This window comes from Protomyctophum bolini (genome assembly GCF_963924005.1).
Source record: "Protomyctophum bolini genome assembly, chromosome: 24".
NCBI classification, from domain to species: domain Eukaryota; kingdom Metazoa; phylum Chordata; class Actinopteri; order Myctophiformes; family Myctophidae; genus Protomyctophum; species Protomyctophum bolini.
This window is the reverse complement of record NC_137885.1, coordinates 25,477,067-25,549,155: the sequence shown is the minus strand read 5'-3', so window position 1 is coordinate 25,549,155 and position 72,089 is coordinate 25,477,067. Positions and strand designations below refer to the sequence as shown.

At 43.9% G+C, this 72,089-nt stretch overlaps 2 protein-coding genes and 1 long non-coding RNA gene across 9 annotated transcripts in view; all 3 read right to left on the bottom strand.

The window, feature by feature from the left end:
• Nucleotides 1-12,352, bottom strand: part of LOC308311656 (ATP-dependent RNA helicase DDX3X-like) — a 41,880-nt gene extending 29,528 nt beyond the window's left edge. For 2 of the 7 annotated variants that reach the window (XM_080758435.1, XM_080758437.1), the window contains exons 1-10: nt 11,896-12,352; nt 7,586-7,637; nt 6,479-6,526; nt 5,169-5,228; nt 3,724-3,951; nt 2,403-2,508; nt 1,772-1,800; nt 1,615-1,708; nt 970-1,069; nt 389-524 (exon numbers count right to left, since the gene is read on the bottom strand). In XM_080758435.1, coding sequence (XP_080614561.1) covers nt 389-524; nt 970-1,069; nt 1,615-1,708; nt 1,772-1,800; nt 2,403-2,508; nt 3,724-3,951; nt 5,169-5,228; nt 6,479-6,526; nt 7,586-7,637; nt 11,896-11,946 — 904 coding nt within the window. In that variant the 5' untranslated portion in view covers nt 11,947-12,352. Of the gene's footprint in view, nt 1-388; nt 525-969; nt 1,070-1,614; nt 1,801-2,402; nt 2,509-3,723; nt 3,952-5,168; nt 5,229-6,478; nt 6,527-7,585; nt 7,638-11,895 lie in introns of all 7 variants that reach the window. The other 5 variants (XR_013963695.1, XM_080758432.1, XM_080758436.1 and 2 more) reach the window with 4 other exon arrangements.
• A 4,642-nt stretch (nt 12,353-16,994) lies between these two features.
• LOC308311357 (sodium/myo-inositol cotransporter-like) lies at nt 16,995-27,242 on the bottom strand. The gene is made up of 9 exons (XM_080758039.1): nt 26,907-27,242; nt 25,968-26,132; nt 23,790-24,009; nt 22,396-22,591; nt 22,178-22,305; nt 20,831-21,069; nt 19,984-20,121; nt 18,989-19,358; nt 16,995-17,716 (listed from the first exon to the last, which is right to left on the bottom strand). The coding sequence occupies exons 1-9, from the start codon at nt 27,174-27,176 to the stop codon at nt 17,181-17,183; spliced, it is 2,262 nt and encodes a 753-aa protein (XP_080614165.1). The 5' UTR covers nt 27,177-27,242; the 3' UTR covers nt 16,995-17,180.
• A 17,979-nt stretch (nt 27,243-45,221) lies between these two features.
• LOC308311630 lies at nt 45,222-45,837 on the bottom strand. Its single transcript, XR_013963693.1, has 3 exons — nt 45,708-45,837; nt 45,465-45,561; nt 45,222-45,336 (listed from the first exon to the last, which is right to left on the bottom strand). It is a non-coding gene; the product is annotated as an uncharacterized lncRNA (long non-coding RNA).
• Nucleotides 45,838-72,089: the final 26,252 nt, after the last annotated feature.

Below are 72,089 nucleotides of genomic sequence, written 5' to 3'. Positions count from 1 at the left end.
GGGGAATACACTCTAAACATTTTTGTAAAGAAATCTTGTTAAAAAAATAACCTGCCTAATGATGATGTCACTGGAAGACGGTTTCTAAACTGCCCACAGCCCTCCTATGAGACACAGACTGAGTAGGAAAAAATCGTGCCATTTTATCATGATTATTAGTGAGGATCTATTATAGGTTGAAAAGTGGTGAAGTCGTCCTTTTACACACTCCACCTTAGTGCTGCATTATTGTTTGATTCTTATTAAGTTGGTTATATTGTAAATAAATATTGGTTTGTGCACTTTTAAAACAGCCGTGTGTCTTCCTCCTTTGTTATGGCCCAAGGGCCAGGTGATAACAATACATACATGTGCGAGTACTAAAGGATATGTATGTATAATATCTGACCTGTCTGAGCGCAGGCCATTAGGTCCCTCTTGGACTTGATGATGGGGATGGCGTGTTTCTGGACCGGGGTCGGTCGGGTGTAGCGGCTCAGACCGATGTTCCCCATGACGATCTCCCCCATGTTGATGTCCTGGAACTACACCACACACACACATGATTAAATATGTCCTGGAACTACACCACACACACATGATTAAATGTGTCCTGGAACTACACCACACACACATGATTAAATATGCCCTGGAACTACACCACACACACACACACACACACACACACACATGATTAAATATGCCTTGGAACTACACCACACACACACACATGATTAAATATTTCCTGGCACTACACCACACACACACACTCACACACCCATTGTTTACATCCTGGAACTATTCACGTTTACATCCTGGAACTGGAACTATTCACGTTTACATCCTGGAACTGGAACTATTCACGTTTACATCCTGGAACTGGAACTATTCACGTTTACATCCTGGAACTGGAACTATTCACGTTTTACATCCTGGAACTATTCATGTTTACGTGCTGAAACTGGCGTGGTTCCGTGTAGTGTAACTTACACTGTCGATGTGGGGCGGGCAGTTCTGTCCTGTGGCTTCAACTGGAATGTCGTCGTATTTCTCAAAGTTTATCCCAGTGTTGCTGGCAGCGAATAACTCCCTGTGTGGGGGGGAGAGAGAGAGACACTGCTTGGTCAATCACTGAATTCAGCTGCGTGTTATTTTGGAATAATGACCGCTGAACTATCAACAGACGGCTTAGCTGTCCAGTCAAAAGCTCAGAGCACCTCATATCAATCTGACCAATCAGAGACTCGGGTCTGTGACGGGCCTGTCAAAAAGTTTAGGCCCCTTTTTTACACCAACACGGTTTCCATGGAAACGCGTATTAAATGGTAAATGGTGCATTTATATAGCGCCTTTATCCAAGGCGCTTTACATAGATTGTGCATTACATTCACCCATTCACACACACATTCATACACCGATTGCGGCGGAAGCCATGCAAGGTATACCAACCAACCACATCGGGAGCAATTTGGGGTTCAGTGTCTTGCCCAAGGACACTTCGACATGTTAGACAGGAGGAGCCGGGATTCGAACCGCCGACCCATGGATCATTGGACGACCTGCTCTACCTCCTGAGCCACAGTCGCCCCTTTCTCTGTTTTCTCTGGAGACGTGTAAAAGCGGCCTTAGACTCACGCTTCGAGGCGTTCGTTGGGTGGCGTTTGTTTGGACCAGTCATCGTCATCCCTGGATTCCTCCACCCAGCGGCTGTTTCCTCCTCCTCCTCCTCCTCCTCCACCACCACCACCACCACCACCTCCTCCTCCTCCTCCACCTCCTCCTCCTCCTCCACTGTTGGTGCTGAATCCACCGCGATCGTACCTGAAACCATAGATAGGACAAAAGAAAATTGTCCTTAATCGCCGCTGCTGTTCATTCACGTCTCCCAGAGCACACTGGTTCCTCCAGCCTTTTCAAACCAAGAATCCCCAATTTGTTTTATATATATTTTGTTAAGGAGTTGCAAATAAAACATTTGATAACCACTAGCCCTAGTTGGACTCCCAATGGGCCGTTAGTGTCGTAGTAAATCAGTACTAGTTGGACTCCTAATGGAGACTGAGTGACATTCAGTAAGTGGGTTGTGTGATCAAAATAAGAACATTATAATAATGGGGGGTGTAAAAAAGAAAATCACAGCTGTCAGGATTCATTTATTTTGGTATGTGGTGTTTATTTAGGATACATTCTAGAGTCTCTAGAGACCCTCCAAGCACTGTTCTCATTCTCAGCTCATATGCCGTCACTTCAGGTGACGCGTCCAGACCTGCCAACCTTGAGATATGGATACGAGTATCCATATCCATCATTTTCACTTAGAGCCAGTCTGTGTCACTGTGTGCGTGCGTGTGTGTGTGTGTGTGTGTGTGTGTGTGTGTGTGTGTGTGTGTGTGTGTGTGTGTGTGTGTGTGCCATCTCCTCACCTCCCCCGGTTGCCGTTGCCTCGGTCGTTGAAGAAAGCCGACTTGCCTCGGTTGTTTCCGAAGCTGCTGCTGTAGGCGTCCTTGGCCGTGTTCCAGCCTCCTGCCTCTGTGGGGCGGGACGGGACTAGTGTCAGGGTCATTCTCGTTTATGACAAACGTAAGGTTCTAGGGTCATTCACGTTTATGACAAACGTAAGGTTCTAGGGTCACTCACGTTTATGACAAACGTATGGTTCTAGTCATTCACGTTTATGACAAACGTAAGGTTCTAGTGTCATTCACGTTTATGACAAACGTAAGGTTCTAGGGTCATTCACGTTCATGACAAACGTAAGGTTCTAGGGTCATTCACGTTTATGACAAACGTAAGGTTCTAGGGTCACTCACGTTTATGACAAACGTAAGGTTCTAGGGTCATTCACGTTCATGACAAACGTAAGGTTCTAGGGTCATTCACGTTAACCCATTTTGGGCGGGAACCAATTTTGGTGTTTTAATTTAATTATTATGTTATGCTTTAGAATATTGAAAAATAGCAGATATACAAGCTTTTGTACAATGAACGTGTAGGTCTGCCATTTTTGAAAAATCGTTAAAATGTGGCGCAAATATTTTAATATATATTATTTCAGAGCGAACGTTTTTAACTCAAGTCTTTGCTTCTTCTATTTTGAGGTGGGGGTCGGCGGCAAATGCAGACAATTCTGGAGGTCCTTGACATGAAAAAGGTTGAGCACCACTGACAACTATCATGATTTAGATTAAGATATTTGTAGAATCTGTTCTCAGGTCTAAATGGGTTAACCCATTTTGGACTGAGGTCGATAAAAGAAAAGGCTTCCAAATCTTTCATTTTTCTGAAAAACCTATGTTTCTATGTCAGTGGTGCTCAACCTTTTTCATGTCAAGGACCCGCAGAATTATCTCTATTGGGCCACGGACCCCCATCTCAAAATATGTAGTTCCAGGGACCCCCCCAGAACCAAATATTTCCGTTAAAAATGTATGCTCTGAAATATATATTCAATGATTTGCTCCACATTTTAACGATTTTTCAAAAATAGCAGACCTACAAGCTCGCAGCTATGAGCTTGCAGATCTGCTATTTTTCAATAGCTAAATTATAACATAATGTTTAAAACACCATAAAGAGTTCCCGCCCCAAAATGGGTTAAGGATTACTGCGATTATGGTAAGCTCACAATTAATTTCTCTCACACACCATAATTCACTAGCCCTCCCTCCCCCAAAATAAACAAAAAAATAAATAAATAAAAGTTAATTATTTCACGGACCCCCCCGCCCCGGGCCACTCACGCACCTTTATTCTCGTACACGCCGAAGCCCATTGGCTGCATGGGGTTGATGGGGTTGAAGGCGCCGCCCCGGTTCCCCCGGTAGCCGCCGCCCCCTCCTCCTCCTCCGCCCACGCCCCGCCCCCTCTCCATGCGGGGCGGGCCGCGGTTGAAGGTGTTCCCGCCGTTCATGCGGTTGTCGTGGTAGCCGTTGACGAAGTTGTTGCGCGCGCCGTCCCACCCGCCCACCGCGACTGCAGGAGAGGAACAGGGACGTTAACAGTTAAATAGTTACCCATTTTGGGCGGCAGTGTTGTTTTTGGTAGCAAATTTCTATTTTAGTTTAGTCATAGTCTTTGGACTGAAACTTAATTTAGTTTTAGTCACATTTTAGTCACCTGTAAATGTCTTAGTGTTAGTCTAGTTTTAGTCGACTAAATGTCATAAGATTTTAGTCGACTAAATCTACAGTTGATTTAGTCGACTAAAATGTGTTTTGGTAGGCCTTGATGCCGTCGTAATGAGTGTTTTTACACTTGCTGAAAATAGCCGATCTACAAGCTCACAACGCGACGCGTTGTGAGCTTGTAGATCAGCTATTTTCAGCATGCAACCAAGTGTAAAATTACTTTTACTGGATCTCTAGTCCCTTCCTAACATTTTAGTCTAGTTTTTATTTGTTTGATGAAATTGTCAGTATATTTAGTCTTAGTCATCATAGCACAGTTTTCATTTAGTTTCTATTTAGTTTTCTTCAGTGGAAAAAGGTAGTCGACGAACATTTTTCGTCTTAGTTTTAGTCGACGAAAACAACACGGACGTTAACAGTTAAATCGTCATTTTGGGGCGGGAACCCCTTTTGGTGTTTTAACTAAGCACTATGTAATACTTTAGCTATTGAAAAATAGCAGATCGTGAAAATGCTGCACAAATCTTTGAATATATATTCTTTCAGAAGCCTTTTTTTTTTTTTTTTACTAACCTAAATGGGTTAATCGCCGTTAAGAAATGAGTCGGTTAAAATGAACAATGATTAATGATTAATTGAAAAGTCTCTGCTTTCGATGTGATGTGACAGACAAGACAGAGCACTTTACATTTGATTCTATTTTCTCATACAAAGATGCCATTTCCTGACCTTGCATCACAAATGGGCAAATCACTATTTGATTAAGCAATATAATATTACTTTTGTATTCTTTCTGTATATCAGCAAAGTGTAGATTTTTATGTTAGACATTCAAGGAAATTTATATCCTAAAAAAAAAAAGAACTAACTAATCAATCAAGTTAAAACATTAACTATTAATGCATTAAACAGACAGACAGACAGACAGACAGACAGACAGACGCTCACACAAGCGTTAACGTGCCGTGTTTCATAAACATTTTTGCAGCGAAAAACTCGTACTGACTCCTCATGCATTGAAGGAAGCATGAGGTCAGTCCGCTGATGAGTGAATCAACTTACAGGTGGACCCAGGAGGGATGGCGTAGCCCCCCGGTCTGCCGGTCTGAAAGACATTTCCTGCTGAGACAAAGGAAAACGCTTTTTAGTGGTTTCATTTGACCGTTCATCTTCATGTCCGTCCGTCCGTCCGGCTAGGTTAGCATCCGGCTGGCCAGCGGTTAGCCCCTTGCATCTGGCATGGAGGGGTTAGCATCCAACTGGCCAGCGGTTAGCCCCTTGCATCTGGCATGGAGAGGTTAGCATCCAACTGGCCAGCGGTTAGCCCCTTGCATCTGGCATGGAGAGGTTAGCATCCAACTGGCCAGCGGTTAGCCCCTTGCATCTGGCATGGAGAGGTTAGCATGCAACTGGCCAGCGGTTAGCCCCTTGCATCTGGCATGGAGGGGTTAGCATCCAACTGGCCAGCGGTTAGCCCCTTGCATCTGGCATGGAGGGGTTAGCATCCAACTGGCCAGCGGTTAGCCCCTTGCATCTGGCATGGAGAGGTTAGCATCCAACACAACTCAAGATGGTTAGAATTAAAACACATCCCTGGCGCCAACTACCCTTAGTTGTCCTTATTATCGTCGGGTACAATGATGTCATTATTACGGCCGAAAGGTTATCAAAGCGGTTGAAATGGGGAGAAAATAGCAGATCTACAAGCTCGCGGCGTGTCGCCACGCCAGCCACACGATGCCCGCTGTGAGCTTGCAGGTCGGCCCTTTCTGCCGCCATGCGGTAAATAATCAACTTGGCGCAGCGGCTCGACGGGTTAGAGCAGTGCTTTTAAAACCAGTGGTCCGGGGTTCCAGGTGGTCCCCATGCAGCTAAATGATGGGAGAGTTGGTTACCAAATGGACCCTTATAGATCCTGAGTGTAAAAAACTATTTTACGCTCTAGCTTCAAAAACTCATGAGAACTCTTGAAAATGAAAAGCGTAAAAAAAATGGAACCATTTGGTTCCATTTTAACGCTCTCAAGAGTTAGATTATTATTGTTAAACATCTGGCATTACTTAATTAATTAAGTCTACACAATTAGAGAATGTAGAAGAATTATTTTCATCAATGTTTGCCCGTTATCTCTCCTAATGGTACCAACACGATGCCCCAGGCCTCGCGGGACACGGTCACATGTGCACAGATGAAACGTCCGTCGCATGCCGGCCTCGGTCCCGAGCCGTACTCCTCTGCCAAGAGGAGTACGGCTCAAAGACTCGCCTAAAAAACAACGGACGTTTCTTCGTTTTATCGCCCCGGGGTCGGCCCGGTGACGCGGGCCGTTCGTCTGTCCGTTCCAACATGGCATAAACTAGGCTTTAACTCACCAATTTTGGGGGTGCCGTCGTTCCGCAAGTGTAGAGGAATGGAATAATCTGGAAAAAAAAGGCTTTTGAATAAATAAATTGGATTGAAAATCGAGTTGAATCGAATCGTGGGACACCGATACAGAGTACTTTGGGCGGGCGGTTCTGAGTACCGAGTACAAGTACATGAGGGTGGTGTCGGCCCCGAGTAGCCGGTACCAATATCGGTATCTGAACAACTCTAATGTGGACCAACTAGGACGGATCCAGAGCCATAGAGTAGAGACAGAGTTGCGACATTGAGGGGGCAGAAAACAGGTTCATGTAACTCATGTAACTCCCATAGACTCCAATGCATTCAAAATCAGTGGTTCCCACAAAACGAAATTTAAATTTAAATTGTGTACTCATCTCATTCATTTGTGAAAACTTGACACTTGGAAAAGAGTATTATGCTATTTATTGATTGATTGAACACTTTATTAACCTGGGCGGGAACCCCTTTTGGTGTCTTACCCCCTCAGGCCGGGAACCCATTTTTGGGTTCTGTACAGTATGTACAGTATTCGAAAAATACAAAAAATGTATAAATATTTGAAGTTTTTCAGAAAACTTAGGACAGGCTTTAGAAGGCGTTTTTAGAATCGGCCTTAGGCCTAAATGGGTTGACAGGCTTGGGGCCAAAAGGCCCCTATAGGGCCTATACTGTAGGCTTGTTTCTATTGTGGTCCTCTGTATAATATCAGAATCGGCAGATATGACCCTGCAAATGATCGGGGATCGGATATCGCCGGTCATAATTTCATAATCGTGCACCCCATATTTAAAAATAAATTTAAACCACCGTAATGAAATACATCATCGTGTGATAAATAAATAAAAAATAGCAGATCTACAAGCTGATAGTGCGCCACTCGGTGGCGCACTATCAGCTTGCCTTGTAGGTCTGCAATTTTTGAAAAATCGTAAAAAAATTGCGTCACAAATCTTTGAATATATATTCTTTCAGGGCGAGCTAAATGGGATAATGTCGGCAGCTCTCGTTCCCGTCCCGACGGTATTATCGGGGGCCGGCTGCCCGTGACGGCGATGGTGCGTGAATGATACTTTCTTTGGGAGTATACTTACGACCGGTGCCACCGCCCTGTCCATCCACTGCGCTCAAGTCTAGGACAGCCAGCTGCAGAAAAACACAAACCAAACAAAGAGAAAACACACAATCAGTCACAGAGAGTTCTGCACATTCTTTTTTTTTTTGCCTCGGAAACCCAGACGATTTTTTTCACTTCCAGGGTGAAGTAGAAAAAGAAAGAAAAAGTCTGGGACCGAGTCCACTTCAATTCGGCATAGAGTATAGCGCAAACGTCGCTCAACTCTCTGCTGATTTCTGATCGTCTGCACCTTTGTTAAAAACACATTTTGTGCCCAAAAAAAAAAAAGTCCACAGACTACATGCGGTAATTCCTTTTTTTTCTTTTCTTTTTACACAAATGTCAAAAAGTGGGTCTAAAAAGTGGGCACCCTGGGTCATTTTGAAAGCGGTTAAAAGGGCACATATTGTGTTTGTTATATTTACACACACACACACACACACACACACACACACACACATCTCTGTCACTCTAATTAATTAGTCTCATGTCTACATTCTCTTTAGTTCAACCCATTCAGGACCAGGAAGGAAGGAAGGAACCCCTATTGGTGTTTTTTTAAACATTATGTTATGCTTTAGCTATTGAAAAATGGCACAAATCTTTGAATATATATTCTTCCAGAGCGAACGTTTTTAGCTCAAAAATCTTTGCTTCTGGGGGGGGGGGCATCCCTGGAGGTTGGAACAACATATTTTCAGATGGGGGTCCGCAACCAAATTGAGATCATTCTGGCAGTCCTTGACATGAAAAAGGTTGAGCACCACTGACATAGAAACAGTTTTTTCAGAAAACCTTTAGGATTTAGAATATTTTTACATCAAGGGCTCAGATGTTCTACTTGCCCAAAGTTCAAACATCATGCTCACTTGCCGGAAAAGTAAATCATCCCGTATAAAATAAAGGGTCAAATTTGAATCACTATTCGATTTTCTTTTCCTTTAAAATTTTTATCCCACGATTTTGTAACCCATTTTTCACCCCTGTGTCAATTATCTAATGTGATCCTGGGCTCTACACACCCTCTGCCAACTTGGGGAGAACAATGGACTTGAACTCATGCTTCCTTCATGCATGAGTGTCCAAGTTGCTCCTTTACACCTGACAGGGGCGAGTTTCCCTGGTTGGACGTAGCGCGTGGAAGGAACACGTTATTCCAACCAGTTCCTTTCCCCTCCATCAGGCGCCCCGGCTGGCTAGGGGGAGGCAGTTTAGAGACCAGGATTACTGCATGTTTTTTGTGAGGGTAACTCACAAAAAACGTGTATCGGGACATCAAGTTTATCGGGACATCCCTAGTTGACAAATAATCATTTTGGAAATATTAAAATTTGCAACATTTCACAAGATCAGTTTTTTGCAACATTTCACAGATCGGTTGGCTGATCATGAGAAAAACAATCAGTGATCTCTAAAAAGGTTCAGTTATTTTAGATTATAGTTATTATTATTATTATCATATAATTGCAGCAACACTTACAGTGAAAACAGCACATTATAGGTAAACAGGGCTCTTCTATTACATTCCACAGACCAGAAGACAGAGAGCTCTGGCCACGTTCAGGTGTTTAGAGAGATCAGTGGTTTACAAACTTTTTCATGTCAAGGGCCCCCAAGTTGACACAAATTATCCCATTTGAAAAAGCTATGCCAGGGACCCTCCAAAAAAATAAATATTTTTACGGCTTTAGCAGTGATTCTTAACCCGTTTAATTTCAAGGACCCCCAGTTTGACATGCATTAGTCTACGGACCCCCCATTTAATGGCATTTCTATCTCTGGGACCCCCAATTTATATTGTAAAATCAATGTTAATTTAACTCAGAGTGTACAAATGGAACCAAATGGACCCTAACGGGTCCAAACTATGATTTAGCTGGGGACCCCCTGGAACTCCCTCAAGGACCCCTGGGGGTCCCCGGACCCCACTTTGGGAACCCCTGGTTTAGACAGATATCTGGTGTTGTGTTTATAGACGGTTGCGTCAGCTCTCAAAACGAACACTTGCCCGCTTCGGGCAACCTGAAAGCAAAAGTCACATGCCCGAATGTTTTATCTGCCCGGTTTATTTGCAGGTGGGAAACCCTTAACCCATGTTGGGGGCGGGAACCCCTTTTGGTGTTTTAAGCATTACGTTATACTTTAGCTATTGAAAAATAGCAGATCTACAAGCTCATAGTGCGGCACTGAGTGCAACGTTATGAACTTGCAGGTCTCCTATTTTTGAACGTTTTTAACTCAAGTGAACGTGAACGTTTTAAACTCAAATCTTTGCTCCTGGGAGGGGGGGTCCCTGGAACAACATTATTTTCAGATAAGGGTCGGCGGCCAATTACATATAATTTTTCGGGTCCTTGACATGAAATATTGAGCACCACTGAGATATAAACTAATCAGAAAACTGTCATTAAAGTGGTTACGTTTTGTAATTGTAATAATAATAATCAACATATACAAAGTAACTAAAGTTTTCAAATAAATGTAGTGGTAGTAAAAGTACAATATATGCCTCTGAGATGTAGTGGAGTAGAAGTAAAAGTACTGGGAATTAGAAATACTCAAGTAAATATTATACTTAGTTACTCTCACACACGTCGCTCTCTCTCTCACAAACACACACACACACACACACACACTTCTCTCCCTCTCACACACGTCTCTCTCTTATCTCTCTCTCTCTCTCTCTCTCACACACACACAGTCTCACACACACACACACACAGGTCTCTCTCTCTCTCTCTCTCACACGCACACACACAGTGTAGCATATAGCTGCAGCTAGTAAAAATACAGGGAATTAGAAATACTCGGGTACTTTATACGCACACACCACACACGTCACACGCACCTCTCGCTCTCTCACACACGTCTCTCTCTCTCACACACACACGCACGGTGTAGCATATAGCTGCAGCTTTATCTCCATGCAGATGGTCGCCTACGTTATCAGTGACGCACAACAAAAAACGAGCCATTTTTCCAAGGCTTCAGCCGCTTAAAAGCAGACGATCATCACCCATTACCCCCAATATTACAACATATATATAGAAATATATATGAACATTAATATGGTGCACACATGGAGCCTCGAAAGGCAACAATAGGCCGAAAGCAGCGCATTGATGTGTGTGTGGAAGCATCCATTTTATCATCACACACACACACACACACGCGCACACCACAACAAACGCAGTCAGCTGTGTGCTCCGCGGTGCGCTGGGTTCATTCCACAGAGCGGCACGAAATAACACTGTCGGAGCAATGATATGCAACCAATAACATTATTTGTCAGATTTAAAAAAGAATAATAATCATCAGATCACTTGGAACACATTCTAGACAGACCTGTCAGTCACACTAGCTGTCAAGTTTTGCTATTTTTTGTTCAATCACGCTTTCCAACTATTCATTTAAATCATGTTGCGTTATTATGATGATTACAATACTTGCTCTTGCTTTGTTAGCTTGTAGATCGGCTATTTTCACAATGATTGACTGATTGTTAACACTATAGTTTTCATGGAAGAAAAAGCACAGGAAAGTTGCATGAGTCTGCTAAGAGGATTGAATTAATAGTTAATACCCAAGCAAGCCTATTTGGCTTGTTTGTTTATATCGGAGTGCTTCACGCTCAATTCATAATAGGTAATATGTGGGACAATATTATACTTGGACAATTTGTTATTCAGAAAGATCTTTAAAAAAAAGAAGACACTTCAGAAATGTTCAGACTGAAACTGAACTGCATGCTGGGTGAGAAAACAATGCTCCACATGTTGCTAATCATTTTGTAGCCTCGGGCAGGCCTAGGGCTCCACAATCCACTGTCAGACAGACACACGGGGGTCGGGAGGGACCCCCCAAAGCACCACGGGGGGGGGGTCCGGGTGTCCCGACCCACAGGTTGAGAACCACTGATCTACAAGACCTAATGACTCACTCACTGTGAAGAGAAGCTTTTTTTTTTTAACACACTGCACCGCCCGGGCGTTCAGGGCACCACAACCAAGCGCACACCCCCACCTCGCGGGCCGCGCGAGCACTCACACACACACTGTGACACACAGTACACACCATCCACAACGTAGCATTAGCATTACCCTAGCCTAGCCTAGCTTCCCCCCCACACAGTCATCAGCTAAACGTGCTACAACAACCACAACCAACCAAACCAACCAAGCAGGCTAAAGAAGCTACGCTAACCGGTAGGCAGGGGGGGTATTTAAACCCCCCCAGCCCTCCCGGTCCGGTCCGGTAGGCCCGTCCCGTTGTTCGGTCGGTCCTCACCTGCTGCTCCAGACCGTGGTGGTGGACATTCTCGACGGCCACATGACTCATAACTAGCGGATACGGAGGAAAAATGGTGACTGTTTCTGTTTCTGTCTTTTTTATCGGTAAAACGATGTATTTTGTTTCAGCCGAGCCGAGCCGAGCAGAGAGGAGAGGAGGACGGTGCGGCGCTCGCGCTGCTGCTCTCAGGCTAGGCTAGCTGTTAGCTAGCTGACTGTCTGTCTGTAGTCCGTCCGTTCGGTTGTAGTTCCCTGGATGGATCCTTCCGCTCCGCTCGCGCCGAGGAGGAACAACTAGTCCGATGTTTTCCTTCACAAGTCCAGTCAATGGATTAAAACGATTTTTATTGTTTTTAATCGAATCCAATTGATTTTCTCGCACGCCGTGTCGATTATTCGTGGTGATATTTGTTTATTATTGTTGTTATTCTTTATTTTATTATTTTTCCCTGCATCCACAGCGAGTCGCTGCTGCCTGAGCTGGCTCGTGCTGATGGATGGATGCGCGTCACGGAGGATCGAGCTCTGCGATTGGTCCAGCGCCGCGAGCGACCCCGAGACTTGGGGGGTGGTGCGATATCGCGACATCACAGCTGCAGCCAAGAGAGGCAGCCAGGCATAATAATAATAATAGAAAAAAAAGGTTAAAAAAAAATGAATAATAATTTATAATTTAAAAATACATAATAATAAAGAATAATAAAAAATGCATAATAATACATTTATAGCAATAAGACGGGGTCAAGCCCCAAAAATCCCAGGAAACAAATCTATACGCAATATACACAATGAGCTACAGTAGCCTATATAAAAATTGAGTGAAATTATTAGTTTGAAATTCTTTATTTAGGAATACCCCATTTGAGATAGGCCTATAGTATCTCGTTTTGGAGAGGGTCCTCACTATACAAAACAAAAAGAATTAGAAAAAAAAGGGGAAAAAACCCAAAACAAATAAACACAAAAACAGGGTATATTACAATAGGCAAGCACAAATTATTTGACAGGTAATAAATACAAATCACACTTGTGTGATTGATGAAGGGGCGCTCTTATACTGTATCATCACATTGCATACTCAGCCAATGAAATCATCGTAAATGGGCTTTCCCATGTGAGGTTTTAATTAGATTCTATACGCAGGCCCTGATAGGTCAGCCTGAACATGCTCATTTCTGTGTGGTCAATCTGAGAATCCCATCTGTATGTTCATATGTTCAAATGGGGGCCAGTTGGCTAATTAGTGTCAATTTAGGGGTCCTTGACATGAAAAGGTTTGGGAACCACCGACTTGTGTCTGTATATGTTTTATAATACTTACTGTATAATATGTTTATATATGACTTAGGTGGTGGCTCAGGGATAGAGTGGCTGGATGGCAACCGCAAGGTTGGCAGTTCGAACCCGGGCTCCCCCAGAGTTAGTGTCGAAGTGTCCTTGAGCAAGACACTGAACCCCTAATTGCTCCTGATGTGCTGGTTGGTGCCTTGCGTGGTTTCCGCCGCCATCGGTGATCGGTGTATGAATGTGTGATTCTGTGTGTGAATGGGTGAATGTAATGCGCAATCTATGTAAAGGTGTGTGAATGGGTGAATGTAATGCACGATCTATGTAATGGTGTGTGAATGTGTGTGTGAATGGGTGAATGTAATGCACAATCTATAATTATGTAAAGGTATGTGAATGTGTGTGTGTGTGAATGTAATGCACAATCTATGTAAAGCACCTTGGATAAAGGTGCTATATAAAGGCACCATTTACCATTTATATGTTTATATATACTTACTGTATATATTTTTTCCATTTCTCTATATGATGATTTCCTGTTTTCCTGCTCCATTTGCATGTCTTTAAATTATCTGATTAATTGAAAATGGAGGACCCTGATGTAAACAAGTCCTAGTGCTTTTCATGGTGTCGTCCTCAACAAAGTAGCAGTTTTTGTATTGAGTCGACTTGTGATTTCGTTTGTAATGTACCCATATACATACTGTGAAATATAAATGTCAAACAATCAATGACTTGGGCTGTCTTGTTTTACTCACTGATAGTTGATTGATTGATGACTCTTGATGAATGGAAACCTTGATTATTTATGGCAGGAGTGTCAAGGTTTGAAAATAAAACGGGGGCAAACAACACAAGAACAGGCTCCAGAGTCCAGACAGAACTAAATTCAAAACAAAACAAATGCAGGTTCCAGGTTCAAATAATAATAATAATAACTAGAAAAAGGCCAGGCCAGGTCAGGTTATTGTGGCCTCCTGGTGGCGCTATAGGCCAATGTAAAAAATATTTATTCCTCAGCCTTTAGTAGGAAAGGAAAAATGTGGTTTATGTTCACACACTGTGTCAATTCTCAACACACACACACACACACATACACAAATAGACATTGTACACACAAAGCATGTCTTCAGTACAGGCAAACAGAGACAAATAGACACACATTCTCACACATCAGCAAACAGACAAACATGTTCGGCCGACGACATGCACATACATACACACACTGACGTGCACGTACATACACACCAATGGACGCGCGCTGTACAAAGCTTGTTTTGGGCAGGTAAAGCCTGTTTTATACTTAGCTGCACCCTGTGCCTGCCGTAAATAGATCAGATCTACAAGCAGCAAGCAGTGTTGACCAGTGTTGTTTTCGTCGACTAAAACTAAGACGTAAAATGTCCGTCGACTACCCTTTTCCACTGACAAAAACTACATGGAAACTACAAGAAAGCTAAGCTATGATGACTTAATCTATAAGACTAAATATACTGACGATTTCGTAGACTAAAATGTTAGGAAGGGACTAGTGGACAAGAGATCCAGTATAAGTCATTTTACACTTGGTTGCATGCGGAAAATAGCAGATCTACAAGCTCACAACGTCGCTGCGACGCATTGTGGGCTTGTAGATCAGCTATTTTCAGCAAGTGAAAAAATCATTAGGACGGCATTAAGGCCCACCAAAATACATTTTGTCCGACTAAAGTCGACTAAAACTAGACTTGCACTAAAACATTCCAGGTGACTAAAATGTGACTAAAACTAAATGAAAACTATTCAAGAGACTATGACAACACTGGTGTTGACTTTATGAATCTATAAATTTACCGCAATTTGTGTCTCCCCTCAACATGTTGGAAAAAGTACTCACATTGTTACTTTTACAGTAGTAAAGTAAAAGTATCAATACTGCAACATAGGAATACTCTGTTATAAGTACAAATGACGGGAATTCAAAATGTACTTGAGTAACAGTACAAAAGTATTGGCATCAAAATGTAGGAAGTACCAAAAATTAAAAAGTATGTGGTGTTTTCAAATGTATAAAAAACCTTTACAAAATACCGGCGATCTCAATGCGTATACGCTCGCAGATCGGCTATTTTCAAATGGCCAAAATGTACATTTCCAGTGTAAGTCATCTTACACTTGGTTGCATGCTGAAAATAGCAGATCTACAAGCTCACAACGTGTGATATTTCAGGGGAAATGTGGGTATTGCTACACCACTATCAACGTGCCCAAGATTCACCCGTGTGAAGTGAGAGGCGCTCTCAAATGTGAGACGAACGACAACGAGTATGGCGTATATAGCAGCGTCAGATCAAAAATGAAAATGCATTTGTTTCCTTTATGAAAGAAGATATGGTGCACATCACAAAGCTTTGATCTCCTGCTACGCCATAGAAAAGACCACCCGCTTTGAATGTTATCCACTATAATCACTCAGCGTGTTCTTATATCAAGAACCATGCAATGCAGCCAGTATGGACATTTCTGCGGAGAGGGCGCACCGGGCGCAGCCACCACCGAGGTGCAACCAGCACCGGCTATAGCACCCGGCCAACAGGGAAGGCAGTGTCCTGCCGGCCAGGTGCAGCAAACATGCAGTGCCGACCACACCCCAACGACCGCCGTGCCCAGGGTAGACCCCCCTCACACGGATCCGCACACTGTCCTTTCTCTCGTGCCAGGACCGACAGGAGTCTCTCTCTGCCTTGTGTGTTCTTGGGGGACTGCACCGGCACTGATAGGTCTCTATATAGGACTATGGTTTGCCTCCTGCGTCTCACCAGACTGTGGGTCTGTGCGGTGTGCATGTGTCCGTCCTTGTCCACACTTGGCCTTACTCTGGTGTATTTGAGTCAAGGAAGCCTTCTCTGCGTCTGTGTCACTGTTGTGTTGTTGTCGTTGAATCTGTCCTATCGAGTCTCTCTTCCTCCCCTCCTCTTGAGAGACACTTATATTGCTCAAGTATACGTTCTGTAGCTTGCTTGGAACTCTCTTGCGAGTGCTGCAACAGAGGTTGCTAACCCCTGTTGCCCTGCCAGTCTTTCCCGGAGGTCAGCTGTCTCTTCAGCGTCACCAACCTTCCTCGGTTGCCATCCAGACATTCCTGGAGGTCACTGGTTGCCCAGGGAGTTTGGTTTGTAAATACATCAAAAATGTAGGGAATTGCGTGGCCGGTTAAGACTGAGGTTAGGATTAGGGTTAGATTTAGCCGTTACGGTTAGTAATAGTCAGACAACGCGACCAACGTCGACTGACAACAACGTCAGTATGTGGAAATGTCCATCTGGACGTTAAAATACAGAGATAATGATCCGAAGCTCACAATAGAGTACAAACCTCTATTGCTCATTTGACCAGTTATCAATAAACTTTGGGATTATCGAGTATACCAGTTATCAATAAGCTTTGGGCTTATCGAGTATACCAGTTATCAATAAGCTTTGGGCTTATCGAGTACCCGGTATCAATAAGCTTATCGAGTACCCGGTATCAATAAGCTTTGGGCTTATCGAGTACCCAGTATCGATAAACTTTGGGCTTATCAAGCCTGTTATGGAGCATAGCGGTCCATGACGTCATGTTTAAACAATCAAGACAAGAGGCGATCAAGAAATAAATGTAAGATTTCATCCATGCTGACACATAGATATCTGCCAACCAGCGCTGTCCGGGTGAACTAAATTACGCTTTAAGGTGATGGTACAAATATTAACCAGTTAACAGTTTCTTTAATATTATTTTATTGGTAAAAAGGTCAGTTGCCTTCCACAAAAATAAAGGAGAAGAAGAAAAGTACTGAAGGCCATAGTAAAAGATACTGGTTCTGTTCAGAATCTCCCGTCTTTCCACAAAACAATAGAGAATCCTCGATAGTGGGCTCGATAAGAACCCGGCTCGATGAGCCTGGTGCTCGTTCTCAATTAGAACTAACGAGCTCCATCCCTGCGTGTGATAAGGACGTCATGTGGTGAGTCTACTCTACAGGGAGAAGTAGACGAAGAGGAACACGCAGGCGGAGCAGACCAGCACCAGGCCCACGTTGAGCGCCACGGAGGAGGCTCCCGTCGGCTGCCGGAGCAGCGCGTCCACCAGCGCCTCCTGCTGTTGGGCCGAGAGCGCCGCGCCCGACGAGGGCTCCGCCGGCCCGCCGCAGAGCCACCGCAGAGCCCGTGCTCCCCGGCCTGCACGCTCCCCGGCCACGTCACCGCAGCCCGCGGCGAAGCACCGCTCGGTGCAGTCGTCGTCGTCGTCCTCCTCCTCCTCCTCCTCTGCGAGTCTCTCCGCCGCTGCCGAGGAGTGGCGGCCATTTTGGATTTGAACCAGGGCGTTGTCGTCGACGGCGTTTTTCGACGTGACCGCTTGAGCACCGTTGTCCGGCTGATGGTGGCCGTCCGGGGGGCTGCCGTCCGGGGGGCTGCTGTCCGGGGGGTGAACCTCGACGTCTTTGCCAAGAAGCTGGCCGTTGTTTTGGGGATGACTCTTCATCTCCGTTCCACCGTTGTCATCCAGGAGACCTGTCACCATGACAAGTTGAATACATTTAAGTTGACCATTAATTAATTAATTAATTGTCACACAGATATTTGCGATTATTAACGGTTTAATTGTTGTTTTTTTGTTTATTTTTGCATTGAACATTTGGAATGTTACGATTTGTATTTGTCATTGCAAATATGACAAATAAATAATATAAAGAAATCACTGGGACATTTTAATAATTTGTAATATTATACTAGAGCGGTGCCCGGTTGGACTTGGAATGATGCAAGTTGGAAATGGATGCCCCACCCAGATATCATGTCTGTGTGCCTTTTATGCCCAAATATGGAGCTCATGCAGACGTCAGAATGATGTCAGAACAGGCCAGCTGCATATATGGTCACTGGGCAGAGGCCCTGCATGTCCAGACCCGGGAAGAGGCCTTTTTGGGGCGGTTCTGAACAACGTTACTGAATGGGAAAATGTAAAGAGTTACGTTAAAAGTTACAGCAAAAAAGTAGTTTATTTATGTAAAGTGACTTAATGTAAGGGCTTTAGTTCCAACACTGGTTAAGATTGTTTTCTTTCCAAAACAAAAAGTACAAAATAGCGGAAATAGCTGATCTACGAGTAGTACTGGTAAATCTGCGATTGCAAATTGTGACGATCTCAACTAATTGCGAGTAGGCAGCGATGTTTTTTGATTGATTGATTGATTGAAATATTTATTAACAGTTTGCAGAATTACAGTACAATGCAAGCACACCTCAATACAAAGACTGTTAACTGTGAGTGGACGACTCAATAAAGCATTATACACTTGTTTACAAGAGGGTCCACCTTGTTCAATTCATCAAAACATTTAAGGACGTACAAAAAGACCCTTCTATTATAGTCAAAGAACAGAACAGGAATTCATCATAAAACAACAAATCTACATGTAACACAAGTAAGACATGCAAACGCAGGAAGCGAACATAGCTCGTAAATTGCAATAACAATAATTAGAATACATTACGTACTTTTTAAAGTTTTCTTTTTTATTATTATTTTGTTTTGAAGTTATTTTAAGTTAGTGTGTGTGCGTGTGTGTGTTTTTTTTGTTCTTTAAGTTTTCTTTAAGTTTTTTCTTTTAAAGTTTTTTTTAAGTTACGTTTCTTTTAAAGTTAAGTTTTTTTAAGTTACGTTTTTGTGTGTGTGTGTGTGTGTGTTTTGTGTGTGATGCAGCTGCGCCCTCTGGTGGTGGACAGTTTAGGCCAGCTTCTATAGTTAGTGCTCAGTGCGTTTGCAAATAGTGACGGGCCTACCGTCGTCCTCGTCTCGCGGCAGCCTCGCGGCGGCCCTCTGCCTCCTCCTCCTCAGTCCCCACAGAGTGGTGGTCGCCACCCGCCGCTCGCTAGGGGGCGCCGTGCACAGGCTCACCGCCACCGCCACCCCGCCGGTCACCCAGAACAAGATGGCCGCCACGTACATGAAGTGGACCCTGACGAACGCCGGCCGCTCGTCCTCGCGGTCGCAGGGCGGCTCGTGGTAGACAAAGGCCAGTGTCAGCCGCGCCACGCCCAGCGCCAGGCCCGCCATGCCGCCCCAGAAGGCGCCCGCCTCGTTGCAGCGGCGCCACAGCACGCCCAGCAGGAAGAGAGCGGCGATGGGCGGAGTCAGGTAGTCCGACACCTCCTGGAAGGTTACAGGGAGGGAAATGAACGAATACTGTGGCAAAAATAATTTTATCCCATTCAGGGCGTCGGGAAACCCTTTTGGTGTTTCACGCATATACTTTAGCTATTGAAAAATATAGCAGATCTACAAGCTCGTAGCGCGGCATGAATATATATTCTTTCAGAGCAAACGTTTTTTTTAACTCAAATCGTTGCTTCTGGGGAGGTGCCTGGATGGAACAACATATTTCCAGATGGGGGTCCGCAGCCAAATACAATACACAATACATCATCCCGGGGGTCCTTGCCATGAAAAAGGTTGAGCACCAGTGACATAGAAACAGATTTTTCAGACAACTTTTAGGATATAGAAGTTTTTTTTTAACTAGTAGAATCGGTCTCAGGTCTGAATGGGTTAAGATGGAATAGGCCTATAGGCCACGCCCCCTAGAACATCTGGCCGCCCTGCATATAGGCCACGCCCCCTACCTGTATGTATAGTAGAACATCTGGCCGCCCTACATATAGGCCACGCCCCCTACCTGTATGTAGTAGAACATCTGGCCGCCCTGCATATAGGCCACGCCCCCTACCTGTATGTAGTAGAACATCTGGCCGCCCTGCATATAGGCCACGCCCCCTACCTGTATGTAGTAGAACATCTGGCCGCCCTGCATGGCAACGATGACGGGCACCCACGCCATGCTGATGACCACCATGACCACCACGAACAGACGGCCAATCAGCAGCAGCTCCCTGGACGAGGCCCGCCTCCGCAGCATCTGTGCGTGCCAAAATCAGGGTTGTTATTGGTTACCGAAAACTAACTGTTAACTGAACTACATTAAAACTAAAACAAAACATACATTTTTGTTAACTGAACTACATTCAAACTAAAATTAAAAAAATAATTTTTTGTTAACTGAACTACATTAAAACTAAAATTAAAAAAATACATTTTTGTTAACTGAACTACATTAAAACTAAAACAAAACATACATTTTTGTTAACTGAACTACATTAAAACTAAAACAAAACATACATTTTTGTTAACTGAACTACATTAAAACTAAAACAAAACATACATTTTTGTTAACTGAACTACATTAAAACTAAAACAAAACATACATTTTTGTTAACTGAACTACATTCAAACTAAAATTAAAAAAATACATTTTTGTTAACTGAACTACATTAAAACTAAAACAAAACATAATTTTTTGTTAACTGAACTACATTAAAACTAAAATAAAAATACATTTTTGTTAACTGAACTACATTAAAACTAAAACAAAACATACATTTTTGTTAACTGAACTACATTAAAACTAAAATAAAAAAAGACATGTTTGTTAACTGAACTACATCTACTATATACTGTAATGCGCCACATCTCTGCGTGTGTGCGTGCGTATACGTACGTGTGCGTGTACGGTTGCAATGCACCCTGCAGGCAAAACAAACAAACAAACAAACAAACTATCGTGAAACCTTGTAGATGTCGAGGGTGAAGATGGTGCTCGCCGAGTTGAAGATGGAGTCGAGGTCGCTCATGAGCGCGGCGATCATGACGGCCATCATGAGTCCTCGGAGGCCCACCGGCATCACGCTCATCACCAGGCGCGGGTACGCCACGTTGCTGCAGCCCGCCGCCGAGCCGCACACCGACAGGCAGTGCTCCGGGCCCACGCACGCCAGCTCGTCGGCAAACAGGATCCTGGCGATCATCCCTAGTGAAGAAAACCACCGAGGACCAAGAAGAGCAAAGCATAGTATGATCATCCCTAGTGTGTGGAGAAAACCACCGAGGACCAAGAAGAGCAAAGCATAGTACGGCGTGGCTCGCTACGAGCTCGTATAGGTCTGCTATTTTTTAAAGAATCTTGAAAATGTAGTGCAAATCTTTGAATATATACTGTATATTCTTTCAGAGTGAACGTTTTTAACTCAAGTCTTAGCTTCTGGGGGGGGGGGGGGAGTCCCTGGAACAACATGTTTTCAGATGGGGGTCGGCAGCAAATTACATAATAATCTTGGGGGTCCTTGACATGAAATACTTTGAGAACCGCTGACATAGAAACACGGGTTTTAACCCTGTGAGAACCGCTGACATAGAAACACTGAAACAGAACGGACATAGAACCACTGACAGAAACACAGGTTTTTCAGGATTTGTAGAATCATTGTCAGACCAAATGGGTTAAATGTTCGTAGCTGGCAGATAACGTCCCATAGGCGGTGGGGGTACCAACATGGCAATGGCGCAGATGGCAATAAAATAATGAAATGCCGGCTGCGCCTTATTTTAGGTTTTAGGAGGCGTTTTTAGAAAATACTGTAAGTGCTTAAAGATGGAGTGCCGTGATTTGTTCCCACCCTAAAACATGATCATCAGGTCTTATTGTTATATAAGGACGTATCATTTTATCAAAAAAGTGTACAGTATTTGTTAAAATGTTGTTTTTATGTGGGCACGCCCACCAGTTCATTAAGTATGCCTGGTTTGCCTGGTGGGTGGTGATGGGTGGTGATCCACCTGAACTGAAGCCACACCCACAGATGTAGTTGTATGATAAAGGGGGAGGGGTAAGGGGAGGGTCTGATAGCGTGATGTCACTATATTATTGTTTATTTCATTGGCCCGTTTGACTGTCAAGGGTTCAGCCTCCAGGAAGAAACCCTAAATACAAAGTTAATACACCATTGCACATAAAAACGACTCAGGGTGTCTAATGAAGTACTGTCACCTCATAGACACATGAACTGGAACTGGAACTGGAAACAAATTGTGGCACTCCATCTTTAAGTACAATTTTGAGGTATTTGTTCTTTATCTACCTGGGATGACGATGATGAACATGGGCAGGATTTTGAGGAAGCCGCCAGCGAGGGTGGAGCCCTTGGCATGGGCGATGTTTTTAGCTGCCAGGACCCTCTGCACGATGACCTGGTCTGCACACCAATACCTAGAACATGGCAACAACATGTTTTTAGCTACCAGATGGAGGGGTGGGGGGGTTGGGGGGGGCGTGGGGGGGTCGGAGGTCAAACCGTACCAGATGGAAGCGGGGGTCTGGCCCAGCAGGAAGCCGGGCCAGGGGAGGTCGGGGTCGGCCGGGCCTCGGAGGATCTTCAGGGCGTGGGCTTTGGGCTGGTTCCGCTCCACGCACAGCGGGCTGACGGTCAGGTTGGGAAAGGACAGCAGGATGGCCGTCACGTTGGGCCTGGCCTCCATGTATCTGGTCATCACTCCTGAAGAACCAACACATGTACCTGACCATCACTCCTGAAGAACCAACACATGTACCTGACCATCACTCCTGAAGAACCAACACATGCACCTGACCATCACTCCTGAAGAACCAACACATGTACCTGACCATCACTCCTGAAGAACCAACACATGTACCTGACCATCACTCCTGAAGAACCAACACATGTACCTGACCATCACTCCTGAAGAACCAACACATGTATCTGACCATCACTCCTGAAGAACCAACACATGTACCTGACCATCACTCCTGAAGAAACCAACACATGTACCTGACCATCGCTCCTGAAGAAACCAACATATGTGACCACATTTGACTGAGGGACTGCTATTGGATTGTTTTTTTAAAAAAAAACGTTTTTTCATGTCATGTAAAGCAGGGAATCATAGCTTCAAAATTACATATTGCATTTGTGACCAAATTTGACTGGGAGACTGCCATTGGATTTTGGCTTCAATTGGTTGTTCAGTTCGACCCACCAGTTTTGGAGATATGGCTTATAGAGTAATGTCTTGCAGAGATACAGCGAGTTGAGAAAACAGGCTTGAAAGGTTCACTTCTGTGGTCTCTAACATTACACTACAGCTACATGTTTAAGCATTTATTTATATTTACATGTGGATTTCAGCTCTGACATTATTTCAGACATGCTCTCGGAGTCTAGCATGTGAAGAGTCTGCCTGTGCTATCAACTCATTTTGAGAAACATGTGATCAACAGTTGTAGGGTAATACACCAACACAGGTAGGAAGAGGAAACCCGTCCACCAGTGACATCATCCTTGGACAGGTTTCTTTTAAACTAAGATTCTTTGAAAATAATATTTAGATTGGTGAGAACAGTGGCTTCCATTATCTCATCTCATTGCAACTTTTCAAGACTAGAAAGCCTGCAGTTTACATATATTAGACATTTAGTAGAATCGAACTCGGGTCTAAATGTAGGTTAACCCATTTTGGGGCGGGATCCCCTTTTGGTATTAGCATTATGTTATGCTTTAGCTATTGAAAAATAGCAGATCTACAAGCTTGTAGGTCTGCTATTTTGGAAAAATCGAAGAACGACTGACATAGAAACGTAGCTTTTTCAGAAAACTGTCAGGATTTAGAAGACATTTTAGTAGAATCGAACTGCAGGTCTGCAAACGCAGGTTAAAGTGAAAGCGTCCGTATAACCTTGCAGTCCTCCCACGCGGCCCAGGCTGACGGCGGTCAGGCAGAGCGCGCCGGCGATCATGAGCGCCGCCTGCAGCGCGTCGGTGTAGATGACGGCGGTCAGGCCGCCCGTCACGGTGAGCAGGGCCGTCATGGCGAGGAGGGCTGCGATGGACGCGTACAGGTCCCACCCCAAAGACTCCCTGATGAACAGAGCCCCGGCATACAGGTCCACCGACACCTGTCGATCACAATCAACCTTTTTGTTATGATAAATCAGTGTTGATTTTTACAGGAGATTTAGATAGTATAGTTTTTAAAGTCATTGTCTTTGGAATAGTTCTCGCTTAGTTTTAGTCACATTTTAATCACCTGTTTTAGTGTTTAGTCTAGTTTTACTCGACTAAATATCATAAGATTTTAGTCGGCTAAAATGTGCTTTGACAGGCCTTCATGCCGTCGTAATGACACTTCACTGCGACGCGTTGTGAGCTTGTAGATCTGCTATTTTCAGCAGTGTAAACTGGATCTCTTGTCCACTACTATAGCCCCTTCCTAACATTTTACTCTAGTTTTTATTTGTTGACGAAATTGTCAATACATTTAGTCTTAGTTTTAGTCACCAGTTTCCATGTCGTTTTCGTCAGTGAAAAAGGTAGTCGACGAACAGTTTTTGTCATAGTTTTAGTCGACGAAAACAACACTGCACTGAACACACGTCCACACCTGTCAATCACAGTCAACTTGTATTATTACCCACGGAGCAGGACAGTATAAATAGTATACCGGTAAAGCTGCTGCTTGTAGATCTGCTATTTACTGCAGGCTAACACAGGGTGCTGCTGCTTGTAGATCTGCTATTTACTGCAGGCTAACACAGGGTGCTGCTGCTTGTAGATCTGATATTTACTGCAGGCTAACACAGGGTGCTGCTGCTTGTAGATCTGCTATTTACTGCAGGCTAACACAGGGTGCTGCTGCTTGTAGATCTGATATTTACTGCAGGCTAACACAGGATGCAGCTAAGTAAAAAAAACAGGCTTTACCTGCCCAAAACAAGCTTTGTGTACAGTGTGTGTCCATTGGTGTGTATGTACGTGCACGTCAGTGCGTGTCCATTGGTGTGTATGTAGTACGTGCACGTCGGCTGAACATGTTTGTCTGTTTGCCGATGTGTGAGAATGTGTCTATTTGCCTCTGTTTGCCCACTGTGCGTGTGTGCGTGCGTGCGTGTACACTGTACGTAGGAATAGGAATAGTACAGAATAGGAAACCCGTCCACCAGTGACATCATCATTAGACAGGTTTCTTTTAAACAAGATTTTTTTTTAAAAGATATTTAGATTCGTGAGAACAATGGCTTCCATTATCTCATTGGCAGTCATTGCAACTTTTCAGGAATAGAAAGCCTGCAGTTTCTATTAGCTTGGATTTCCCATCGATGATGTCACTGGTGGACGGGTTTCTGAACTGCCCACAGCCCTCCTATGAGACAAAGACTGGTTTCTGAACTGCCCACAGTCCTCCTATGAGACACAGACTGGTTTCTGAACTGCCCACAGTCCTCCTATGAGACACAGACTGGTTTCTGAACTGCCCACAGCCCTCCTACGAGACACAGACTGGTTTCTGAACTGCCCATAGCCCTTCTATGAGACATAGACTGGTTTCTGAACTGCCCACAGCCCTCATATGAGACACATACTGGTTTATAAACTGCCCACAGCCCTCCTATGAGACACAGACTGGTTTCTGAACTGCCCACAGCCCTCCTATGAGACACAGACTTGTTTCTGAACTGCCCACAGCCCTTCTATGAGACACAGACTGGTTTCTGAACTGCCCACAGCCCTCCTATGAGACACAGTCCGAGTAGAAAACAATGGTGGCATTTTATCATGACATTAGTGAGGACCAATTATATGAAGATAGGTTGAAAAGTTGTGAAGTGATTCTTTAAGTCAGTGGTTCCCAAACTTTTTCATGCTATTTACGAACGACCACAGCTGTGACGCAATCACACCGATTCACGCCGGACAACCCCGGCTTCAGGGCAGGGTCGCTCCAGTGCGGGCACTGGATTGTCGAACGACAACGCGCCGAGTGCACTGAATAAACGAACGACAAGAGAAAGCACACCAGTGCGTTCAGGGCGCATTTCCGAACGCACCCGTAGAGTAAAACATGTTGACCTCTGACCTTGGTGAAGATGTAGAGCAGCAGCGACAGCGCGGCGAAGTACACCTTGATCCGCCTCCCCCCGTAGCGCCGGCCCAGATACTCCGGCATGGTGAACACGCCACAGTGCACGTACACAGGCACGAACACCCAGCCCAGGAGCTGTAGCAGCACCAGAGCATTCACCTACAGAAGGTCACAGACATGGGGAAACTTCACCTACAGAAGGTCACAGACATGGGGAAACTTCACCTACAGCAGGGATACAGACATGGGGAAACTTCACCTACAGCAGGTCACAGACAAAAAACATATATGTTAACCCATTTAGGCCTGACGTCGAAATATGGAAAACGTTGGTTAGCTCTATTTTTCAAAAATGGCAGACATACAAGCTCATAGCGTGCCACCGAGTGTCGCGCTGATGAGTTTGTAGATCTGCTATCTTTCTATAGCTAAAGTATAACATAATGCTTAGTTAAAAAACCAAAACGGGTTTGGGTTAATGGCGTTTAGAAGACTTTCCTGGGGGTCTTTATGTGTGTAATATGTGGTTTTAGATATTTTACATTTTTAGCAGTGAGCCCAGTGTCTCTGATGTCATGGACACTGGGCTCACTTACTTCCTGGACTACATGTTGTCTCAGTAAGACAGCCCCTCCCCCCTATCCACAAGGAGGAGCAGTGCACCAAAGTATTATGGGAATTGTTGTCCAGGAAGGAAGCCTTCCTTACCCGTTATCCCTAAACTTCTTCGCCTTTTTTTTTTTACCATTTTGCCGATCTACAAGCTCACAACGTGTCAGCTAGATCGGCTAGTTGAACTATTTTAAAGCAAGAAAAAAAATAATAATAATAAAAAGGAAAATAAGTATAGCGATAAGGGGCAAGGCGACAACAGGGCCATACGACTATAAAAACCAAACCAAAATGTGCCGAATGGTCGGTTGACAGTAGTACCTCCCACGCGGCCACGGCCAATCCGCTGGCGGCTCCCGAGCCGGCGAGTCCGATGAAGTGCTCGCTGCCGATGTTGCTGACGAACAGCGAGGCGCCGACCAGCGCCCAGTTCATGGAGCGCCCGGCCAGGAAGTATCCGGCCAGCGTGTGGCCCTGTTGCGCTGTGGAGCGACGCCTCACGGCCAGCAGGCCCACCCCCAGCACCAGCAGGAAGTAGAGTGCCACCACGGCCAGGTCCCAAACCGCCATTCTGACCTCGCTGGCGGCCATCTTGTTTTTCTTTTTTACGGTGCTCCCGGGGGGGGGGGGGGGGGGACCAAGGATGAGTTGGAGGGGTTTTATTATTTATTTATTTGTGTGTCCCTATGTGTGTCTCTGTGTCTGTGTACGAACAGCTGCAACACCTCTGGGTGACCTAACGTGGCGCTGTTGAGCAGCATATAGGCCCATTCACACTGAGCACTATAATTATAACAATACAAGTATAACTAAGAATAAAACTGTTCCGTACGGTACAGAGTAACGTACAGTATATATCACAATAGAAGTAGCCTATTGTTGTGAGTGTGATTTTACTTGTCCTTTATAGATTAAAAATTATTCAAAAGAAAAACTACAAATTGTAAATAATTACAACATTTGTAACGTGTAGAATTACGAATGAAAAGGATTATGCAATTCTAATTGCAGATTTATATTAAAAATATATACTTATACTATGAATTCAGTGATGTTGGTGAGCAACGTTTTGTGTGTATTTAAGAGGGATTGTTTTAGTTGTTCTTCTTAGATTCAGAGCCAAAGCACTGCGTGCTGATTAGGGAATTATTGATTAATGCGTTCATTGATTAATTGATCGTTTTGATGAGCTTATCGATCGATTAACCGGTCAGTTGATAAGCAGCGTTTAAAAATAAAGAAATCTGAGAATCTTAATTTCCCTCAATGTCTAACATACAAATCTACACTTTGCTGATATACGGAAACAATAGGAAAGGCATATTATATTCCTTAATCAAATAGTTATTTGACCATTTGTGATGCAGGCCCAGGAAATGAGAAAATGTAATCAAATGTAAAGTGCTCTGTCTTGTCGGTCACATCACATGCAAAAGCAGAGACGTGTCGATTAGTTATTAACTGTTAAGTTTAATTGACTAATTTCTTAATGGCGATGAATTGATTAACTATTCCATAGTGCTGATCATAATGAATGAAATCACATCTTTAGGTCAGAAGGAGACGAAACCCTGGATATTTCCTCTGATGAGTTGGATGACATCCAACAAACAGACTAGAGTGAATCTCCAGCGATGTGAGAAATCATAGGCTAAGTAAATATATATTTCTTATGGTAATAAAATATGAATTCCCTGCTTCTTGTTTTGCTGCTTGACATGGAATCAGTTCAGGTTGGAGTTCAGGTTGAGAGGGACGGAGACACTGTGGACACCTGGACGCACGCACACGCACACGCACACACACGCGCACACACACACACACACACACACACACACACACACACACACACACACACACACACACACACACACACACACACACACACACACACACACACACACACACACACACACACACACACACACACAGGGAGACAGAGACAAGATGATTAGTCTTACATCACTAATCTGAAGCTGTGTTTTTTTTGTTTACAGCTCTATAGCGCTATGAGCTTGTAGATCTGCTATTTTTGAAAATCTTATATATCTTAAACGTTTGAGCAGTGGTGTGTAGGCCTACCACCATCACGTTCTATACACTGGGAGTGTAACTATGACCCGTATAGGGTCCATTTGTACACTGTCAGAGTTAAATTAACATTGCTTTTACAATATCAATTGGGGGTCCCAGAGATATAAATACCATTAAATGGGGGTACGTAGATTAATGCATGTCAAACTGGGGGGTTCTTGAAATTAAACAGGTTGAGAATCACTGCTAAAGATGTAGAAATCTTCCCTTATGGGGGTCCCTGGCATATATTTTCAAATGGGGGTCCGTGGGTTAATTCGTGTCAATTTGGGGGTCCTGTGGAGGTGGTCCCTTGCACTGATTCTTAGTCAGGGTGGAGGTGGTCCCCAGATACGGTTGATTCTTAGTCAGGGTGGAGGTGGTCTTGCACTTTGGACTACTTTGAACTTTGCACTATTACATTGCACCAGCATGCTTTTGCACTTGGGTTATTGTACAGTGTGGTTATTTATGTGATGCCAGTGGTGAAGCTCTAAACTGAATTTGGTTGTTTCATGCAAGCAATGACATTAAAGATTTATTTATCTACAAGCTCGCAGCGCGCCAAGATCTGCTATTTTTCAATAGCTAAAGAATAACAAAATGGGTTTTTTAAAAGATACAAAACTTACCTCAGGAGTTGGAGACAGACAGTGTCCTGATTAAGCTCTCTCTCTCTCTCAGCAGGGCGGACAGGACAAGATATTATATTGATCATGTGTTGAGATGGAGACGCAGGAGGCAAAGGTTCGGACCTTAGAGGTGTATTTAAGCACCTCTCGGACAGGACAGACTCAAAGAGGTTGTTGTCATCATCCAACCCGAACCTGTTGAACACCCTGTGACGCAAGGTAGGTAGGTCGGCCACACACTGACCACTCCCACTCCAAATATAGCATAAAATAATAATAATAAAGCTGTCATTTTCGGGCCTAATTTTTTATTTACAAATGTAGGCTACCTTCCATTTTGTTGAGAGACACACACACACACACACACACACACACACGGAGAGAGAGAGAGAGAGAGAGAGAGAGAGAGAGAGAGAGAGAGAGAGAGAGAGAGAGAGAGAGAGCGCGAGAGAGAGCGAGAGAGAGAGAGAGAGAGAGAGAGAGAGAGAGAGAGAATGAGATGAAGAATGCAGCATTTCTGCATTCTCTGTGATGCCACCATGACCTTTCCTCTGTCCTCTGGCGCCAACTTCAGGCCAAACATTCAAGTGATACACTTTTTGTCTCAGATGCAAATGCGAAAAGCAGTTTGAGACGAATAACAGTCTAAGTCCGCTAAGACTAATTATCCATAACATATAATGGATAAGGGGCCAGGACAGCTATAGGCCTTTTCCGGGAGGGGTCAGAATAAATGTTGGATTTAAATTTAGACTATTCGTCTCAACTGCTCTGGTTCATGAAAAACACAGATAGCCTATTCCAGATGTGGCCTCCACGAGGAATTCTATTACTACATTATTTGAGTCCATCAACTGACCCTAACCCTATACATACACCAGTGTGGTTTTTGGCAACACATTTTGATTTTAGTTTTAGTCATATAGTCTCTTTCTGTTTCATTTAGTTTTAGTCACATTTTAGTCACCTGGAATGTTTTAGTGTTAGTCTTTAGTTGTACTGTACAATACTTTAAAACAGTTGTCATGTTGCACACATAAAATTGGTCTTATTTGCGCCCTCGTTGAAAACAATGTATTTCCATCTCCAGTTTGTCCCTCTCCAGGCTCGGTTTCTGCCCCCTCAATGTCCTAACTCTTCTATTAGATGGCTCTGGTTTTAACCTGCCACAGAGTTGGAACCTGCCACACATGTCGGGAGCCAATAGGGAACCCTCCATAGTGTAAAGACAACCTTGTGGCTTTATCACTAATCCAAGTCCACTAACGTAGCACCTTGACACGTTTGCACGTTTTTACAAAATGCACGTATGGACAAATTCTAGTCTACACCACTACACACACACACACACACACACACACACACACACACACACACACACACACACACACACGCGCGCACACACACACACACACACACACACACACACACACACACACAAGTGCGTGCGCATATACCTTCTTCACGTGCACTGTGTTACTTATAAACTGTAGGTCCATCCACTGTGTGTGAGTGACAGAAACGTGACGGCTGTTAACAGCATATACTTATTTATTAGCCATTAAGGAACGCTGACATAGAGGCTCGTGGTCAGGCGGTCAGTCGTCCTGACAGAGTGACCTTTTGCGAACACACCGTGATTCTGCACTTTACACAAACCTTCAGCTCCGACGAGCTCTTCATGGGATTGTAGGAGTTGAGACTTTACATTCAGTTTTAGTAGTCGGTTCCACAGCTAAATGTGGTGAAATAAATAGCAGATCTACAAGCTCACAGAGATCGGCTATTTTTCCACCTCTTTCACAATTTGACCACCATGTGTGTTCCACCAGTTTTTATATTTGATGCAGTATAAATGGTCTTTTTATGGTTCTTTGATTCTTTTTTTTGGATTAAAATCCTTAAAAGTGTCACCTTAGATCTCCATATATGGAGCTGACCTGGCAGCCGTGTCTAGGCACCGGAGAGATTCCAAAAATGACACACAGCGAGGCTTTCTCGTAGCGATATCAAACGCCTCTTCTCCCTTCTGGCTCCAAAACTGTGGAATGCACTTCCCATGGCAGTCAGAACTGCAGCATCACTCCCAATCTTCCGCCGTAGTCTGAAAACCCACCTTTTCAGACTCCATCATGGCCCATAGCACTTACTCTACCCTAGATAGCACTTCTGTAGACTTAGATAGCATTTGAAACAGACTTATAGCATGTTATGTAGACAGCACTAGAATTGCATTGTATATAGTCATAGCACGCCATAGTACATATGTATAGCATAGTAGTATATATGTAAAGTTTATACGTATAAATTTCATTATATAGATATTCCACTGTTACTTTCTTAGCTTACACATGTTTCATGATGAATGTTTTTATGTGATGTATTCCCATGCTTTTGTTCTTGCTTAATGTAAGTCGCTCTGGATTAAGAGCGTCTGCTAAATGCCTAAATTGTAAATTGTAAATTGCCTTAAGACGAGAGTCTGCTCGTCATCGAGTAATGAATTCATAGGACGAGTACAGGCCTACCTGTCAATAGCAACACATGTGTTAATCCAGAGCGATTTACAGTAAGCAAGAACAGCCCGGTATATCATTTTGGAGGTCATTTGGCAGGAAAAGGGTTGAGAACCAGCGCTGGTTTAGAAGGCATTTGTAGAGCGGGCCTCGATCGGCTCCTAATGGGTTAAAACATTACTCAACAAACAAAAGACATTGAGCCGAAGCATCGCAGTTCAACGGTCAGAGGTCACCGTGAATCCTTTGTTATTTTGATCTATAAGGCTTCTTTCTCCTAGCAGAGGTGGCTGTGTGTATATGTGTATGCGCGCGCTGTGTGCTGTGCGTGCATGTGTGCGTGCACAGCAGCAGTTCAGAACATTTATATTTAGCTAGTATAGCCTAGATTAAGCCATTTAGACCCGAGGCCGATTCTAAAAAGAATCTTCTAAATCCTGACAGTTTTTTGAAAAACCCCATGTTTCATTGTTTCTATGTGCTCAACCTTTTTCATGTCAAGGACCCCCAGAATTATCTGCATCTGGCCTCCGACCCCCATCTCAAAACATGTTGTTCCAGGGACCCCCCAGAAGCACAGACTGGAGTTAAAAAACGTTCGCTCTGAAATAATATATTCAAAGATTTGCGCCACATTCGGAATTTTTCAAAAATAGCAGATCTACAAGCTCACTCACGAGATCACTGGCCATATAAGGAGGATGTGTTGAGTGTACAGGGTTTGATGAGGTCAGATCAACATAATGGAATGTCAGAACAGGTCAGCTCCATATATAGAGATCTATGGGTGGTGATCTATGGGCAGTGACTTGAGTGTACAGGGTTCGATGAGGGCCAAGGTATAGGGACTTAATTTTAAATGGCGTACAGGTATCAGTCAAAAGGGAGACATCGAAGAGGAAGGATGGATGGGGAAGGATAACATTGTTTATCCTCATTGTACAGCTCAATGTGCAATATAGGCCAAATGTAGCCTTTACTGCCATCTTGTGGTGACAACGGACAATCGCACAATACATTGAACAGTGATTTGCCACAATAGCCTATAACAAACAGTTATTAATATCATTGTTTATATTTATATTAAAATAGTTATTATTCATATTTATAATATAATAACTACGAATCAGGCTGGTGTTTATAATGAGAACTAATAACACATGTGTTGATGAGTTTATACATTTTGTTCCTAGAACATCGTTAACATGGAGTAGAAATAGAATAGACCGCGCAGCCGCAGAAACCATGTCACGGGATTCGATAGGTCAGCGATGTCAGTGCAACACATCGGAAACCGCTGTTTCATAATGTGACAAGAGTCACGTGACTGTGTTTACATCCGCCAGATAGCTATTGTACACGTATTCCTTATAATTATGTATATATATAGTATTTGCATGGCCCTCTACCACATTATAGACCATATAGATAGATTTAGTTTTACAATAAAGTGCCATGGAAAGAAAAGGGGGAAAAAAATGGAACGTCGTCACGAACAGGATTCGAACCTGTGCGGGGAAACCCCATTGGATTTCGAGTCCAACGCCTTAACCTCTCGGCCACCGTGACTACGGATGTCACTGGTGTCCGCACACGATCAATGAAGATGATGCAGCTGCCGTGGCGGTGGCCGTTAGGAACCGATTGGTGTTAGGATCTGTGTTAGGAACTGGATCTGTTAGGATCTGTTAAGAGTGTCGGCTGACAGTGATTTTGGGTGGCGGGGCTATAAGACATCCATTATATTATATGCTACTAGTTCAACCTGCAGACGCAGTTATCAAAGTACAGCAACAGCAATATGACACTACTACAGGCCTATACTTTGTTACCGCAATTAACAGAAGTGCATGCCCACAACAAACACTCCACTGAACATTGTTTGTATTTGTACAGATAGCTGCTCTTCTACTGTCATTAATAATGACAGTACGCATGCACACACACGCAGCGGCACACACACACACACACACACACACGCACGCGCGCGCAACTATCGCAAACGGCACCGACCAAAATGGAATCAAGATGGTGTTCACTCTCCAAGATACAAGCAACTTGCAAGGCAAACAAACACATGCACGCACGTGCGCACGCACGCACACGGCACCGAAACAACACACGCACACAAACACAGCCTCTCTCTCTCTCTCTCTTCCCAACTCAATGAGAGGTCGAGCCACTTTCAATGTGATTAAACCAGGCATTATGTTTCTTAACTTTGTTATATAAATTAAGCAGACCACATTACCTTTCTGTGGGTCCGGTGTGCGGTCAGCTCACCCAGCTGTCTGCCCCAAGCAAGAATTTCAAACTCACAAAACGTATCTACAAGTCTACAATGAGCTGAGGTTTGAACCTCCTATAGCTATAGACCAATTCACAGAGGGTTTCCTGGGTGCGGCCATTACTGAGGTGTACCATTAAGCGCAACAGCACTGATTAGCTACACCTGGCCTACGGTCGGAGCACCTGCTCCATGGATTACACCGCGCCCAGGGCACCCCTCTGTGAATGGGTCTATAGGCCCTGTTTGTCTATAGGGGTCTAGAGGGCATGTTACTGCTTGTTGCTTGTGTAGCTCTCTTTGATTCTCTGCTCTCTAACTCCCTCGTTCCTTCTAAATCTGACATGTCAGGAGGTCATGTTTCAGAATTAAGAATAATTTATATAAAGTGACACCTGCTTATCCTGTGAGCAGTTTCATAGTTAGACGTGTGTGTGTGTGTGTGTGTGTGTGTGTGTGTGTGTGTGTGTGTGTGCGCGCGCGCGCGCGCGTGTGTTTGAGTTTAGCATAGTTTAACATTCACCAAAAACAGCCCTTTTTGGAAATGTTGATCAAAGTAACAATTATTCTACAATCTAGATTCTCTAATTCCATAATTTAACTCTCGAGAGCGTAACAGTTTACACTCTCTATAGAGTTACAGATCTATAAGGGTCCATTTGGTTACCAACTCATTTAGCATGGGGACCACCTGGAACCCCCTCAGGGACCACTGGTTGAACACCACTGGTATAGGAGAACCGAGGAGGAAAGTCACATCACCAACCAATCAGCAATCGCCAATTGTCGATTAATCAATCAGACAGATTAATTAATCGGTCCAATTAATCGGTTTGTCATTACAGATAAACAAGCCCAAAGTAACAGCTTGAACAGATCTACAAGCTCACAATATTAAAAATCTGACTTGCCTATAAGCCTGCAGTGCAGAATGGACAAAAGTATTATCTTTTTTAAATACAGAATGAGATCATATCGACGACATCGGTAATATCGGTTATCGGCCATAACACCAATTAATTATATCGGATATCGATATCGGCCCAAAAGAAGTGTCAAACTGCCCATATAGGTTAAAAGATTTTGTGTAAAATAATTTATATGCATTTCCAATTATGTCCAAAGTAAGATAGATGGAGTAACAGGAATTACATCACTTTAGTGGATGAATATTTCTCTCAATTGAACACAAAAGGTCATAATCGTTTCAATATACACAGCTGGATTAGAGATTATTTGTATTGTATCTGTGTAGTCCAAATTAAATGAATGATAGCTGCTAGCATATTATAGTAATAGCCCATTGAGACAAAGAATCATCTCTTATTTATTTGTTTTGTTTTAACTTGTATTCATATACACATGTCCTCTAGGCCGGTTAAAACATGGTAGGCTATACAGTAATGGACTGGTCTATCAACTGTACATTATATTGTTGTAATCACTGTAGCCTACTAGGGCATGTATAGCTACTGTAGGCCTATATGTGGTATGTGGAGAAAACATGGTAGGCTACAGTATTGGACTGGTACATATTAGGCAAACTGTATATTTTCATGTTGTAATCACTGTGTATGTAGCCTATACTCTTGTTGTAAATACAGCACCCTTAGAGAGTGACAGTTGTTTATATACTGTATGTTTTTGTATTAAAAGACGGTGAATTGAGGCTGATATAAGAATGCTGAACAAAGGTCTGTAGATGTAAATATTAATAATGTGTTTAATAAAGCTGCAAATCAATCTGCTCCTACTCATTATTATATCTCAATGGCAAGGGCTCCCCCTGCTGGACTGCACGTGTCAAGTCCTAGCTGGTCATTCAGTATTCGGTTCCATTTGTGTCCCCATATAACCTAATACAGCATCTCTTGTGTAAAATAAGCAAAAACACTAATTCCAAAAATCTTATTTTATAGATTATCCACCATAGAAAACAATGATTTGTATCTCAGGGTGAAATACATATGAGATAATCCCTTTGATTTTAGTAGAGGTACGCTAACATGCCAAGTCTCCCATCATGTTTATACAGTTACAAATATAATCAAATTCAAACAAAATAAAAAATGTTGACACTTTCAAAAGTGCAAAGTGGGCTTCCAAAAACAAACCATAAGTGACAATCAATTATTTTGATTAACTGTTTAATTAGATTTAGACATTAAGGAGTAATTACACCTGAGAACCACTGCAATCACCAGCTGCAGCCCACCACATTAATCACATTTGAACTGGAGACCCCCCAAAATAAAATGTGTTTAGTTACATTTAGTTGTTGTTTACTGTTGACTGATAAAACTGTTTCACAATAAGCAGTGGTGGAAATTAACAGTACATATAGGCTACTAATTGCGAACGCAGTGATTGCGAATACAGTGAGCACTTACTATGAGACCTAGCAGATCATGTCTGTCTGTGTGTGTGTCTGTCTGTCTGTCTGTCTGTCTGTCTGTCCCGCTTTTGTGCCCCTATATGGAGCTGAGTGATTACGTCACCATGACTCAGCCATAACCATATAAGGAGTCCCCAAAGCAGCTATACGTCCAAAACCCAAATATGTACGAGCTGCGTTCGCTTCCCGCGTTTGCACGTCTTACTGGTACATATACACACCATGTAATCTGGTCCCAGCAAATCAGGCACAGATATATTACATACATGACCATATGTCTTACTTCATCATTGAGAGCTAGTCATACATGTACATGTATATGTAATTTGTAAGTTGATTATATACTATGGTTACTTTGCGCCAAAAACCGTCCCAGCCAACCCGACACTTTTGATGCGTATGCAAATAAAACATTTGCTGGGACCAGATTACATACATGACCATATGTCTTACGTCATCATTGAGAGCTGGTCATACATATACATATGTCATTTGTAAAATAAAATAGCAAATTGTGCCTGATTTGCTGGGACCACAGTACATGGTGTGTATACATAATGGTCATGTATGTAATCTGGTCCGCATCAAAAGTGGCGGGTTGGCTGGGATGGTTTTTGGCGCAAAGTAACCACAGTATACCGCTAATCAACTTACAAATTACATATAAATTATGTTATGAAACTTATGACTAGCTCTCAATGATGACGTAGGAAATATGGTCATGTATGTAATCTGGTCCCAGCAAATCAGGCACAATTTGCTGTTTTATTTGCATACGCATCAAAAGTGGCAGGTTGGCTGGGATGGTTTATTGGCGCAAAGTAACCACAGTATACCGCTAATCAACTTACAAATTACATGTATATATATATATAGTATATGTATAACTAGCTCTCAATGATGACGTCTAGAGTTCAGCGGGACAACAGACATCCGAGAAGCATAAAGAAACCTCTCCGCTTCGTGCCTCTGCTCAATCTTCTGTTTGATCTGAAACTATCCCGATGATCAGAAGAGAAACTACACATCTTGATTCTGTCAATGTTTCACTTGCACAACAAGTCCAACACTGTATGGAGTCATCTCTCGGTCATCAAGTCCAACACTCTTTCATCTTTACAAGAAAAGAGCCAGAGTGATTGCTTGTTTCTTGTTAGCAACTCATCTTCACTTCTCCTAATATCTGCCCTAACAGGCGTAACATTAAGGTGATGGATAGGGGTGCAGTACTTAGTTTAGACAGTACTTAGTTTAGAATAGTCATTGGGTTAGGGTTTTGGTCATTAGTCCTACAACTACAACCTATCTCAAACCCTCACCCTAACCCTAACCTCCCACAGGGCAGCACACCTAAACCTAACCTTAACCCATGTCTAACCAATGACTAGTCTAAACTAAGTACAGTATGCACCCCGATGAATAGTATCATTCTATTTATCGACACGATTCTCAAATCCCCCCCCCCCCCTACCCCCAATTCCCCCATTACTCTGCGAGTGTACACATGATATTACATTTGTACACTTTCAGAGTTACCAATGTTTTGTTTTGTTTTTCTGGTGGAGGACCCCCTTGGAACCCCACCATCAAGGACCCCACACTGAGAGCCACCGACATGCGATACCAGAGTTATATTGTCCTTCAACTCAACACTAGTCGAGATACAGAACATCGCGTGAACATAGCGTAATAGAAATGTCATAGAAATTAATTATTACCGTGTTGGAGCTATAAGAACTGTACAAAACACACCATTATGCTCTGAGTGTCCCGCTGTATAGTCCATCTCCATTGTGGATTCATTAAATCTCACAAGCTTCTCTCTGTCTGCCTGTCTCATTCTTGACATTGTTGGGTTGTCTGAATTATGTATGATTTTTATTATTGTAAAGGGAAATGTATGCCTATAGGTGGTCATTGTCGGGAGATAATTCACCTAGGGGGGTTTAAAGGAGCATTCAGTGATTCAGGTGATTTTGGAAACAAGCCCCCACCTGTGACCGGCACATGCACACACTGCAGTTGGTGGACACGCAACAGACTGCCTCGGTGGTTAATAAAATAAAAAAAATCCACTTTGGTCCAAATTGTCTATCGACAAGGCAGGCTGCAAAGATAGCTCTCCGGAGCTTATTATTATTGGTGATAGTTTGATTAGATTATTGATTAATAATAAAAATAACTAATAACTAATTGTCCTATTAAAATAGAACCATTAATTCATATTATTACATTTGTTCTGCCTGGTTTAAGAAAATAAACATAGTCTAGTATTTTTTATTGTATTAACTTATAACTAGGGTTATTAAGGGCTAACCCTAGGGCTATTAAGTTCAAACTACCGGTAGTTCTATTCATTAATACATTTTAAATTATATTTATTTAAGTAACTAATAACTAGATCTAATTAGATTGTTAAATTATATTTTATTACATTATTTGTTCTGCCTGGTTAAAGAAAACAGATCTGTGTAAAAAGAGGCTCTACGCACACCAAAGTCCTTGTGGCGGTGCCGACGCACGGGAGAAAACTATACAGGAGGAGATCTTGAATGAACAAGAAGGTGGCCGCACACACCAATAGCCAGAGTACCAAAATTTATTCGGACAGCAGGTTTAGACAACTTCCAACGTTTCGGCGGTTAAGCCTTCATCAGGGAATACAGGGCACATCATGGTTCACACTTACATATGGTGCCAGATAGTCATGTAACCAATCAGAAGGGGGTAGGGGAACACGGGTTAAATCAGACCTGTCCCTGTGAATTGAGAGGTCGGGATCATGGTCATGTGGTTCTCAAAATCAAATGACTATAAGGCCTCCTAAGAGGATCTGAAATAAATATTCCTTGTCATGGAGACACAATGTCTGAAAAAGTTACAGCAGAAAAGCAAATGTGAAATGAAGAACAATAAAACAATATGACAATAACAATTACAAAAAAATCTGTATATATATATAATTAAATACATTCAGTGCAATCAATATAGAAGAAACATTTTAAGTGGATTAAGTACATGTGCTGGCAATAGACCTAAATGCCCCTCTGTGGAGTCGGCCTGTATAAGTATAGGACACCTGCAGGTGAAAAGGGGGAAGGCGGCCATCAAAGTAAGTTTAAAAAGAGGATTTACCAACAATAGTATTAAAAGGTTAAGTATAAAGGTACAAAATTAATTTTTATTGTAATATATTTATAAAAAGGATTTAAGGTCAAAATCTACATTAAGGCCAAGGGGAGATAATGTTTTTAAGGACTGAATCCAAAAAGCTTCGCGTTTACGCAGAAGCTGATCGATCTGTCCTCCTCTTCTAGAAACAGACACTTTTTCTATGCCTATATAATTTAGAGAGGACACAGGGTGGTTGGCTTCCACAAAATGGGCGGCAACAGGGTATATAATATTCTTGCACCGAATAGTGCTACGGTGCTCAGCTATGCGTGCTTTTAGTTCACGCGAAGTCATACCAACATATGCCTTGCCACAGGGGCATGTAAGAAGGTAAATGACAGCCCTAGTTGTGCATGTAATAATGCCTCTGATGGGGATATTTTTACCAGAATGAGGATGCTTAAATTTATGACATTTTCTAGTGCTGTTGCATTGGGCGCAAGAGCCGCATTTATAGTTGCCGTTAGGGATAGGAGCCAATACACGTTGAGTCAGGGTTGGGACAGGGGGTAAATCGGACTTGACCAAGTGATTTCTGAGACTCTGACCACGAGAGAAAACAATCAGAGGAGGTTTGGAAAAGGTGTTATTAAATAATGAATCCGATTGTAAAATATGCCAGTGTTTTTTTATAATATGACTGAAATTTTCAGACATTTTAGAGTAGGTAGTAGAGAAGATGGTTGACTGAGTCTTGTTTTCTGACTGTCTGTGAAATAAATCAGACCTGGGTTTTTGATTGATTTTATCCAGGGCGTTGTCAATCTGGGTATTAGAATAGCCCCGTTCTTTAAATTTAGCCTGCATATTTGTCAAATGCCGGTTCAAATCTGTAGGTTTCTTGCAAATGCGCTTGACTCTGCAGAATTGGCTATACGGTAAGCTGTTTTTTAGATGTAGAGGGTGACAGCTGTCAGCTCTCAGTAGGCTGTTTCGGTCAGTTGGCTTGGTGTAGAGGTCAGTATATAAAACACCATCTTCTCCCCTGCAGATCAGTAGATCCAGAAAGTTCAAAGAATGAAAATCAAAAGACATGGTAAATTTCAGATGATCTGAACATGAGTTAACAAACAAAAAAAAGTTATTAAGTTGTTCTCTTGTACCATTAAACAGAAGGAAGACATCATCTATATATCTTTTCCAGAGAGTTATATTTGTAAAAAATGGGTTTTGAGCAGGATTGAGAATTTTTGATTTCTCTAGGTACCCAACATACAGGCCTGCGTAATTAGGGGCCATAGGTGACCCCATCGCTACACCCCTCTTTTGTAGAAAAAAGTACTATCTCAGCCAGTGACAATGCACGAGTTAGAAGGTATGGCTGAGGTGGGGCGCTCGAATAGGAAATGTTCCAGGGCCTGGATGCCGCCTTCGTGAGGTACATTTGTGTACAGCGACTCTACATCCAGCGTGACAAGAAAGGTATCTGATCTTAAGGGTTCAAGGTTTTCAATAATGGATATCATGTGACCTGTGTCTTTCACATAGGACGGGAGGAGTTCATTAAAGGGTTAAAGAAAACAAACATATTTGCAGCAGTATGTACTGTGTAGTATTACTGCATTTATTAAATCTGAAACGCGTAAGGCTGTCATTACTCCGAGTAACCACTAGAGGGAAGTGTTGGCCTAAAAGTGACAGTCATTAACAGTTTGTAGAAAGAGCCCAGTTCAACAAGCTCTGATAAAACCCAGAAAAGCATTATTAAAGACTTGTTTACATTGCATTCCTTCAGCTTTCCACACTTCATTTGAATACCTGAGGCCTCCTTTTAGCCCATTTAGACCTGGTGAAACCTATACGTTATACCATTCATGCCGGGATCGACCCGTCTACATCCTTTATTTATTGTTTTAATAAGAATTTGAAGGTTTTCAGAAAACCTTCGGCTAGGTTTTAGATGGTCTAAATCTGTAAAATACATTAACTATAACTAAATATTCCTCATCCTTGTTATGAACCATTTGATTTAAGGGTAATGGACCCATAACTGACACCCGGGTATAAATGCAATAATTTATTAACAAGAAAATAATGAATATTTACAGATATATGGCATCATGAATAAATTACAATCAACATGAAACATATTACTTTTATAAAAAAAAAAAATGACTTTGGCGTCTTCTCTCGTGTATCATCAGATGTCCGGCTCCATGCTCGCCTCTCCTTGGAGGCCAGTTGGGTCAAAACAAAGTATACCACATTGTGACAGCTGTAGTGAGTCTACAGTCCACCTGCCTGCTGGCAATATAGCCTGGTTGTGATATGTAGATGTGATTGATATTTTTTGTTTGTTTTTTTAAGTCATTCTATAACAAAGTAATTTTATTTATTTTATGTATTAATTGTATTTTATATATTACTATGTTATTACTAATTTTATGTATAACTATATTACTAATTGTATTTATTTGATGTATTACTATGTTATTACTAATTTTACTTCATGTATTACTGACTGTTATAATAAAGTTTATTTTGTATTCATTTATTTATTTCAAGTATTACTGTTATTACTAATTTTATGCATTACTATATTGATAATTTAATTTATTTTATGTATTATTGTCTATATTACTAATTATATTTATTTTATGTATTACTAATTTTATTTACTATTTTATTTTACTTTTATTTTACTATTTTAATTTACTATTTTAATTTACTATTTTAATTTACTTTTAATTTTACTATAATCTATTTTTTTATCGTTCGTTTTATCCATTTATTTATATTATGATCTAGTTATTTATATTTGTTTATTATTTTCAAAGAGCCCTGATTGATCACATCTACATATCACCACTACCAGTCAGGATCTGAGTGACTCAGAACCCTGGTGACCTCCAGATGGAGCCACACAGGAGACCAGCAACGTCCTAAAGAAAAGAAAGAAATGCTCATTACTACTTTGTTCATAAAACAATATTGATTGAAATATTTATTAACAGTTTGCAGAATTACAGTACATGTCAAGCACAAACTCAATACAAAGACTGTTAACTGTAAGTGGACGACCCAATTAAGCATTACACTTGTTTACAAGAGGGTCCACCATGTTCAATTCATCAAAACATTTAGAGACGTACAAATAAAACACTTCTATATAGTCAAAGAACAGAACAGGAATTCATCATAAAGGAGGTAAAAAGGGAAAATTAACTTATACAGTGAGGGGAAAAAGGGAGTCAAGGGATTCACATGTCTTAATGACTGTTGGTAGGGCGTTCCACATTTTGGTGGCATAGGAGTGAAAATAATTTAGTTCCTTGTTTGTGCCGAATCTGGGTTGTACATGGTTCTGGTGTTGTGGGTGTGGACTTCGTTAACATAAAGGAAGTATCTAGACAGGTACATGGGTATCTTGGTGGTGTATCGAATCTTGTGGACCAGACCCATTGCAAGATGCTGTACTCTGTCGTCGACCCTAAGCCATTCCAGCCTGTCAAAGTGGGCAGGAGTGAGGTAGGTTCGGGGGGGTGAGGCCAAGTAGGAGCCTGACCAGTTTGTTTTGGGAGGTCTGGAGCCTAGTTTTAAGGGCCTTTGAGGTGCATGCATAGTCAAAGAAACCTTGTACGAGGGCTCCTGTTAAGGTCTTCAAGGTGTTTTTGTTGACCAGTGAGGAGATCCTGTAAAGGAATCTTGTTCTTTGGTTGACTTTTTTGATTACGTTGGTGGCCATTTTATCACCGGAAAGATTAGCCTCCAGGATGGAACCTAGGTAGGTAATTTCATCTTTACGTGTGATAACATTGTCACCAACTCTAACCAAGAAGCCATTTGCCTTGCTGAGATTACTATTAGATCCAAAGAGAATGGATTCAGTTTTTCCCAGGTGTAAAGATAGTTTGTTATCAGCGAGTCAGGTGCAGATTCTACCGAGTTCAGAGCTGAGGGCCTTTTCAACCTGCAGTTTGTTCCTGTCCGAGACTAGCAGTGCCGAGTCATCTGCGAACAGGAACAAGTTGCAGTCACAAGCTGATGTCATGTCATGATCATAGTGTGTGTGCGTGTGTTGTATAGTTACCTTGCTGTGATGTAACTCCAAAGGTGATCAGAAATAGTTGCTCCATCGGCTAGAAAAGTGCTCTTCACCAGCATGATGATCTTGTTCCTAAAAAAAAGTCTATAGTCAACCCTAACTGATTACAGAACATGATATAAAAAAAACACAACTAGAAGGATTTAGGCCTGTCACAATTACCTAATCGCCAAGTATTTGAGATACTTTTTTAGAGATTAGTCATAATCGTCTCCATGTTGAAAATGTTCATATATTTTCAAACATTTTAAAGAAATAATGCAAGCAACCGATCTACAAGCTCTAAATGTGTCACTTTGTAATTTACTTCTCTTTTTTTTGTGTATAAAGTTATTGAATTATGCCATGTGCAGCTTTTTGTTTACAAAGCCTACAAAAGCCAAAGTTTTATTTAGAATGTTAGTATGACGCAATTAAATTGTTACTTGTAATTTATTTGAGCGACAATTAAATCGGCCATTATAAAACCTTCAATTCTGACAGGCCTAAACAGGTTCCAGTGGCGTCTACCGAACCTTCTAGCTCCGTTCGAGCCTCCCAGCGACCCAGAAGTCCTCAGCGGAGACACCCAGGGAAAGCTTCGGATCTCGGGCATCGGCTGAGATCTCCAGTCTAACAAAGAACGAAAGACACACACCAAATTAGCTTTGCTGTGTGTGTGCGCGTGTCCTGTCACAACATACACATGCACTTACAGTAACGTTTAATAGGGATCGACCAATTATCGGCAACGGACGATTATTGGCTTTTTACGAAGCCTAAAAAAGCCCTAACCCTAAAGCGGTTCGTACCGTTGAGTTCCTCACTGAGAAGGCCCAGGTCCGAAGTCCTCCAGCGTCTACCCAGATCTCCGTCCTCCCATCCATGGACAGACCTGCAGATCTCCATCTCTAGAGGCTCCAGCCTCCAGCTGTGTCTATGATCTCCATCCTGAGAGAGAAAGAAAGAAACCATTAGCTCTACAAGCTCACAACACGTTGCAGTGTGAGCTTGCAGATCTGCTATTTTTGCTGAACGGAATAGGGATGCTGGGGTTGAAGTGGTTAACAAAAGGGTCATTAAGACTTTGATTAGCTTGGAAAGCTGACAGACATTCAACCAGAGTGCCACTAGGAGGCATCAACACATGTACAGTCCTCAACATCTTTTGTAATTTGTATTCAAGTTGTTACAAAGACCAAGAGGCACGCTCATGATATGAGATATTGACTCTCAAACTATTGTGCAGAGTCATTTAGATTTATACTAAAATATTTAAAACATTTGGATTACTGTAATGATGCCATTCTTCGTACCATAACAGTACAAAAGCAGTTATCCATCCTCAGAAACAAGCAAGAACTATTCCTACTCACAGCTCATCAGAGTCCTCTGAGGAAGCCCCGGGGGGGGGGGGGGGGGGGGGGAGCTTTGGAACGGAGAGGTCCAGGGAACATCAGATCGTCTATCGATAACTCCATTCTAACAAAGAAAAAAAAACACACCAAATTAGCCTTTCTGTGTGTGTGTGTGTGTGTGTGTGTGTATGCGTGTGTGTGTGTGTGTGTGTGTGTGTGTGTGTGTGTGTGTATGTGTGTGCACTCCCTGTCCAGCAGCCGCGTTCCAGCGACGTCTACCGCGATCTTCATCCTAACAAAGAAAGATTGATTAGAGTGACCAAGAGCCAGATATATATTCTATCCTGTCCTGAGCGACAATTAAATCGGCCATTATAAATTCTGACAGGTCTAAACAGGTTCCAGTGGCGTCTACCGAACCTTCTAGCTCCGTCCGAGCCTCCCAGCGACCCAGAAGTCCTCAGCGGAGACACCCAGGGAAAGCTTCGGATCTCGGGCATCGGCTGAGATCTCCAGTCTAACAAAGAACGAAAGACACAGCCCAAATTAGCTTTGCTGTGTGTGTGCGTGTCCTGTCACAACATACACATGCACTTACAGTAACGTTTAATAGGGATCGACCAATTATCGGCAACGGACGATTATTGGCTTTTTTGTTCGTACCGTTGAGTTCCTCACTGAGAAGGGCCAGGTCCGAAGTCCTCCAGCGTCTACCCAGATCTCCGTCCTCCGTCCTCCCATCCATGGACAGACCTGCAGATCTCCATCTCTAGAGGCTCCAGCTGTGTCTATGATCTCCATCCTGAGAGAGAAAAAAAGAAACCATTAGCTCTACAAGCTCACAACACGTTGCAGTGTGAGCTTGTAGCTCTGCTATTTTTGCTGAACGGAATAGGGATGCTGGGGTTGAAGTGGTTAACAAAAGGGTCATTAAGACTTTGATTAGCTTGGAAAGCTGACAGACATTCAACCAGAGTGCCACTAGGAGGCATCAACACATGTACAGTCCTCAACATCTTTTGTAATTTGTATTCAAGTTGTTACAAAGACCAGGAGGCAAGCTCATGATATGAGATATTGACTCTCAAACTATTGTGCAGAGTCATTTAGATTTATCCTAAAATAACGTAACAGTGGAGTATCTATGCCAACAATACATACTATACTATATTATATATTATACTATACATACTATACTATACAACTATACATGATTGATCTGGAAGCTTTTTGAAGAGTATTACTTCTTCTTGCTGCGAGAGCGAGGTCTAGCCAACACCAACTCGGGATTCCTGGATCGCTGCCCTCCACAAATTCCTATCCAACATCAGGTTCTTGAGCTCTGCAGTGTTGTCAGCCAAGCTGTCGCGCCGCAGCACGTCTTACAATTACAATTTACAATTTAGGCATTTAGCAGACGCTCTTGATCCAGAGCGACTTACAATTAAGCAAAAAACAAAAGCATGTCATACATCACATATATAAAAAAGTAGTTATCATGAATCGTGTATAAACTAAGAACGTAACAGTGGAGTATCTATGTCAACTATACATACTATACAACTATACATGATTGATCTGGAAGCTTTTTGAAGAGTATTACTTCTTCTTGCTGCGAGAGTGAGGTCTAGCCAACACCAACTCGGGATTCCTGGATCGCTGCCCTCCACAAATTCCTATCCAACATCAGGTTCTTGAGCTCTGCAGTGTTGTCAGCCAAGCTGTCGCGCCGCAGCACATCTACATAGGTGGTACGCTTCTGGCTTTGCTCCCATAGGGTGAATTTACTTGCCTCAAGTTCTGGGTGCCTGACGCAGTGCCCTGCCAGCCTCATCCTTCTCTCTCTGACTTTGTCCGTGACGCGTGGTAGGTCCCCATAGAGGTCCACATTTCTGATGCGATCCGTCCATGTGACACCTAGTGCCATTCGTAGCATTCTAGTGTAGACTCCATCCAGGGCTTTTTCCTGTTGTACTGTGAGGGTCCATGTCTCGGCCCCATACAGCAGTACTGACTCCACAGTAGCTATGAACAGCCGCCGCTTAAGGTCTTCTCCCATGTCTGATTTCCACACTCTCCTCATCCCGTGCAAGGCTTTCCAGGCAAGTGCTCTCCGAACCTTCAGATCCTGTTCAGTTGAGGCAGTCCAGGCCCCGAGGTACTTGAAGTCCTCGACTTGCTCGAGCACCGTCCCGTCTGCAGTGGCAATGGTTTTGTCCTCTGTGTTGACTGTCATTACCTTTGTTTTCTTGGCATTGAGCTTGAGGCCGATCTTCCTGCACTCCTTTTCTACTGCCAGTAGTAGCTCCATTCCTTTCTCGACTGCATCCGAGATTAGGGCGATGTCGTCTGCTGCACTGATAACTTTGGGGTGGGACCGTCTAGTTTGAATGGACAGATAAGAGTTGCTAGCGGCTCCATATATGCAGATATAGGTGATGATCCAGTCTTCTCAATATATGGCTATCCAGGGTTTGTTGAGGACAGTGTCGTGATCTTCATATTATGGAGACGGCCATATATGGAGCGTGTCACGAGGCATGATACAACTATACATGATTGATCTGGAAGCTTTTTGAAGAGTATTACTTCTTCTTGCTGCGAGAGTGAGGTCTAGCCAACACCAACTCGGGATTCCTGGATCGCTGCCCTCCACAAATTCCTATCCAACATCAGGTTCTTGAGCTCTGCAGTGTTGTCAGCCAAGCTGTCGCGCCGCAGCACGTCTTACAATTACAATTTAGGCATTTAGCAGACGCTCTTGATCCAGAGCCACTTACAATTAAGCAAAAAACAAAAGCATGTCATACATCACATACATAAAAAAGTAGTCATCATGAATCGTGTATAAACTAAGAACGTAACAGTGGAGTATCTATGCCAACAATACATACTATACTATATTATACTATACTATACAACTATACATGATTGATCTGGAAGCTTTTTGAAGAGTATTACTTCTTCTTGCTGCGAGAGTGAGGTCTAGCCAACACCAACTCGTGATTCCTGGATCGCTGCCCTCCACAAATTCCTATCCAACATCAGGTTCTTGAGCTCTGCAGTGTTGTCAGCCAAGCTGTCGCGCCGCAGCACGTCTTACAATTACAATTTACAATTTAGGCATTTAGCAGACGCTCTTGATCCAGAGCGACTTACAATTAAGCAAAAAACAAAAGCATGTCATACATCACATATATAAAAAAGTAGTTATCATGAATCGTGTATAAACTAAGAACGTAACAGTGGAGTATCTATGTCAACTATACATACTATACAACTATACATGATTGATCTGGAAGCTTTTTGGAGAGTATTACTTCTTCTTGCTGCGAGAGTGAGGTCTAGCCAACAAGAACTCGGGATTCCTGGATCGCTGCCCTCCACAAATTCCTATCCAACATCAGGTTTTTGAGCTCTGCAGTGTTGTCAGCCAAGCTGTCGCGCCGCAGCACGTCTACATAGGTGGTACGCTTCTTTCCCCTCCTGGCTTTGCTCCCATAGGGTGAATTTACTTGCCTCAAGTTCTGGGTGCCTGACGCAGTGCCCTGCCAGCCTCATCCTTCTCTCTCTGACTTTGTCCTTGACGCGTGGTAGGTCCCCATAGAGGTCCACATTTCTGATGCGATCCGTCCATGTGACACCTAGTGCCATTCGTAGCATTCTAGTGTAGACTCCATCCAGGGCTTTTTCCTGTTGTACTGTGAGGGTCCATGTCTCGGCCCCATACAGCAGTACTGACTCCACAGTAGCTATGAACAGCCGCCGCTTAAGGTCTTCTCCCATGTCTGATTTCCACACTCTCCTCATCCCGTGCAAGGCTTTCCAGGCAAGTGCTCTCCGAACCTTCAGATCCTGTTCAGTTGAGGCAGTCCAGGCCCCGAGGTACTTGAAGTCCTCGACTTGCTCGAGCACCGTCCCGTCTGCAGTGGCAATGGTTTTGTCCTCTGTGTTGACTGTCATTACCTTCGTTTTCCAGATGGACCATTCACCATGGATTAGTACCAGAAGGCCAAGGCTACGATCAAGTTGGGCAAGAGCTGTGGGGAGGATGGATTGACACCAGAGGTTCTGAAATACGTGCCCATAGACGAGGTGGTGCTAGATTTCATCAACAAAGCACACATGTCTGGAGAGCAGCCGGAGATATGGCGCACAATGAACATCGTTCCAGTACCAAAGTCAACGGGACATCTGCTACCATCAGCGAGGTCGCTCCACGACCTGGGGGAATCCGCGCGGAAACACCCACGGTCGCCCCCGCTAGGACTGGGAACATCTCGTGGACGTGCCTGCGCTAGCGTCCCACACGGGAACGTTACATCAGACTCGCCCGTCTCAAGCAAGGTCCCCGACGCGGACCAGCCGCGCCAGAGACCCTTGAGGGCCCCCACATCCACCCGGAACTACCACAGCTTGCGGGAAGTTTCCTCGACGCCGGAGCGCCGGGGCTTCTTAGTACCTCACTAAAAGGCTCAACACAAGCCAATCAATGCCCCTAGAGATCCATCACAAAGCTTCCCTCAGGGCGCCCAGCAAGCCAGCTAGCCAGCAAGCCCGCCCAGTCAGCCAACACAGCCAGCCAGCTCCGCCAGTCAGCCAGTGTAGAAAGTCAGGCTGCCAAGCCAGCGCACATCAGCCCTTGCAGTCAACCATTGCAGCCATACCAGCCTTGCTCAGTCAGCTCAGCCAGGCCTCTCTCGAGGCCTGGCTCTCTGCCTGCCTGGCCCGGTCTGACCCGCCCTGCCTTGCAGCAACAGAACAAGCCGGAGTGGCAAGCCAGCCAGCTCAGAATAAGAGCTCAGCAAGCTAGCGCAGCTGGCCAGTCTGGGCTTGTTGCTGAGCTAGCATTCTGAGCTGGCTGGCTTGTCAGCCCGGCTGGTTCTATTGCTGCAAGGCAGGGTGGGGCAGACCGGGCCAGGCAGACAGAGAGCCAGGCCTCGAGTGAGGCCTGGCTGAGCTGACTGAGCAAGACTGGTATGGCTGCAATGGCTGACTGCAAGGGCTGATATGCTCTGGCTTGGCAGCCTGACTTTCTACACTGGCTGACTGGCGGAGCTGGCTGGCTGTGTTGGCTGACTGGACGGGCTTGCTGGCTAGCTGGCTTGCTGGGCGCCCTGAGGGAAGCTTTGTGATGGATCTCTAGGGGCATTGATTGGCTTGTGTTGAGCCTTTTAGTGAGGTCACCTGACTTTGGTACTGGAACGATGTTCATTGTGCGCCATATCTCCGGCTTCTCTCCAGACATGTGTGCTTTGTTGATGAAATCTAGCACCACCTCGTCTATAGGCACGTATTTCAGAACCTCTGGTGTCAATCCATCCTCCCCACAGCTCTTGCCCCACTTGATCGTAGCCTTGGCCTTCTGGTACTCATCCATGGTGAATGGTCCATCTGGAACGGGAAGGTCATGGAAGACAGGGGCCATCAGAACATCCTCATCCTCAGTTGCAGGTGGGTTACCTAGGAGTGTTTTGAAGTGCTGGTACCATGCTTCAACCCGTTCCTCTGCATTTTCTCCCCGGATCTTGGTAGTCTGAGAGGAGTTTCAGCCAGAGATGTCATTGATGAGCTTCCAGCCCATGCCATGCTTCTGGTTAACATGAGCATCCTCGATCTCCTTGATCTTCTGGTTTAGCTCCTGTTGTTCCAGTGTTTCATAGACTTGGTAGAGCTCCTCCTTCCTCCGCCTGTATTCCTCCTTCAGACCCTCTAGTTTTCGATCAGCGACAAAGTCCCTGTGTGCTGCTCTCAGCTCCTCCCTGGCTTTGATGATTCTGGGGTCAAGACATCTGTCTTTCCTCCTTGCTTTGGGGGCTTGCTGGAGACATGTCTCAGCTGCTGCATTGTTTGCTTCAACAAAACGTTGGTAGCGCGCTGATATGTTCTCCTCCTCCTGCAGTACTTGGAACCTGTTCTTGATTTCTACTGCGTAGCGTTCCTGTAGCAGAAGGTCCGTTGCCAGTTGACTCCATTCATATTTCACCTTCCTCCTTCCCTCCTTCCTTGGGGCCCTCAGGCTCAGTCTAACTGTTGCTGTTACGACCCTGTGGTCTGTGTAGAGTGAGCTCCATTTTCTACGAGTGAGGATGTAGTCAATCTGATGTGCCGTGTTGTGTGGTGACATCCATGTCCACAACTTCCCCCTCTTCATTTGGAACATTGTGTTGGTGGCCAGAAGTTGGTGCTCTTCCATAATCTCTAACAAGCGTTTTCCATTGTCATTTGTCTGTTCGTTGTAGGTGAACAGCGCATCTCCTGGTCTGAGAAAGTCCCCTAGGATGGCCAGGAAGTTGTGTAGCTTGACTCTTTCAATTGCATGCTTGAGCTTGTGGTAGAACTGTTCCTTACTTTCCATGCTGGCATCTTCAGTCGGGGAGTAAGCTTTCTGATATGCGTTGAACACCGATCAGTACCTTCTGTGCCTCCCTTCCTATGAGGATTCCAACACCACCATTTCGCTGCCTGGGCTGCATTCCGCCATGCTGACCCTGTGTATAGGGCATACCCCATTCCAATTGTCTGGAGGTTAATCTCGTTTGTTATGTCGTCCTTGTGCACCTGCCTGTGCTCTTGTAGGCCGCATATGTCAACGTGCTGCTCCCAAAGGTTCAGTGCTAGCTCCTCAGTCTTCAGCCCACGTTCTCCTTCCTGCTTACTGCTCGTGGGTGCTGCAAGAGTCCGGATATTGAATGTGGAGAGTCTGAGGGGCCGCTTGCATCTTAGTATAGCATCAGGTGCCCTGCACCCGTTAGCTACGCCCCGCCCAGGTGGGTTTAGGGGCGCTGCATCATCCGGTCTGTCTGGCAGACGCGCTTTGGTACCTGGCACTGTTATGTTCCTGGGGACTCCCGCCCCTGGAAGTATAGGATTTGTGTTTCGGGTGTAATGATCCATAGTTTCCTTTCATGGCTGTTTACATTCGAGGGTCGCCGGTCCTCTCGAACGGAACAGTTTAACGTCATGCCCAGGACATATTACAGAAGAGTATTACAGTCAAGCATAATACAGTAAGACGCCCTGAGGGCTAGAAGCGACCTCGCCCCGGCAGACTGCTGGGCGAGCACTGGCGCTTTGGCATGGGTGGGTCAGATGAACATCTGGAATTAATTCTGTACTGGCCATATATGGAGCACGTCTTGAGTGTACAGGGTTTGATGAGGTCTGGCCATATATGGAGCACGTCTTGAGTGTATAGGGTTTGATGAAGTCTGGCCATATATGGAGCACGTCTTGTGTACAGGGTTTGATGAGGTCTGTTCATATATGGAGCACATCTTGAGTGTACAGGGTTTGAAAGTCTAGGTCAGTGACCATGATGGGGTGTACTCACCTTGACTTCCTCGGGAACCCCAGAGCCTCCTCTCTGCCATTGATTGCAAGTCTCAGTGCATGATCCATCACTACAACGAACAGGAAGGGGGCAAGAGTGTCACCCTGTAGGACGCCTGCTAGAATCTCAAATGTTTTGGTGTCAGTCACAGGTTTGGACCTTGGCTCGAGTCTGGCTGTAGCTTGACTATCATCTGGACCAACTTTTCTGGAACTCCGTAGGCACGTAGAATACTCATGAGTTTCCCCTGGTGGATGGTATCGAAAGCCTTTTGGAAGTCAATGAAGTTGATCACCGCTGAAATTTTCAAGCCTGTTGAAATCAGCTGCACTGATAACTTTGGGGTGGGACCGTCTAGTTTGAATGGACAGATAAGAGTTGCTAGCGGCTCCATATATGCAGATATAGGTGATGATCCAGTCTTCTCAATATATGGCTATCCAGGGTTTGTTGAGGACAGTGTCGTGATCTTCATATTATGGAGACGGCCATATATGGAGCGTGTCACGAGGCATGATGGAGCCAGCTTAGGTGGATTCCTCTCAATCATCTCCCTAGGGAGGTCCTCGGACATCCCGCTGGAAAGAGACCCCTGGGAAGCCCAACGATGAGATGTCAGAATTATATCTCCAAAATCTTCCGAAAACGCCTCGGGATCCCCCAGAATTAAGTTACTAATGTTGCTTTGGAGAGGGAGGTCTGGAGCTCTCTGGTGGAGCAGTTTTCCCCCACGACCCGACTACGGAGAAGCTGTTGAAGATGGATGGACGGACCTTTGTGGTGGTACGTGTCAGTCTGATACCTCGGTAGTTGTCTGCTTTTGAGAGGTCTCCAGCTTTAGGCACTGGGATGATGTTAGGTCTAGAATAGTTCTTCAAGTCACTTAATATATAGCTTCACACTAAAGGGGGTTAATCAAACACAAACAGTTGGTTGGCCAACCTGGTGGGAAGGAAACAACAAGATACGGAAAACATTTGGCCAACCAATTAAAAACAGATTCAACACACATACCACATACTGTACCACACACACACACCCTTAGGCCCATCACAATTACTACATAATAAGTATTTGTGATAATCGCAATACTTTTGGGATGATAGTCATAATAGTCATACTCGTTCCCATGTTGAAACGTAGTGGAAGTAGCAGATCTAGGAGCTCAAACCCGTTTTGATCTCGTAGATCTGATACTTTCACTATTTATGTATTTTTATTGTAATTTAAATAATGTATTAATACTTGTGATGGGCCTAATGTACCTCAATGTACCAGCTTGAGCGATACATTTGGGGATTCCAGACAACATAGCGCGCCCACTATCGTTGACCGGCTGGGGAGACCCTTGAGTCTCGGCCCTACCCCCGGCGTTCTGAGGTCACTGTCCTGGCAGGGAGACCATCGACCCTACCCCTGGCGTTCCCAAGGAGCATTCCAGACATCAAGGGCAGCAGGCATAATTTTCCTAAAAAAAAAAGGTGTTAAAAACAAATGTTAGAAATGACTACACATGTACGTGCCCATCGGCCTACTTGAGAACGATGCAACTAGGGAACCTAATAATACCCTTCAACTTGTCATAGCACCCGTTTTAACGGGTCCCTTTTGTGACCATACTATATGGAGGTCTCTGCATCTGTCTGTCTGTGCCTGAAGAGTGCAAACTGACTGTGACAAGTGGACTAGTGGTTAAGTAATCAATTAACAGGTGTGGGGTTGCCGTGGCAATCAATTGGCTGAGGCAGAGACTGGAAATTGCACAGTTGAGGGACTTGGGCTCATTAGGTCCACTGGCAGAGCATGACCAGAGCCTTTTGTGGTGTTTCTGGACAACGGTGTATGCCACCGACTCAAGGCCGGGCACTGCACTCCCTGTGGGGGTGTGGAACGCGTGTGTCAAGTTTGAAGTTGGTGGGGCAAACTGCGGTTGTCCTTGAGTTACGTGCATTACAACAGCACGCACGCAGAGACGTGGCACATTTATAGTAGGATTTGGGACCACAATCGGGCATAGCTCCGCCCTAATTGCTACATTCACTACATTTCTAAAAAAAAAAAAAATCTCTGAAATGACAAATAAAAATAAACTAAGATTGCTGCGTTTAAAGCAACCCCAAAAATGATCAAACATTAGCCAAATTGGTAATTACATCAGAAAGGCAAAGATTTTGAAAATAGCTGATCTACAAGCTCACAACAGCTCGCAGTACAAGGTATTGCCTTTGCCACTGCAATGCTGTAGCTACAAAAAATATTCTAACAGCAATGATGAATACTATTAAAAAGTATTGATAAGCAGTGTTGGGATAAGTACTCTCATTTCTGACTTGAAGGTTTCTTCAACCAATGTTCATGTTTTAGAGAAAGTAAAAGATGAGTGTTTATTGGTTTATTTTCATTTGCTGCTTTGTTTCGTTTGAACGATTTTAGCTATTTTTGACAGTAGGACTATAACAAATGAAATAAATCGCTATAAGATTTTGTAAAAAAAAAAAAAAAAAAAAAAACATTATTTAGCACCATGTTCGAATGCCCCCACCCCCATGTCAAAAATAGATAAAAATCACTAAAACGAAACAAAGCAGCGAAAGAAAATGTACACTCATCTTTTACTTTCTCTAATAACCTAAAACATGAACCTTGGTTGAAAAAAATCTAAAGTTGTTTAAGTAAAAGTATCAATAGTGCTGTATAGAAATACTGTTTCTGTGCCAGTCCAGAATTTAAAATGTACTTCAGCAAAATTACAAAAGTATTGGTTTCATAGCTATTGAAAAATAGCAGACCTACAAGCTCGAAGCGTGGCACTCGGTGCCCCTCTCTCTCTCTCTCTCTAGCAGGCAGAGCATACCCCTCTCTGTTTCTGGCGCCCCCTACTGGTATTAATAAGTCACATACTCGTGTCGTTCCAATTTCACGCATGCGCACACCACTCATGCTCATGACTACACAGGTACACGCACAGGTACACGGACATTGCTGGTTGTAGGAGTGGTTGCACCACTCAAAAATATTGGGGAAAAACTCAAGTGCAACTACCTCAAAATTTAAAGGAATGACCGGAAGTACTCAAATTCCCTCAAAAACTGTTTTTAACATTCTAACAACATTGTAGTAACCTTGCAATAACATTGTAACAACATGATTGTAACATTGTAACAACACACTCACCGGTCTGCCGGGTCCACAGGCCGGGGAGAGGCAGGGAGCCAAATCTGTACTCTCCCCCCCCGCTGTTCTGAGGAGGGTTCCAAGAGCACCAGGCATCATTCTCCTTTAAAAACAAACAAAAAAGTATATATATTATAAAAAGACCCGTCTGAAGTGTACTGTACTGTACTGTACTGTACTGTACTGTACTGTACTGTACAAGCCCTCCTCCATGGCCCGTGTGTGTCTGTGTCAGGCTGTGCAACAGTGACACTTGGTGAACAAACGCTATAATACTATTTTCGTGCTCGGACACAAGGACACAGCCACACACATAGCTGTCTATAGGAGTGGTTGCGCCACTCAAAAATCACACCCGTGTGAAGTGAGGGGTGCTCATCATCATCGTACATCATCATCAAGAATGGTGGTCCCTTAGTGGTCCCTAGTGTTCCCACCGACATCTGACTGGTTAGCGGATTTGCTCGTCTACATATGACATACATATTTTCCCTTCATTGTCAATGGCAATTAATGTTTTGATGTTTAATTTACGTCATATTTGAAGTAAATTTGACCTAATTTCTCCTGTCATTGGCAAATATTGAGACGTGTGGGGACAAATGCTGTATTAAATAAAAATCACACTCGTGTGAAGTGAGGGGTGTATTATCATCGTACATCATGACGTAACGTGTGTCGATTTGCTCAGACACACATGACGTAAATTCACCATTCATCATCAATGGGAACTGAAAAAAAAAACCTAACAAAAAATGTTTGAATTGATTTCGGACCAAAATTGGGCATAGCTTCGCCGTCCAGAAAGACGTGGCATTACTCCTTTAAAGCAGGGGTATACCATTCTGGCACAATAGTTACACAAACTGTTGGACAGTTTATTTATATATATATATATATATAAAAACATAAGTACAACAGTGAATGTTTCTTTTTTTTTTTACTTGAGTATTTCAATTTCCAGTACTTTTACTTCACTTTCACCACTACATCTCAGGGGCAAATATTCTACTTTTACTCCCCTACATTAATTTGAAACCTTTCATTACTGTATGTTAGTTTGTACATTTAGATCAGTGGTTTTCAACCCTCTTCATATCAAGGCTCATTATTTATTTATTGGGCATTTGAGCCACGGAACCACCATTTGATGACATTTAGCCTCTCAGAACCAAAACTAAAGCATATTTTTATGTCGTTCGATAAGATTTTGCTGTACCATTAGGAGATAACAGGCAGACATTGATCAAAAAAACAATTCTTCTACATTCTCTAATTGTGTGGACTTCTGGTAAATTAAGTAATGCAGATGTTTAACAATAATTTAAAGGACCTATAACATAAAATTCAACTTTTTCAATTTCTTTTGTGTTTTTGGGGCTCCCATGTGTGTTTTCTATCCCCACAAATAACCAATTTTGAACAATCAGGCCTTCATGTCATATGGGTGTTTAATGGAAATTGCTCTCAGAAACAGCTCGACTGATTTTGGCCTCATCGTGATGTCATCAATGTCACCCTACTTTGTATAATTCCTCCTTTTCTCAGTCTTTAGTTGCAAATTTGCATTTCCACTTTGTTTACAATGTCCACCATTGTTGATTTTCCAAGCTGGCATGGAATGGAAACAAGCCTGGTTTTATCTAGCATGAGTATTATAATGACTCAAATATTAAATAATCTGCATATCAGCACCCTCTCCACCTCAGGACATTGTGGTACTGCAGCTAAAACTGCTTTCAAAGTCCAGAAATAATTGACAAGGCTGGTTATATCAGAGTGGTGATTGAGGCTCAAACCATTAGAAATAACTTTGAAGGACATAGACAATATGATTATTAAATATTAAAAGCAGTTTTAAAATGCATGTTATTTGCGCTTTAACTCTTGAGAGCGTAAAATTATATTCGTATCATTTTACGCTCTCAAGAGTTAAAGATCTAATAAGGGTCCATTTGGTTACAAACTCATCATTTAGCTGGGGACCACCTGGAACCCCTCAAGGACCACTGGTGGTCCCCGGACCACTGGTTTGAGACCCATAGTTTTAGATCATTACTACAAAACACACATCAACCACATTAAGCCCTATATACACTTCGGCCATTTGAAAATTGCTGATCTACAAGCATGCGATGCGACACATTGTGAGTTTGTAGATCTGCCATTTTCAAAAATATTTGTATACAATTTATACATTTGATAATGTTGTGTGAAATGGGACATTCTGCATAGTAATTGCAACCGTAGATTACTATGAAAACCTGCAAAACCTGTGGCTCTGTCACCATATACGGGCGTCAGTGCATCACGCCTTGTGACACAAGCAGTGAGGACAGAGCGATACGGAGGCCAGAGGACGATTCTACGAATGCCTTCTAAATCCTATTAGCAGACTTGGCAACCTGACTGTAGAAAGTAACAGTACAGTAAAGAACCTGGGGGTCATTATTGATTCTGAATTGAATTTTAATTCACACATTAATCATGTCACCAAGATTGCCTTTTTTCACCTTAGAAATATTGCACGAATCAGAGTCTATTTGTCTTTGGACGATGCAAGAAGGACTGCCTAAGAAAACAACTGACAGATTACAACTTGTCCAAAATGCAGCAGCCAGAGTTTAACTAGAACTAAGATGAGAGAACATATAACTCCAGTTTTGTCTACACTGCACTGACTTCCGGTTGTTTTTAGGATTGATTTTAAAATTTTTTTACTTGTGTATAAAGCTCTCAATGGTCTCGCACCTTCCTACCTACATGACTGCCTGCCTAAATATGTCCCAAACCGCCCACTAAGGTCTTCCACTGGTGGCCTGCTCGCTTTGCCTAAAAATGGCAACAAAAAAATACGGGGAAGCAGCTTTTTGCTTCTACAGGCCGACGGCATGGAACAAGCTCCCACTGTACCTTCGTCAGGCAGCCTTAGGGGTGCAACGGTTCAGTTAGACCACGGTTCGGTTCGAACCTCGGTATGGGGGCCATGGTTTCGGTTCGGTTTCGGTACAGTAAAAAAAAATACCCCCTTGTGAAGTGATCCCCAGGAACGCGCCCTACTGTACCCTCTACTGTACTGTACTGTACTGTACTAGTGTCACTGTACTGGCACACACGAAATCATCATATATACAGTTAATAATGTGCGTGTGTGTTAGGTTGTGCACAGGTGGTGAAAAACAACCACGCTGTTTTCATGCTCATACCCAGCCAGCCAGCCAGGCAGTGGCTTGCACCACTCAAAAAAGTTTATTTATAGCATTTTCTTTTCTTCTCTTTTTTTAGCATATATTATTTTATTAGGCATTTCTGCCTAAAGGGGGAAAAATACCTTATATTGCTATTTTAATGTGCCTTATCATTATTTTCAAGGGGAAATAAATGCACCTATGCGCTCACACGGGGCATTAAGCACATGCAGGAAAGAGGAGAGGAGAGTGCCTCCTGGGAGGGGAGTCATTCACAGTGAATGCGTCGTGTCTCAGAAAAATAGCCTACAAAAGTTTACAATAAGTCTACATGAGGATTTGAGGATATTATGCTTATATTATTAGAAGAAGGGCTTCTATCTACAGTCATGGATTGGACATGGGAGTATTTTGTTGGTACTTTTCTGACGGAATGAATGTCCTGCTGCGGGTTGTTTATGCTCTCACTCTCCCTCTTAATTAGCACTCAAACAGCGAGTGCAGATGCAGAATCAGATCTGAACAAACTTACAACGACCGTGCTTAGAAGCCTGTTGGCGCGAGGTTACTCCGCTGTGTGTGTCTCTGTGTATGACGATCAATAATTATTCCAAGAACGACGTTTAAAGACGAGTGCTGGATTCTCCTCATCATGCCGTCTCTCTCTCTGTGTGTGTGTGTGTGTGTAGGGGGTGGGCCGACAGAGTGCTACACTTCTGTGACCGAAAGAGTGCTAGACTTCTTAGTAGGACGGTGTGTGACCGATAGAGTGCTAGACTTCTAAGTAGGCCAGTGTGTGACCGAGAAATACATTCTTCGCAGCTGTAATAAATGAATTAATGCAAACCGAAATAGCGCGGTTCATTAGAGCGCATTGAACCGTGTATGTGGAACCGAACGGTTCGGTTTTCGGTTGAAAACCGTTGCACCCCTAGGCAGCCTCTGTAGACATTTTTAAAGCACAGCTCAAGACCCACTTCTACAACATTGCTTTTAATTGATCTTTTATTTTTTGTTATTCATGTCCTCACTGTATTGCATTACTGCTTGTTTTTTAATGTAGTTGCCTTGCTTTTCTTTTTTTTCTCCATTGCTCTGTAAAGCACTTTGAGCTGCATTTCATGTCATGAAAGGTGCTATACAAATAAAGTTTTATTATTATTATTATTATGTCAGTGGTGTTCAACCTTTTTCACGTCAAGGACCCCCAGAATTATCTGTATTTGGCCGTGGACCCCCATCAGAAACTATGTTGTTGCAGGGACCAGGGACCAGCAAAGATTTGAGTTAAAAACGTTCGCACGGAAAGAATATATATTCCAAATTTGCACCAGAAAAGTAAAATACTCCAGTATTAGGCTAAATAAAAGCTTCATATCACATCACACAAAACAACAATGCTTCTATAACTCCCCGGACGACCCCCAGGGGTCCTTGAGGGAGTTCCAAACTCTTATCCTCTAGTTTTGGGTATGAGAGTCTAAATGTCATCAAATGGTGGTCCGTGGCTCAAATGGGTCTGAGAGGCTAAATCAGAGCTAAATGTCATCAAATGGTGCTCCGTGACTCAAATGCCCAATAAATAAATGGACATTGATGTGAAAAAGGTAACTGAGCTAAACTAACAGTAACACCTGCAAACACTCAACTGAGTTTGATCAGCTGATGGATATAAAGGCCTACGGCTACTTCTGGTTCCATATAGCACCTGTATATTAACCTGTCTAAATGAATTAGTCTTTAAAGTTAAAAAGGGATATTTCCCTTTTGTTTTATGGTCATTGAGTAGACGATACGTCTACTCAGGCTTATATGAATGCCCCAGTGAGTTTTACAGTTGCTTGATTCAGTATTTAGATATTTGATATTCATTTTAGTTGCAACGCCCCCACACAGCTCAAAACAGCACGTGTGGCAATAGTTCACTCACCTTAGAAGAGTGGAAAGGAGCCACCAGGAGCAGGAAACAGACCAAATGGAGCCACAGGGAGCAGGAAAGAGCCGCCAGGAGCAGGAAGGAGCCGTCAGAAGCAGGAAATGGACCGAATGGAGCAGGAAATGGACCTATAGTTCTCAAAACCTGCCCAAAACAATAAAATACAGTTATTTTCATGGCTGAAGAGGCGTTTTAGCAAATCTCTGGAACGGAAGGCCCAAAGCTGGTTCTTTAAAAGCTTGTTAGATGCACGATTTTGGCAAAATTAAGCAAATTGCCACGGGCCGGCACGCTGTCAGGAGTTTTAGTATTAGTCCATTTGCTTTGGTTCCATTCGTGTAGGCCACTCTCATTTAAAAGTTGTAAAATATAAATGTTGAGAACGACCAAGGTAAATCATTTGAATAACTTAATACAATTAATTTAAGGCACGTGGTTCTCTAGCAATGAAACACGGCTACACGGGCGTCATGGCTAGTGGTTCTCAGACCGTGTCAAGGACCTCCTGTGAAGATTTTGTAGGCTACAAACTAGTCCGACCTCAGGCTCACATAAAGCCAACAATGGCATTACAGTACGTTTACACGCCATATTAATTCACATTAATTTACCTATAAATATATGAGATGCAATTATTTTTCAAACGGTCGAAATTAGCATCAAGAATGATCGGAAAAATAGATGAGGAATGGGTAGCCCTAGCTCTGGTCCATATAGCCCCAATGCTAAGAGGGCAGGAGGAGGAAGCGCATTTAGCAGACGCTCTTGATCCAGAGCGACTTACAATTAAGCAAAAAACAAAAGCATGTCATACATCACATATATAAAAAAGTAGTTATCATGAATCGTGTATAAACTAAGAACGTAACAGTGGAGTATCTATGTCAACTATACATACTATAATATATTATATATTATACTATACATACTATACTATACAACTATACATGATTGATCTGGAAGCTTTTTGAAGAGTATTACTTCTTGCTGCGAGAGTGAGGTCTAGCCAACACCAACTCGGGATTCCTGGATCGCTGCCCTCCACAAATTCCTATCCAACATCAGGTTCTTGAGCTCTGCAGTGTTGTCAGCCAAGCTGTCGCGCCGCAGCACGTCTTACAATTACAATTTACAATTTAGGCATTTAGCAGACGCTCTTGATCCAGAGCGACTTACAATTAAGCAAAAAACAAAAGCATGTCATACATAACATATATAAAAAAGTAGTTATCATGAATCGTGTATAAACTAAGAACATAACAGTGGAGTATCTATGTCAACTATACATACTATACAACTATACATGATTGATCTGGAAGCTTTTTGAAGAGTATTACTTCTTCTAGCTGCGAGAGTGAGGTCTAGCCAACACCAACTCGGGATTCCTGGATCGCTGCCCTCCACAAATTCCTATCCAACATCAGGTTCTTGAGCTCTGCAGTGTTGTCAGCCAAGCTGTCGCGCCGCAGCACGTCTACATAGGTGGTACGCTTCTTTCCCCTCCTGGCTTTGCTCCCATAGGGTGAATTTACTTGCCTCAAGTTCTGGGTGCCTGACGCAGTGCCCTGCCAGCCTCATCCTTCTCTCTCTGACTTTGTCCGTGACGCGTGGTAGGTCCCCATAGAGGTCCACATTTCTGATGCGATCTGTCCATGTGACACCTAGTGCCATTCGTAGCATTCTAGTGTAGACTCCATCCAGGGCTTTTTCCTGTTGTACTGTGAGGGTCCATGTCTCGGCCCCATACAGCAGTACTGACTCCACAGTAGCTATGAACAGCCGCCGCTTAAGGTCTTCTTCCATGTCTGATTTCCACACTCTCCTCATCCCGTGCAAGGCTTTCCAGGCAAGTGCTCTCCGAACCTTCAGATCCTGTTCAGTTGAGGCAGTCCAGGCCCCGAGGTACTTGAAGTCCTCGACTTGCTCGAGCACCGTCCCGTCTGCAGTGGCAATGGTTTTGTCCTCTGTGTTGACTGTCATTACCTTTGTTTTCTTGGCATTGAGGCCGATCTTCCTGCACTCCTTTTCTACTGCCAGTAGTAGCTCCATTCCTTTCTCGACTGCATCCGAGATTAGGGCGATGTCGTCTGCATAGTCGAGGTCAGTGACCATGATGGGGGTGTACTCGCCTTGACTTCCTCGGGACCAGAGTGAACCCCCAGAGTGGGGTTTGGACCTTGGCTCGAGTCTGGCTGTAGCTTGACTATCATCTGGACCAAATTTTCTGGAACTCCGTAGGCACGTAGAATACTCATGAGTTTCCCCCGGTGGATGGTATCGAAAGCCTTTTGGAAGTCAATGAAGTTGATCACAGCTGAAAATTTCAAGCCTGTTGAAATCAGCTGCACTGATAACTTTGGGGTGGGACCGTCTAGTTTGAATGGACAGATAAGAGTTGCTAGCGGCTCCATATATGCAGATATAGGTGATGATCCAGTCTTCTCAATATATGGCTATCCAGGGTTTGTTTAGGACAGTGTCGTGATCTTCATATTATGGAGACGGCCATATATGGAGCGTGTCACGAGGCATGATACAACTATACATGATTGATCTGGAAGCTTTTTGAAGAGTATTACTTCTTCTTGCTGCGAGAGTGAGGTCTAGCCAACACCAACTCGGGATTCCTGGATCGCTGCCCTCCACAAATTCCTATCCAACATCAGGTTCTTGAGCTCTGCAGTGTTGTCAGCCAAGCTGTCGCGCCGCAGCACGTCTTACAATTACAATTTAGGCATTCAGCAGACGCTCTTGATCCAGAGCGACTTACAATTAAGCAAAAAACAAAAGCATTTCATACATCACGTACATAAAAAAGTAGTTATCATGAATCGTGTATAAACTAAGAACGTAACAGTGGAGTATCTATGCCAACAATACATACTATACTATATTATACTATACATACTATACTATACTATACAACTATACAGTCTAGCCAACATCAACTCGGGATTCCTGGATCGCTGCCCTCCACAAATTCCTATCCAACATCAGGTTCTTGAGCTCTGCAGTGTTGTCAGCCAAGCTGTCGCGCCGCAGCATGTCTTACAATTACAATTTACAATTTAGGCATTTAGCAGACGCTCTTGATACAGAGCGACTTACAATTAAGCAAAAAACAAAAGCATGTCATACATCACATATATAAAAAAGTAGTTATCATGAATCGTGTATAAACTAAGAACGTAACAGTGGAGTATCTATGTCAACTATACATACTATACAACTATACATGATTGATCTGGAAGCTTTTTGAAGAGTATTACTTCTTCTTGCTGCGAGAGTGAGGTCTAGCCAACACCAACTCGGGATTCCTGGATCGCTGCCCTCCACAAATTCCTATCCAACATCAGGTTCTTGAGCTCTGCAGTGTTGTCAGCCAAGCTGTCGCGCCGCAGCACGTCTACATAGGTGGTACGCTTCTTTCCCCTCCTGGCTTTGCTCCCATAGGGTGAATTTACTTGCCTCAAGTTCTGGGTGCCTGACGCAGTGCCCTGCCAGCCTCATCCTTCTCTCTCTGCCTTTGTCCGTGACGCGTGGTAGGTCCCCATAGAGGTCCACATTTCTGATGCGATCCGTCCATGTGACACCTAGTGCCATTCGTAGCATTCTAGTGTAGACTCCATCCAGGGCTTTTTCCTGTTGTACTGTGAGGGTCCATGTCTCAGCCCCATACAGCAGTACTGACTCCACAGTAGCTATGAACAGCCGCCGCTTAAGGTCTTCTCCCATGTCTGATTTCCACACTCTCCTCATCCCGTGCAAGGCTTTCCAGGCAAGTGCTCTCCGAACCTTCAGATCCTGTTCAGTTGAGGCAGTCCAGGCCCCGAGGTACTTGAAGTCCTCGACTTGCTCGAGCACCGTCCCGTCTGCAGTGGCAATGGTTTTGTCCTCTGTGTTGACTGTCATTACCTTCGTTTTCCAGATGGACCATTCACCATGGATTAGTACCAGAAGGCCAAGGCTACGATCAAGTTGGGCAAGAGCTGTGGGGAGGATGGATTGACACCAGAGGTTCTGAAATACGTGCCCATAGACGAGGTGGTGCTAGATTTCATCAACAAAGCACACATGTCTGGAGAGCAGCCGGAGATATGGCGCACAATGAACATCGTTCCAGTACCATAGTCAACGGGACATCTCCTACCATCAGCGAGGTCGCTCCACGACCTGGGGGAATCCGCGCGGAAACACCCACGGTCGCCCCCGCTAGGACTGGGAACATCTCGTGGACGTGCCTGCGCTAGCGTCCCACACGGGAACGTTACATCAGACTCGCCCGTCTCAAGCAAGGTCCCCGACGCGGACCAGCCGCGCCAGAGACCCTTGAGGGCCCCCACATCCACCCGGAACTACCACAGCTTGCGGGAAGTTTCCTCGACGCCGGAGCGCCGGGGCTTCTTAGTACCTCACTAAAAGGCTCAACACAAGCCAATCAATGCCCCTAGAGATCCATCACAAAGCTTCCCTCAGGGCGCCCAGCAAGCCAGCTAGCCAGCAAGCCCGCCCAGTCAGCCAACACAGCCAGCCAGCTCCGCCAGTCAGCCAGTGTAGAAAGTCAGGCTGCCAAGCCAGCGCACATCAGCCCTTGCAGTCAACCATTGCAGCCATACCAGCCTTGCTCAGTCAGCTCAGCCAGGCCTCTCTCGAGGCCTGGCTCTCTGCCTGCCTGGCCCGGTCTGACCCGCCCTGCCTTGCAGCAACAGAACAAGCCGGAGTGGCAAGCCAGCCAGCTCAGAATAAGAGCTCAGCAAGCTAGCGCAGCTGGCCAGTCTGGGCTTGTTGCTGAGCTAGCATTCTGAGCTGGCTGGCTTGTCAGCCCGGCTGGTTCTATTGCTGCAAGGCAGGGTGGGGCAGACCGGGCCAGGCAGACAGAGAGCCAGGCCTCGAGTGAGGCCTGGCTGAGCTGACTGAGCAAGACTGGTATGGCTGCAATGGCTGACTGCAAGGGCTGATATGCTCTGGCTTGGCAGCCTGACTTTCTACACTGGCTGACTGGCGGAGCTGGCTGGCTGTGTTGGCTGACTGGACGGGCTTGCTGGCTAGCTGGCTTGCTGGGCGCCCTGAGGGAAGCTTTGTGATGGATCTCTAGGGGCATTGATTGGCTTGTGTTGAGCCTTTTAGTGAGGTCACCTGACTTTGGTACTGGAACGATGTTCATTGTGCGCCATATCTCCGGCTTCTCTCCAGACATGTGTGCTTTGTTGATGAAATCTAGCACCACCTCGTCTATAGGCACGTATTTCAGAACCTCTGGTGTCAATCCATCCTCCCCACAGCTCTTGCCCCACTTGATCGTAGCCTTGGCCTTCTGGTACTCATCCATGGTGAATGGTCCATCTGGAACGGGAAGGTCATGGAAGACAGGGGCCATCAGAACATCCTCATCCTCAGTTGCAGGTGGGTTACCTAGGAGTGTTTTGAAGTGCTGGTACCATGCTTCAACCCGTTCCTCTGCATTTTCTCCCCGGATCTTGGTAGTCTGAGAGGAGTTTCAGCCAGAGATGTCATTGATGAGCTTCCAGCCCATGCCATGCTTCTGGTTAACATGAGCATCCTCGATCTCCTTGATCTTCTGGTTTAGCTCCTGTTGTTCCAGTGTTTCATAGACTTGGTAGAGCTCCTCCTTCCTCCGCCTGTATTCCTCCTTCAGACCCTCTAGTTTTCGATCAGCGACAAAGTCCCTGTGTGCTGCTCTCAGCTCCTCCCTGGCTTTGATGATTCTGGGGTCAAGACATCTGTCTTTCCTCCTTGCTTTGGGGGCTTGCTGGAGACATGTCTCAGCTGCTGCATTGTTTGCTTCAACAAAACGTTGGTAGCGCGCTGATATGTTCTCCTCCTCCTGCAGTACTTGGAACCTGTTCTTGATTTCTACTGCGTAGCGTTCCTGTAGCAGAAGGTCCGTTGCCAGTTGACTCCATTCATATTTCACCTTCCTCCTTCCCTCCTTCCTTGGGGCCCTCAGGCTCAGTCTAACTGTTGCTGTTACGACCCTGTGGTCTGTGTAGAGTGAGCTCCATTTTCTACGAGTGAGGATGTAGTCAATCTGATGTGCCGTGTTGTGTGGTGACATCCATGTCCACAACTTCCCCCTCTTCATTTGGAACATTGTGTTGGTGGCCAGAAGTTGGTGCTCTTCCATAATCTCTAACAAGCGTTTTCCATTGTCATTTGTCTGTTCGTTGTAGGTGAACAGCGCATCTCCTGGTCTGAGAAAGTCCCCTAGGATGGCCAGGAAGTTGTGTAGCTTGACTCTTTCAATTGCATGCTTGAGCTTGTGGTAGAACTGTTCCTTACTTTCCATGCTGGCATCTTCAGTCGGGGAGTAAGCTTTCTGATATGCGTTGAACACCGATCAGTACCTTCTGTGCCTCCCTTCCTATGAGGATTCCAACACCACCATTTCGCTGCCTGGGCTGCATTCCGCCATGCTGACCCTGTGTATAGGGCATACCCCATTCCAATTGTCTGGAGGTTAATCTCGTTTGTTATGTCGTCCTTGTGCACCTGCCTGTGCTCTTGTAGGCCGCATATGTCAACGTGCTGCTCCCAAAGGTTCAGTGCTAGCTCCTCAGTCTTCAGCCCACGTTCTCCTTCCTGCTTACTGCTCGTGGGTGCTGCAAGAGTCCGGATATTGAATGTGGAGAGTCTGAGGGGCCGCTTGCATCTTAGTATAGCATCAGGTGCCCTGCACCCGTTAGCTACGCCCCGCCCAGGTGGGTTTAGGGGCGCTGCATCATCCGGTCTGTCTGGCAGACGCGCTTTGGTACCTGGCACTGTTATGTTCCTGGGGACTCCCGCCCCTGGAAGTATAGGATTTGTGTTTCGGGTGTAATGATCCATAGTTTCCTTTCATGGCTGTTTACATTCGAGGGTCGCCGGTCCTCTCGAACGGAACAGTTTAACGTCATGCCCAGGACATATTACAGAAGAGTATTACAGTCAAGCATAATACAGTAAGACGCCCTGAGGGCTAGAAGCGACCTCGCCCCGGCAGACTGCTGGGCGAGCACTGGCGCTTTGGCATGGGTGGGTCAGATGAACATCTGGAATTAATTCTGTACTGGCCATATATGGAGCACGTCTTGAGTGTACAGGGTTTGATGAGGTCTGGCCATATATGGAGCACGTCTTGAGTGTATAGGGTTTGATGAAGTCTGGCCATATATGGAGCACGTCTTGTGTACAGGGTTTGATGAGGTCTGTTCATATATGGAGCACATCTTGAGTGTACAGGGTTTGAAAGTCTAGGTCAGTGACCATGATGGGGTGTACTCACCTTGACTTCCTCGGGAACCCCAGAGCCTCCTCTCTGCCATTGATTGCAAGTCTCAGTGCATGATCCATCACTACAACGAACAGGAAGGGGGCAAGAGTGTCACCCTGTAGGACGCCTGCTAGAATCTCAAATGTTTTGGTGTCAGTCACAGGTTTGGACCTTGGCTCGAGTCTGGCTGTAGCTTGACTATCATCTGGACCAACTTTTCTGGAACTCCGTAGGCACGTAGAATACTCATGAGTTTCCCCTGGTGGATGGTATCGAAAGCCTTTTGGAAGTCAATGAAGTTGATCACCGCTGAAATTTTCAAGCCTGTTGAAATCAGCTGCACTGATAACTTTGGGGTGGGACCGTCTAGTTTGAATGGACAGATAAGAGTTGCTAGCGGCTCCATATATGCAGATATAGGTGATGATCCAGTCTTCTCAATATATGGCTATCCAGGGTTTGTTGAGGACAGTGTCGTGATCTTCATATTATGGAGACGGCCATATATGGAGCGTGTCACGAGGCATGATGGAGCCAGCTTAGGTGGATTCCTCTCAATCATCTCCCTAGGGAGGTCCTCGGACATCCCGCTGGAAAGAGACCCCTGGGAAGCCCAACGATGAGATGTCAGAATTATATCTCCAAAATCTTCCGAAAACGCCTCGGGATCCCCCAGAATTAAGTTACTAATGTTGCTTTGGAGAGGGAGGTCTGGAGCTCTCTGGTGGAGCAGTTTTCCCCCACGACCCGACTACGGAGAAGCTGTTGAAGATGGATGGACGGACCTTTGTGGTGGTACGTGTCAGTCTGATACCTCGGTAGTTGTCTGCTTTTGAGAGGTCTCCAGCTTTAGGCACTGGGATGATGTTAGGTCTAGAATAGTTCTTCAAGTCACTTAATATATAGCTTCACACTAAAGGGGGTTAATCAAACACAAACAGTTGGTTGGCCAACCTGGTGGGAAGGAAACAACAAGATACGGAAAACATTTGGCCAACCAATTAAAAACAGATTCAACACACATACCACACACACACACCCTTAGGCCCATCACAATTACTACATAATAAGTATTTGTGATAATCGCAATACTTTTGGGATGATAGTCATAATAGTCATACTCGTTCCCATGTTGAAACGTAGTGGAAGTAGCAGATCTAGGAGCTCAAACCCGTTTTGATCTCGTAGATCTGATACTTTCACTATTTATGTATTTTTATTGTAATTTAAATAATGTATTAATACTTGTGATGGGCCTAATGTACCTCAATGTACCAGCTTGAGCGATACATTTGGGGATTCCAGACAACATAGCGCGCCCACTATCGTTGACCGGCTGGGGAGACCCTTGAGTCTCGGCCCTACCCCCGGCGTTCTGAGGTCACTGTCCTGGCAGGGAGACCATCGACCCTACCCCTGGCGTTCCCAAGGAGCATTCCAGACATCAAGGGCAGCAGGCATAATTTTCCTAAAAAAAAAAGGTGTTAAAAACAAATGTTAGAAATGACTACACATGTACGTGCCCATCGGCCTACTTGAGAACGATGCAACTAGGGAACCTAATAATACCCTTCAACTTGTCATAGCACCCGTTTTAACGGGTCCCTTTTGTGACCATACTATATGGAGGTCTCTGCATCTGTCTGTCTGTGCCTGAAGAGTGCAAACTGACTGTGACAAGTGGACTAGTGGTTAAGTAATCAATTAACAGGTGTGGGGTTGCCGTGGCAATCAATTGGCTGAGGCAGAGACTGGAAATTGCACAGTTGAGGGACTTGGGCTCATTAGGTCCACTGGCAGAGCATGACCAGAGCCTTTTGTGGTGTTTCTGGACAACGGTGTATGCCACCGACTCAAGGCCGGGCACTGCACTCCCTGTGGGGGTGTGGAACGCGTGTGTCAAGTTTGAAGTTGGTGGGGCAAACTGCGGTTGTCCTTGAGTTACGTGCATTACAACAGCACGCACGCAGAGACGTGGCACATTTATAGTAGGATTTGGGACCACAATCGGGCATAGCTCCGCCCTAATTGCTACATTCACTACATTTCTAAAAAAAAAAAAAATCTCTGAAATGACAAATAAAAATAAACTAAGATTGCTGCGTTTAAAGCAACCCCAAAAATGATCAAACATTAGCCAAATTGGTAATTACATCAGAAAGGCAAAGATTTTGAAAATAGCTGATCTACAAGCTCACAACAGCTCGCAGTACAAGGTATTGCCTTTGCCACTGCAATGCTGTAGCTACAAAAAATATTCTAACAGCAATGATGAATACTATTAAAAAGTATTGATAAGCAGTGTTGGGATAAGTACTCTCATTTCTGACTTGAAGGTTTCTTCAACCAATGTTCATGTTTTAGAGAAAGTAAAAGATGAGTGTTTATTGGTTTATTTTCATTTGCTGCTTTGTTTCGTTTGAACGATTTTAGCTATTTTTGACAGTAGGACTATAACAAATGAAATAAATCGCTATAAGATTTTGTAAAAAAAAAAAAAAAAAGAAAACATTATTTAGCACCATGTTCGAATGCCCCCACCCCCATGTCAAAAATAGATAAAAATCACTAAAACGAAACAAAGCAGCGAAAGAAAATGTACACTCATCTTTTACTTTCTCTAATAACCTAAAACATGAACCTTGGTTGAGTATCAAAGTATCAATAGTGCTGTATAGAAATACTGTTTCTGTGCCAGTCCAGAATTTAAAATGTACTTCAGCAAAATTACAAAAGTATTGGTTTCATAGCTATTGAAAAATAGCAGACCTACAAGCTCGAAGCGTGGCACTCGGTGCCCCTCTCTCTCTCTCTCTCTAGCAGGCAGAGCATACCCCTCTCTCTGTTTCTGGCGCCCCCTACTGGTATTAATAAGTCACATACTCGTGTCGTTCCAATTTCACGCATGCGCACACCACTCATGCTCATGACTACACAGGTACACGCACAGGTACACGGACATTGCTGGTTGTAGGAGTGGTTGCACCACTCAAAAATATTGGGGAAAAACTCAAGTGCAACTACCTCAAAATTTAAAGGAATGACCGGAAGTACTCAAATTCCCTCAAAAACTGTTTTTAACATTGTAACAACATTGTAGTAACCTTGCAATAACATTGTAACAACATGATTGTAACATTGTAACAACACACTCACCGGTCTGCCGGGTCCACAGGCCGGGGAGAGGCAGGGAGCCAAATCTGTACTCTCCCCCCCCGCTGTTCTGAGGAGGGTTCCAAGAGCACCAGGCATCATTCTCCTTTAAAAACAAACAAAAAAGTATATATATTATAAAAAGACCCGTCTGAAGTGTACTGTACTGTACTGTACTGTACTGTACTGTACAAGCCCTCCTCCATGGCCCGTGTGTGTCTGTGTCAGGCTGTGCAACAGTGACACTTGGTGAACAAACGCTATAATACTATTTTCGTGCTCGGACACAAGGACACAGCCACACACATAGCTGTCTATAGGAGTGGTTGCGCCACTCAAAAATCACACCCGTGTGAAGTGAGGGGTGCTCATCATCATCGTACATCATCATCAAGAATGGTGGTCCCTTAGTGGTCCCTAGTGTTCCCACCGACATCTGACTGGTTAGCGGATTTGCTCGTCTACATATGACATACATATTTTCCCTTCATTGTCAATGGCAATTAATGTTTTGATGTTTAATTTACGTCATATTTGAAGTAAATTTGACCTAATTTCTCCTGTCATTGGCAAATATTGAGACGTGTGGGGACAAATGCTGTATTAAATAAAAATCACACTCGTGTGAAGTGAGGGGTGTATTATCATCGTACATCATGACGTAACGTGTGTCGATTTGCTCAGACACACATGACGTAAATTCACCATTCATCATCAATGGGAACTGAAAAAAAAAACCTAACAAAAAATGTTTGAATTGATTTCGGACCAAAATTGGGCATAGCTTCGCCGTCCAGAAAGACGTGGCATTACTCCTTTAAAGCAGGGGTATACCATTCTGGCACAATAGTTACACAAACTGTTGGACAGTTTATTTATATATATATATATATATATAAAAACATAAGTACAACAGTGAATGTTTCTTTTTTTTTTTACTTGAGTATTTCAATTTCCAGTACTTTTACTTCACTTTCACCACTACATCTCA

Bases quoted from the DNA above. Each gene is read 5' to 3' on its own strand.
- LOC308311357 (XM_080758039.1), bottom strand. From the start codon at position 27,176: ATGGCCGCCAGCGAGGTCAGAATGGCGGTTTGGGACCTGGCCGTGGTG. The intron at 24,010-25,967 runs GTCAGAGGTCAA...TGTGATCGACAG, and splicing joins TGCTCTACATCTTCACCAAG to GTGTCGGTGGACCTGTATGC. The intron at 21,070-22,177 runs GTAGATAAAGAA...TTTCTTCACTAG, and splicing joins GTTCATCATCGTCATCCCAG to GGATGATCGCCAGGATCCTG.